Source organism: Centrocercus urophasianus, unplaced genomic scaffold (genome assembly GCF_019232065.1).
Source record: "Centrocercus urophasianus isolate 14NV4802_14NV808 unplaced genomic scaffold, USGS_Curo_1.0 seq_30, whole genome shotgun sequence".
Taxonomy (NCBI): Eukaryota; Metazoa; Chordata; class Aves; order Galliformes; family Phasianidae; genus Centrocercus; species Centrocercus urophasianus.
This window is the reverse complement of record NW_024884867.1, coordinates 990,540-1,054,399: the sequence shown is the minus strand read 5'-3', so window position 1 is coordinate 1,054,399 and position 63,860 is coordinate 990,540. Positions and strand designations below refer to the sequence as shown.

General features: G+C 44.7%; 1 protein-coding gene and 1 long non-coding RNA gene across 2 annotated transcripts in view; both read left to right on the top strand.

Moving 5' to 3' along the window:
• The first annotated feature begins 11,966 nt into the window (after nucleotides 1–11,966).
• Nucleotides 11,967–38,716, top strand: LOC122165674. Its single transcript, XR_006170573.1, has 3 exons — nucleotides 11,967–12,132; nucleotides 33,351–33,497; nucleotides 38,110–38,716. It is a non-coding gene; the product is annotated as an uncharacterized LOC122165674 (long non-coding RNA).
• Nucleotides 38,717–46,337: 7,621 nt separating this feature from the next.
• The window catches only part of MED13L (mediator complex subunit 13L), a 179,213-nt gene continuing 161,690 nt past the window's right edge, over nucleotides 46,338–63,860 (top strand). The window contains exons 1-2 of the mRNA XM_042829053.1: nucleotides 46,338–46,457; nucleotides 63,148–63,385. Of these exons, the coding sequence (XP_042684987.1) occupies nucleotides 46,386–46,457; nucleotides 63,148–63,385 (310 nt within the window). The 5' untranslated portion in view covers nucleotides 46,338–46,385. The remainder of the gene's footprint in view (nucleotides 46,458–63,147; nucleotides 63,386–63,860) is intronic.

The following is a 63,860-nucleotide window of genomic DNA, read 5'->3' as shown; positions in this document are numbered from 1 at the left end:
CCCCCCCTTTTTTTTTTTTCCCCTTTTCCTACGGCTCTTTTCTTTCGTTCTGCCCTTCTCACATGAAAAATCAGTCTGACCCAACCGACATTTTTTTCAGAACACGTAGGTTAAGCAGATGCCTGCCTGGAGGAATTTACAGCCTCATCCTGATGTACAACATGCGAGGAATAAATAGGCTGACATCCAAGAGGGGGAGTAGTTAGCTGTCAATTGGCGATTGAAGGATGCGGGAAAGAAACATGTTAGGGATTTTCTCAAGAAAATGAGGAGCAGCAACAGAAGCCTGACCTGAAGAAAAGGGATGCTTTGTTTGGTGCACCAGGGGGGCAATGTGAATAAAGAAATCAAGTCCAGCATGCTGTACAGAGTGCCAAGATGAACAATAAATGGCAGATTACACTAGGTGGGAGTTTCTTATAGGTGAAAAAAAAAATAGGCTATTAGATTAGTGGAAAAATAGATGTGATTTATGACAGGATTAAGAAAAATTACACGATCAGAATAGCAGAACATCCTCTTTGTTTTAAATCTATGCAGCGGGAGTAAGCAGCCTGGTCCTCTCTGCTCTTCCTCGCCATTTCCCCTCAAACCGTGGAAGGATAAAAAGATACATCATGGATCTCAGAGCATTTGATTTGGTTGGACAGGAGGAATACTGAAGGGATGTTTGCTGAGGGCAAGTCTATAGGCAGAAACAAGGGTGAGGGAAAGCATCTGTCCTGAAAGGGTCTTATCCTGGATCTCATCTCGCTTCCCCCAAGTGGGGGCTGTGCAATGAGTGCAGACAGTTCAGCAAGGCTGGCGTCAAACCAGACTGCTGCCCTTCAGTGCTTTGAGTGCTGCTGCTGGAGGGAGAGTGTTAAGCAGCACAGAATCCAGAGGGATCACTAAGATAGCCTGAGCTATGCAGGTTATGCTGTCTGGTTGGTACTGGATGCTTTTAGTGGCAGGTATCATATGATCATCTTCTTTTTTTTTGTCTAGGTTGGAAAAACGGTAACGGGTCTAAATCTTCTCTTCAGGTAGGTGATGTTATACAAAGCTTGAAAGAAGATTTTGCCAAGGAAGTATTTCATCTCGTTGTCCCCTAGTAATATGTCCCCTTGTTCAATATGAATGTGTATGTTTGTCCAAGAAAACAACCCAACAATAAATGAGTTATTCTAGAAGCAGAGCCAGGACCCTGTCTGAGTTGTCCCATCTTCTTCATGGACCCAACACCTGTGCTGAGTGGGTCACAGCATTGGGTTTGGGCTTTGGTATTTTTCTCTGAATCGGTATGGTTAGCTCTTACTGCCCTACGGCTGTTATCCCTCATATTGAGGAGCAGAAGCTGTGGGCTGGGGTTGGATTCTGGTAGGTACTGCTGTACTGGAAGCCCTGAGAAAGCTCTGTCCAGACCAGTTTTGCTACGGGAACAGTGGAAACCACCAATATTGTGGAAGAAAATCTGCAGTTCTCCTCTACCTTTCTCTCTTTCTGTCCTTGCGATGGATGATCACTGGTTTTGTGCCAGCTTATTGTGTTGTATCCTCACACGATGTGACATAGAATGTGATATTTATCAACCGCAGCCAGGACTGTATATCTTCGAGTCTTTATGTCCTATGCACAGCATGAGAATATAACCAACTGCTTTTGAAAAATAAATATGTTTCTCCCCATTGTTCAGGCAAAGGATATGGTGCTCTTGGGGAAGGGATCAGGGATGGGCTTACCATAAGCCATCCATCTTTCCACTGTATGTAATCTGAGGCTTTCCTGTGTTTGGGGGAAGATTTGCTGGGGAGTTAAGTAAATTAAGGATAGCTACGTGTTATAAGACATAGAGCTTCTGGTATTCATTGTAATGGTTGTGTGAATGACAACTAACCCTTATGAGAACCCCACTTGTCCAGGACCCTGTATCAGTGATTACTTTTCATCTAAAAGAAACTTTGCCTGAATTAGTGTTTTGATTTGGAGCAATAGTGAAGTTCTGAAGTGAGTGCCCTAATCACCTCTGTTTGCCATGCAACAGCGTGGTTTGGGAATGCATTAACTGAGCTTCTCCTGGCAGTACTCAGAGCTCTGCTCTATAAGCACCACATCCCCCAGCTGGGATACAAAGACCCAAAAGAACAATTGGTCTTTGGGGTATCCCTGAGCCAAATATACAGCAGGGGTACTCAGAGCACTCGGTGCATGCAGCCACGTTCAGTCTCGTCCAAAGCTGAACTCCAGGCCTGCATTTAGTGTTTGCTTTGAGTGGCTAACCTGCTCCCGTTGTACAAAGTTACTTGCAGGATGTGGACAGAAGTGGCTGGGATTTAAATGTCAGAATTAAATGTAAAGGTGAGAAACAGGAAAATCAAGAACACCAATGCCAATATATTGTTGCATCGCACATCCCAACAGTTCGCAGTCCAAGCAGCCCTGTACCTGCCACAGAGCTTCACTTTTGCATTAGCAGATGCAGCATGTTCTGGTCTTCTTTGCTTACCAAATCCATGCAGTGAAGACAACCCCTCTTTTCCCCAGAAGCAGTGTGATAGCCAGCAGAAGACTTGTGAAAATTCACATAGCGGAGAACTAAAACTAAAACTGAAGTGAAAGCAGTAGATTGCATGGTATGGGAAGTCAGTATGTCCTACAAGCTCATGCAGTGCACGGCAGATTGGTCTCCTTGCTCTTCAAAAGATGAAGATACCTGAGACAACCTCAGAGAACTTTAATTTTAGATTCCCTCCCTTCCCCACAAAAGGTTTTTTCTAGGAGGAATAAAGCTGGAGGTGAACATTCGTGCTTTTCATCTGTGGGGTGAGTCAGCAGCCCTCAGCCCGTGGCTGCGTACCATCATTTTTACCACTATTCTAAAACAGGAAAGATTTTAAAACTTTCAGCTTTGAATTAGAGAACAGCTGGGGTGATTCCAGCTCTGTGCCCGTGGCTGTCCGTAATTTCCTCTTTCTTCATGATGAGCACAAGCATAATTGTTTGGTTCTTTAGAGGAGGGAATGTCATAGTTGCTTCTCCTTAATCTTTAGTACACATCCCTCAGATCCTGTGGTGGATTTTTGGCCAGGGAGAAGAGAACCACAGATCAAGAGCAGCCCTCAGACATGGGCAGAGATGGAGCCATGGGCTGGAGCTGTACAGCAGACAGGAATCCTGTTAGAGGACAGGGGGTTCTGCCGTATGTGCCAGCTCATTTGGGGTGAGGAAACAAAGGAATTCTTACAGAAAAGCAGCACTGACATTGTATTCAAGTTAAGTTTTTTGTTCCCATTAGTTCTATGAAATTTCATGATGTACCAGCCTGAATTATTACCTCCTAATGCTATTGTTATTTGGCTTGTTTTTGTGAGAATGCTATAAATCTTAATTGTTATGATGCTTTGCTTGATAATGCATGGTTGTTTGGCCAAATGATTTCCAATGCAAGTCGGTGCAACTGTTACTACTGTGTTATATATAATTAAAATGCATTAATATTGACCATGCATAGGTGTTTCTATATCCTCAGCTGAAATCTTGAACTCAATATGCACAGAAATAGAAGTTTTCTGCACCCTATGTGCATGTTGGAATGAACTGGAAAGTGCTGAACATTTTAGCTTAAAGCTGTTGCTGGAAAAACCTAAAACACTGGAGTTCCACTCCTTCATACCAATTTATTTTTAAAGGAGAGGAGAATCTCCAGCTGACTTCATGTGTTTCTTTATATGACTATGGAACATTCAGAGTGCACGAAAGTCATAAATCAGATCCCAGAAAAAAAGAGGTTGTCCTGGTTTCCTTTTGCTTATTAGATGGCTTTAAATGATTCCGTTTCCAGATCTTTCTATGCATTTCAGAAGCTCTCTCTTAATTGGAAGTATCGACTGCTATGTAATTCCCTGATTCCAGAGCTGGTGCTCTGTGGAAGATATGAGGCACGAGGAGCCCCAAACTCACATTGTTTGCATATAGTTGGGTTGCCTCTTGGTTTTTGTAGTCTGATACATTCTGTACTCTCTTGAATTTATTCCACCTTAAATTCTCCTCTGCGATCTGGCTTATATGCATCTAAAATAATCATTTTCTCCCATCACAGTAATCAGGATGACATGGGTCTAGGGAGGAAGGCACAAGGACAGTGCGGTGGAAGCCCTGCCTTACATTTAATTTGGGTGAAATTCGTTCTGACATTTTCCTCCTTATCTCACTGCTTCTCCTCTCCTGTGAAAGGGGAATGAACGCTAGGATTTCCAGGTCAGAGTACAGGAACATGAATCACACCAGAAGCTGTGGGAAGCCTGCCAGTGCCTGCCTCCTCCTCGCTCATGTCTGCTATGCTGTGATGCATGTGATCACTAGATACTACTTTAAAACAAGGAGTGGAATAGGACAGGTCTATCTCTGCCTGGAGAGGGGTGGGATGAGAATGAGAGTGGTAAAGAACACTCCCAAACGCTGTGCCTGAGAGATCTGGTGCTGGCTGCAGCTGCTTGCATGCACCCAGTTTAGCCCATGGGGCAACATCAGGGTTTGGCCTTATTCCCTAACTCCATCAAACAAAGGATCCATCCATCTGTGGAAGTTTTCAAGGGATCTGCTCATAATAATTATTACTATGTGCAAGAGAAAAGAATGTGCAGGGCTGCCCAGCTATCCCTTGCTGTATTCTGGCCCGGCAGAGCTAGCAGCCCCGATCTCCCTGATTAAAGCAGGAATAGCTCTGCATTGGCTTGCAAAGGAGTGAGATGGGTGTAAAGTCCACGAACTGCTCCTTCCTCACCTGTTCTTAACAGGGGCTGTGCAGCAGGTAGACTCCCAGTTCCCATGCACCAAGAGCTCAGTTGCTGTGGTGCTCTGTCCCCCTGCACTGCTGTTCTCATGCTGGCTCCACCAGCAGCCCCTCGTGCCTCCTTAGTTGAGGTTAGAGGCAGGAAAGTGTCCCCTTTCTGTCAGCAAATAGCACTCCTGTGTGTCTCTCAGCTGGTAGCCCCCGTGCCCTGCAGCATCGCATTGATTCAGCGCAGTGCAAGAAGGGTAATTTCTGCTCAGGGGGTGCAGAGCCACGTGTGTTCCTGCAGCCTGGGAAGAGCCGGCTGCACATCAGCTGCCTGCTGCTCGCTCCTGCACAGGGCTGTCAGCTTGACTTTGCTTCAAATCTGCCTCCATTTAATGAGTCTGTTTGTAGACTGCAAATTCAAGCACAAGTTTTCGAGCAGAAGAACACAGGCAGGTATGTTGTGTGTATGAGTGTTAGCAGAACACGATGCCTCTGGGCTTTTCTCAGAGCTCCCATTCACCTTCACCCTCATCCTGCTGTGTGAATGACCCCTCCAGAACCTGCCAGTGCCCGAAGGCATCCTGAAGTATGGATGGAACATGTGTGTTAACAAGAGGAGCCCTCCAACGGGTTTTGCTGCAGCTCTGGCAGCCTGCCCCACGGTGCCTATAGCAGGCATTCAGGGCGAGAAGTGGAACATTAGCTTTCCTGCAAACACACAGAAAGAGCTTAAGCTTAGGGGACCATCAGCTCCTCTGACACAGAAAGGCAGGAGATTTTGTTAGTAAGATTCTGTGTCGCCTTTCTGGAGCCTTTTCTGAAAGGAGCTCAGTGGGAAGTGGCTGGTGCACTCTGGAAATTGAAAGGTATAATAACCTTTTCAGAGGATCTCAGAACTACTGTAGTCGCATGCTGGGAATCCCATGAAGTCAACCATGCTGAGGCTGGGGTTGGCCTCTTCTGCCATGTAACAAGCAATAGGATGAGAGGAAATGGCCTCAAGCTGTGGCAGGAGAGGTTCAGGTTGGACATTAGAAAATACTCTGAGAGTGGTCAAGTGATGGAACAGGCTGCCCAGGGAGGGGGTGGAGTCACCATCCCTGGAGGCATTCAAGAAATGTTTAAATGTTGTACTGAGGGATGTGGTTTAATGGGAAATACTGGTGACAGGTGTACAGTTTGATTGGATGATCTTGGTGGTCTTTTCCAACCTTGGTGATAGTATGACATTATGTACTCTTCACTTTCCAAATGAGGAAACAAAATCAGGCGTTGGACAGACTGTCAGGTTGTCCCACAAGGCTGCCCTCCTGCAGGCCAAGCAGAAGGATGTCTGGTGCCTTGTGTTCATTGTTCCCATCTGCAAACTGCTGGTACACAACCAAAGAGCCCGTCAGTAAGGGAACCTTGTTTCTTCTTCTGAAGAAGGTATGGTTTTCCAGAGTATCTGAGTCCACCTTTTTGGTGCCCACAGCTCACCAGCTGGGGCAGGTTTCCAGTTCTCAGCTCTACCATAGTTAGTGATGGCCACCTGTCCTCAGTACTTCTTAGATGAGCAGGAGCTACCTCAGAGCTGCTCCACAAGTGCCCCAGTTTGCACAGTGAGTTGCTACAGGTTTGCCTCTCCCTTAGAGTTATTTCCTGCTGTTGCATCTCCCTGTTCATCGGTCTGTGCCCAGAGCTTTTGGCATGGAGGCTGTTTGGTGAAATACTGGTTTGTTTTTACACTGCACTATGTTAGGCCACCTAAGGTACACAATATCTGTCTGCTTCCCAAGCGGAATTTTCTGAACAGGATAATGGCAAACGTTGTCGTTTGGGTGTAAGCATTCGTATCCACCCTTATTTGAGTCAGACATGACCTTGCATAAACTAATGTCCTTATTACAAACTCCAGCAACCAAAAACTTCAACCAGGACATTTAAAATATGAATTCAAAGAAACAAACAAACAAACAAAGATGGAATTAATTAAACTGCGGTTCTTTGTTTGTTCATTTGCTCCACTTTTTACTGTTATCCAGAACTGGAAAAATCTAAGAAATGGACTTTTCTCTTCTTCTAAGGCAAAGTTGGCCCTGGGTTGTCCTGTGGCCTCAGAAACCTGGATGTTAAGAAACCTTTGTAAAAGCATGAGATCACTGCAAGATTTTAAGCATGGACAAGGCACTTATCCACATATAACAGCTCTGGTTGTGGGCAACAAGAAGGACAAAAAGCCAAATACCTCATCCAATGGAAGGGAGAAAATTTTGTAATGTTTTTCACTCACATATGGAACTCAAAAAACAGAATCCCAAATCAGTTATCTATATTATTGTTCCCCAGCTGCTTTCCCACTGGCTAATCCTTCTAAACTACTCTGAGGTTCTGGGGTCAAATGCAAAATGAGGAATAAATCACATAGAGTGTGGGGAAAGACAACGTTACTGTATATGAGAATAACTAATGGAAAATTGTGACAGTAAATGATTTATCTCTTTCACTGCTCCCCTGCTCATCTTAACATTGTGTCCCTCTTTCTTTTCAGAATCTGAATGGATTTATTATAATAAATGATGTGACTCTGAGGATAACCTTGCTAATGTGTTTTTACTTGTAAGAGAAAAGGAAGAGATCTTTCTCCATTGGAAGTGAGCTCGCAGTGTTTCAGCTCTGTCCTGGCACGATTGATCCCATTCAGGTTCCCCAGGGCATCATGGACACCCTTGGTCTCCAGCTGTGCAGCCACTGAAACCATGGAATCTGGGAACTGCTGCTGCCTGTCCCATGTAATAGTAATTATAAAGCTCTGTTATGCTTCTAGCAACTGATGGCTCCTTCCTCCCCTTCTGTTTTCACTTCTTGCATCCCCCTTCACTTTTACTAACCTTCATTGGTTTTGCCTTTTTTTTTTTTGAGTTTCCCTGTAGTGTGACACTGTCCTACAAATTTGCTGGTGCACCGTCAAGTCCCCAGCTGCAAAGCAAACTTGTGATGTCGTGTGAGGGTCACCTGAATTTGTGAGGGGTCTCATGTCTACACTGCGATTTTTTTCTTGTAGTTTTTCTACATAGGTTCATGAAAAATTGAGATGTGAGTTTGCCTTCATCCCTTTGGTTGCCTTACCAATAAAGCTGCCTTGCTGCTTCAAGTTTTGGGATGTGAGGGCATCTGAGGGAAGAATGATCTCCATGTAGTGTTTGTACCCTGGGATGTGGAAGTTGCTCAGGCAACTACACATGTCCTATTGAATGCCAAGGTAAATAATGGCAGAAGACATGCATGCACTATTATTCTCATAATTTCCTGCTGCCCTCAGGCAGTAATATCTTACACACCCTATTCTCCAAATGTTTCTGATTTATTTCTCATGAGCAGAATTATCTTGTATGTAAAGGTCCTCCCCACTGCAACCAACCATGCCTCTTTTTTTAGACATCCACAAACGAGGTGACCAGTCTTGGGTCAAGACTGCAGATCTCATACTGTTAGCCATGGCACAGGATGGCTGGAGCATGCTTTGGTCCCCGCATAACTCTGCTGGTTACTCTGCAGCTCTTTGGCTCTGTCTTTCCAGCATTATTTCTGCTTTTGCTGCAGTTCTGCAGACAGATTTCACTCCTCCTAATCCTGCATGATGGCTCTCATACAGCCTGTGCTTTGTACCTGAATCTCAGGCTGTGACATCCGTGTTATTCCAGTCCCACATCTGTCATGTGCACCTTGAGCTTGATTTGCAACATGCCTTTTCTACCAGCTGCTGACCCTCTCTTGAGAAAGAACTGCATATGGAGGGAGTAGCGTTTTTTTAAGATTATTTTTATTTTTTTACATTAGGTCAATAGAACTACAGACCTTCAGCATTCCTGTGTGAAGGGGCATCTGTCAGTATCTAAAAGGAGGTCATAAGAAGGAGGGGGACAGGCTCTTTAGCAGGATGTGTTGTGATAGGGAAAGGGGAAATGGTTTCTAACTTGAAGAGGGGAGAATTGGACTATATATAGGATATAAGGAAGAAGTTTATTACAATAATGGTGGTGAGGCACTGACACAGGCTGCCCAGAGAAGTGGTGATGCCCCTTCCCTACAGATACCCAAGGTCAGGCTGAGTGGAGCTCTGAGCACTGATGGATCTGTGGGTGTCCCTGTGCACTGCAGGAGAGTTGGATTAGGCCTCCAAGGGTCCCTTTGAATTCAAATGATTCTGTGTTTCTGTGATTATTTTTTTTTCCAATATTTTTTTCACTCTTACTGTCTTCTATGTGGGCATCTGAGTTGGTTTTCAGAGTGCAGCGAAGAGGTACTAATGGTTATAAAATAATTGCAAAAGTAGTGGACTATGTGCCTCAAAATTAGATCCTGGAGATTGGTTAAGCAAATAAAATTACTCAAAAACACCATAAAACCATTTCAATGAACGCTCAGGTTAAATTGCACTTTGAGAAGGACGTTCCTCTCTAGGCTGTAAATTCCACTTTATGAGTCCACTTTCAGCTTGAAGGTCAGCAGTGATTTTCAAGCTCACGAATGAATCTATCCTGGGTAACACTGAAAGTATATATTTGCATCTTCAGTCTTTCTTTTCACATTTCTGTGGAGCTCAAATAAAATACTATTTGCAGAACACAAGTTGGTTCTGTACATTAGTTCTGAACTGCGGTGCATGAGCACTGCATCTCCACAGGAGAGCACCATGGATGTGTCTTCACCCTCAGTTTGCAGCCGTCCTTGAAACAACAAAGTTTCTGTTCTTCCACCCCTGCCAGAGGTCTGAGCAACCAGAAAGGCGCAGCGCTCAGAAATAGACACTGAACGTTAAATTTGATTTTAGGCAGTTGCTTCTGTGCTAAATCTTTATTAAATTAACTATTAAAAGTATACCTTTTGTGGCTCAGCATTCCCTTTTACAGCTCCTAAACTCTGAGATATGTTTTGCTTTTTAATTATTCTATTTTGTGAGCATACAGTGAGTGCATGTCTTACAGTGCCAGGGTAAGCACAGGCACAGCTTGAGTGTACGGTGTGTGCAGGTATGAAAAGTTGTGTGCTCTCCTTCTCTTTCCCACTGACACCCTGTGAATCAGAGCAGTACAAAGCCAACATTTTTGCATGAACTCAGCCACCGTAGCTTTACACTAAGAAAAACTGGTTTTGAATGACAAGAAAAATGGCCAATTTATTTGCTTAACGTTTTAAAAGTGATTTATGAGTTTGGTAAGGAGGAAATGTCAGCTTTGAGCAAAGCCTTCTGCGTGGAGTGCTCTGTGACCAGCACTGCTCTGACTATCCCAAGCAGTTTTGTTGCTTTTTAATGCTACTTTGGAACTTTGCACAACTACCATTTTCCACTCCAAAAAGGACTGCACTCCAGTGGTAAAAGCACCATTAGTTTTATGTGTATGGAAACAATGGATGGAATACTGGAGTTGATGGAGAGGGAAAATTCATCGTCCTTCAGTAGGGTTTGTGACATCATTCCTTAGGGCTAGCTGTGGTTGAGAGATTTTATGAACTATTCACTGAGTGCTGTGGACTTGGAGAGCAGTGCTAGGAGCAGGGCTGGGAGCCCAGGACTCCTGGCCGTAATGACCAGGATGCACAAAGCAGACCTCTAGACAAACAAGTCTCCAACGATTCCCGCACAGAACTGCAGCTGTATGGAAGGTGAGTAAAGGTGAGCACTGCCTGTCAGCGCTTCAGAGCGCTGTTGTGAAAAGAAAGTCAGCTCTGCCTCATCAAAAGAAGAAATGAAAACCTAAAAGAGCAGAGATTTAGGTGAGATGTTAGCAAGAACCTCTTTACTCAGAGGGGGTGAGGCCCAGCTGCACAGAGCTGTGTGCCCCCCCCCCCCCAGTGCTGCTCCAGGCCACTCCTGGGCCCTGGGCAGCCTGAGCCGGTGGGTCAGCCAACCCAGGGCAGGGGCTGGACCGAGATGAGTTTTAAGGTCCCTTCCAGCCCAAACCATTCTGTGACTCCGTGACTCTAAAAGAATACGGCTGGAAAAGCTTGTCCGGACGAGGCCTTGCCATGTTACAGATCCTTGAAGTGCCTTCTTTGGCTCTCAGTCTGAAGCTGGGCCATGAGTATTAGAAAAGGGAAGCGTCTTTGTCCTCACTGATCACACCTGATTGGCGTCAGGCAGGAGATTTCTTGGATAGCTCGGGGCCTTAGCATCCATCCAGAACAAAAATCCTGGGCTCCATCCGCATTCTGGGAAAGCTGGAGGAAAAGTCATCTAATCTAACACAGAGATTTTCTTTGGATCATTCTGACTTAGATCCTGGGCTACGATAAAAGAATCCCATCCTGGAAAGCTGAGACTTAGGGATTGTGAGCTGATTGCTGAGAAACAGAGGAAGGTTTTTTTTATAGTTTTGGAAACAAAGAGTAAATAGGAAAAAGGTATTTTACATGGGAGGTAATAAATTACCAAAGAAGACGCTGAAGCAGAAAAAGCGAATATCTTCAGGAAATACCTGCAAAAGTATAAAAACATGGAAGTGGGAATAAGAGCAATCAAATCAGGCAGATCTGTAGTCAAGGATGGCCAAGATCTTTTCCTGAAATTTCAACAGGATTTTCCTGTGTTGTTAACATTTGAAGTGCTGAAGTATTTAACTAATCAAACACACTCATTACAATGAAAAGGCACTGAGCACTCCAAGGCTGAGCCCACCGAGGGACATCAAAATAGCAGTCTCTTTCCAGAAGAACCTATAGTTGATAAGAAGTCAAATGGTTAAAAATAAAATGAATAAGGAAGGTAAGGGCAGCAAAAATGATGCTTGTCGGTGATTTCTTTTGTTTGGATAGGAGACTCTGGAAGTGGATCAGAGGTAGAAAAAGGCAATAAACAGGAAAGGAAGGCAGGAACAAGTACGAAATGAACCCGAGGTGTAAACACTGGGAAAACCTGGGTGTGAAGAGTGACCAAACAGCAAAGCACGAAGCCTCTATCAAACATAGAAAATACTACATTCATTGCTACATATACTTTTCTATCCCTTTTCTACTTCTCTGCAGTTTCTCTACTAACACTTTTCTTCTGCATTGTGGTTAAGATGCATACTGCTAACTGATTAATTTTCTTTAATCATCAGAAAGAACAAAATGTCTCCATTCTCTCATCTAGCCCAACAGGGCATTTTTGATAACTGTAAGGAACTACTGAGTCCCAGCCTGAAGCACTGATGGAGCACCTGGGGAAAGGAGCCGGTCAGCCCTGGGAGCACAGGTGAAGGCAATTCAGCTGTGTGATAGGAAGGGATGGAGCCTGGCTGCACCTCTCTTAGGCCTCATTGAAGGGCTGACTGCCCCTGGGGAAAGGTGTCTGGTTGGAGATCCCTTGCTGGTGATGCTTTCCCCTGTGAACCTGGAATCTTCTAATACAGGTGAGCAATTTTCTTCCCTTCTTTTATAGCACAATTCTATCGTGCTGATCTTCCCATTGTGTCTGTCCAATTGCTACACTAACACAGTGGCATACCTGTGTGCTCATGTCCAAGTCTACTTGCCTTGAGCACAGGGTTTCCATAGGCATGCTGAAAGCATTCGGCTCAGGCCGTTGCTGGAGGTAATTCATTGCAAAGTACTCTTCCTGTGCCAATACTGAATCATGCTTGTACATTCCCAGGCTCATTAAGTGATATCTCAATAGAGGCAGAGAAAACATGAGTGTGGAGAAGAAAATTCAGGGATTCTGTCATTAGCTGATGTCTGATTCAGGGTAATCTTCGATACAAATAAACAATATTAAGAGTAGTTACTTAGGTTCCTGCTGTAACAGGAAGGATGAATGACACTGGCTGTTGGCAAACACCAAGGAAGAATTCACTGTGCAGGTTTCCCCAAGAGTTTACGTTGACACAAATACCACGTTTGTCTTGTTACAACTCCCCTTCCAGATTCTGGTTTCCAGTTCAGGTCTTGTCTTGAGCAAGATTCAGTCCTTCACAACAAAGGGCTCTCTGCATGATGTGCACATAGGACAGTTAGGGTGAGGCTTCTGGATCAAGTTCTCTGTTCAAATATATAAAACACGTACTTCAATCTCTTTCTAGAGATGGAAAGCTAAAGAAATAAGTCACAGTGATGTGACAATAATGGCAGTGGTGGTATTATACCTCTACCTTCCAAACAATTGGGACAAATTTTGTGGAAGTATTGAAGCTGGAGATCAACACATTCCATGAGGACTCTTTTTTTTTTTTTTTTTTTTTTTTTTTTTTTTCCTTAGCTAAATCTGCTTTCATGCATTCTTAAAAAGAAAAAAAATAAAAATAGCCTATTTCTGAGCCTGCTGGGAAAAACCTTCATTCAAGAATCACAGAATCACAAGGTTGGAAACGACCTGCAAGATCATCTAGTGCAACCCCCCTCCCATTCCTATCAGTACCACAAGCACTAAACCACGTCTCCTAGCTCCTCATCCAGGCGCCTCTTGAACACTGCCAGGGACGGTGACTCCACCACCTCCCTGGGCAGCCATTCCAGTGCCTGACCACCCTTTGAGAGAAAAAGTTTCTCCTAACATCCAACCTAAACCTCCTCTGGTACAACTTCTGGCCGTTTCCTCGGGTCCTACTATTTGCCTGGGAGAAGAGGCCAGACCCTTTTGTACCACAACCTCCCTTCAGGAAGTTGTACAGTGCAGTGAGGTCTCCCCTGAGCCTCCTCTTCTCCACACTGAACAATCCCAGCTCCCTCAGCCGCTCCTCATAAGACTTGTGCTCCAGACCCCTCACCAGTTTCGTTGCCCTTCTCTGGACACGTTCCAGGGCCTCAATGTCTTTCTTGTAGTGAGGGGCCCAAAACTGAACACAATACTCGAGGTGTGGCCTCACCAGTGCTGAGTAAAGAGGGAGAGTACAGTTAAAAATGAACATGGATTCTTATAGTGCTGACTTCTGTTCTTGGTGTCGCAGAATGGCTTAGGCTGGAAGGGACCTTAAAGGATCTGTTGTCAGATTCTTTCAGTGCAACTTTGTTCTTCTGAATGCAGTGGGGTCTCTGGTTGGGCTGTACTTGGTTTTTCTAGCACCCGCTTTACCCAGCAGGCGTGGTCTTCCTATGGTAGCTGAGCTTTGAGTGCTGGAGCTTCATGTTGCCAACTCATCCCACACATCACGTGATGCCAGAATTTCAGAATCATTCTGACTTCCAGATCAATGTAGAGACACAAGATATATGTAGGGAGCTGCTGAGTCCCAGCCTGCAGCACTGATGGAGCACCTGGGGAAAGGAGCCGGTCAGCCCTGGGAGCACAGGTGAAGGCAATTCAGCTGTGTGATAGGAAGGGATGGAGCCTGGCTGCACCTCTCTTAGGCCTCACTGAAGGGCTGGCTGCCCCTGGGGAAGGGTCTGTGGTTGGACATCACTCTAACGTGAAATTTTCCCTGTGAGCTTCAGAGGCAGGTGAGCACTATTCCTTTTTTCCTTTTTATTTGTAACACCTTCTCATCATGCTAGTCCCTTTGTCTTGACACCTCCTGTATCACCATTCCGCTGTGTGATCTTTCTGATTGTTACACAAGGTAACTCAGTTTTGGATTTTTATTTTTTTTTTGGATGCAGCCTTTGATATTTCCTTTGGTTCTTTCCGTCCTTTGGTAGAACCTCATCATGCAACAGAATTTCCACGTGTGCAATTTCACTGGCATGAGTGCTTTCCATTTCAGTGGTTTTATTTCTTGTTTGCATGTACTTGGCTTTTTTAATATCCTTCTCTTTGAGAAGACAGAAGACTTTCTCTATAGTAATTAGGAAATGCTTTTGAATGTGTATTCTAGAGACCAACTCTTGATGTAAATGATTATCCTACACTACATTCATCCAAAAGCAGTGATATTTCATGTTACAGGGGCAAGCGGAGACACGGGTTTAGTTAAAATAGCACACTGCATTTGGCAGGAACATACAGAGTAATGCTGATCAGACTGCTTATGAGAGCAGCCAGTCTGGAATGTATGCTGTGGAAGCAAGGAATATTTCAGCTATCTTCAGCCCAAATTAATTAGCATTATGTAAGCAAAGAGAAAAGCAAAAAATTGACAGAGAATGGAGACATCTGTTATGTCTTGGAGCTTTCAGGCTTGCCTGCAAATACAGGTCTCCTGGAAAGACAGGAGTATCTCTCTGCTTTTGCAGCAGTGAGGGGAGTAAGTGATGAGGAGTCGCTGGCTAAAATCCAGCAGTGTGGTTAGTGCTAATCCCAGCTCTTTTTTACTAGGGCTGGTTTGCTCCCGCGACTCTCTGTCATTGTTTATTATTGTATCACGATAAGGATTATATAGGAGCAAAATGTAAGGACAGGCTGTAACCCCCAAGCCCTCTCCCAAGAGATCCAAGCAGAGTGGCAGAAACCATCAAACTGGTGGATAAAATTCCCAAACACCCTTATCTATAGGAATAAGGAAGTTTTCTGTGATATCAGGAAACTCTTAGGCAGGAATGTGCTCTGTTTGCTCTGAGTTGCTGCTGGCAAAAGTTGGCAGCTCAAGAATACTCTCGGAGATGTACCATGCAAAGGGCTGGTTACAGTGGCGAGGTGGGAGGTAATGTTCCAGCAATTTGGAAATCACTGTTGAGAGTTATAATGTTTAGCTAAGGAAACACTTCTCTGAAGTAAGATGTTGAGGCTTGCTGACTACTTCTCCCCCCACCGCTTTCCCCTGGTGGATTCTATTAAAGAGTGTTGGGAAGAATAAAAGGAGTGGGGTCAGGTCAGTCTGTGTGGCTGGGAAGGTCAGACAGGGTTAAGCAGGTCAGGTCACATTTTTGTGTCTTCTGTAGTTCTCCAAGAATTTGGGGTCACTGCTTAGAAACTGTGCTATTTGATCAGCTGTTGGTAATTTGAACATTACACAAGAGCAAGCAGAATCAAAGATGATTCTTGAAGGTGAATGATTAGAAGAGGAATGAATGGGACACTTACATTAAAAAAATTAAATATGCCAGCCTTTTATTTTATCCCTATTTCAGACAAGCAATAATGGCGGGTTGACCTAGAAACAAGCTCTGTCTGGCTTAGCGGCCAGAAGCATGTATTTCAGTGTGTGTAAGAAATAAAATCAGAAAGGGCTTTGTGTCTGGGAAAGGAGGACATGTGCACAAGGTGATGCTCTGCAGAGAAAATTAGCTTGTCATTCCAAAAGTGGCTGGGCAGCAGGCTGGGACAATAGGTACTTTGAATGTCTGGCAAGAGATGGAATCGTGTTGAAGGGCTAAAAATAATCATTACTCAGTAATTGCAGGATATTTAATAACTTTTTTAAAGAAAGTGTGTTATCATGAAATAGTTTTCATCGCCATTCATCAGATGGGTGAACTGAGATTTCAGAGGTTAAATAACTTGCCTGAGGTCACAGCAGACCAATAGCAGTGCTGGCAGCAGGACCTGCTTCTTGGCCGTGCCAGTTGAAATTACTGTCTCTGAAAGAAAGGAAATTCAGGGTTGATAAATTAACTTTTCTTGAATGATGGCCATGTCAGTGGGATCGAGTAAGGGGAGAAAAAGTATGATGTCGGTAGCTCAGGGAAAATAACTTCAGGATGGCTCCCTTGCTCACAGCAGAATGGAAGACAGAAAACTCTCTCAATACATCTATTTTTTCCCCTCAAAATGACGTTTGAGTCCTAGAAAAGGATTTGGCTCGGATGTTCTCAAACCTCCTGCTCTCTGTGGGCAAGACTCCTTGTAAAGTAATATTTTCAGGCTGAAGAGTAGCAATGTACATAGAAAAACAGGCCCATCTGAGATCTAATTAGGAAGTTCTCTCCTAGTTGCTCTAGGCAATGAGGGATGCACATGGTTGTCTATCCCTGGCCTTCCTTGTCCCATCTCACTGTCTCAATTTCCTCAGCCTTGGGAAAAGCCCTCCAGCTCACAATATAATGCTTTGAGAGAAATCACCTGGCTAGCAGCAAGAAGTGTCTAGCCCTTTATATTCAGTAAAGAAAAACCTGTTGGAGTTGGACTAGATGGCCTTCAGAGGTCTGTTTCAATTCTAAGGATTCTATGATTCTATTGCAGACACAACAAATAATCATAGAATGACCCGGGTTGAAAAGGACCACAGTGATCATGTAGTTCATGTAGACCTTCTGCTGTGTGCAGGTCTCCAACCAGCAGCCCAGGCTGCCCAGAGCCACGTCCAGCCTGGCCTTGAATGCCTGCAGGGCTGGGGCATCCATGACCTCCTTGGGCGACCTGTGCCAGTGCCTCACCACCCTGTGTGGAAAGAAGTTTGTTTGCAGCCAGGCAATAAAAGTCAGTTTCAAGGAGTCACATTTTGTGGCCTTTTTACTGAAGGAAGAAAGACTTATCAGCACTCACTCATGCCACTCCAGAGTTGTGTAACACAGCACGGAGCTCATACTTCACCCTTTCCCCTCTGCCCGCTCCTGCTTGACAGCTTTAAGATCTGAACACTCATTTTGGGCCCATGATAGCTTTCTGAACAAAACAGCAGTCTCACTACACTGTGATTTCCACCACGTTCTCTAGTGCTCAGATGCTCCTGCAGCCCCACAGGCTGAACATAGCATATCCTGCTATGCAGAAATGGATGCTTTTGAGTTAAAGTGCTGCTGGGGCAGGAGCAGAAACCCAGCTAACAGCCATGTGTTTATTGAAACAGGCAATGATATTTGAGTGTATGTTAATTGTATGTATCATAAAAGTGAAACGCTGCAGTAGTTTTACTGTGACCAGGTGCTTTAAAATCATTAAAGCCTAAACACATGCAATTTGTGACATATTTCCCAGTTTCTGGGTCCTGAGAATACTCTTGTTGTTGGCAGTGGAGAACAAAGAATCACAAAGATGGCATGATGAGAACGTTAATAACTTTCCATTCCCTCTACAAATAATGGAGCACCCTTATACTCGTGTGGAAAATTGATGATGGAGAAGCTTAAAAGCAGGCTTGAAAAGGGAAGGCTTTCAAGAAGGGCGATGCTGCATTGTGTCCTGTGCTGCTGAGCCCCGTGGGCACTTCTGCCTGCCCTTCTGTTGTCCCTTGGGCCCAAGGCCTGTGCTCAGACCACTCTCTACTTCCAGCAGTTGCCTACTGAATTCTCATTTCTGAACTTCCTGAGGAAGAACAGCCCAAGTCTAATGTGGAGACTAATTCTGGTGTTTACTAAGTGGCAATAAAAGGATTTCCCTTAGGGTTATAGGAAGTGTGAAATGTAGGTGCTCCAGATATGCCACCTAATTTTGTTCATAATGTCTGCATCCACTCTTCATCTGTAACACTACAAAAAAATGCCTTGTTTAGAAACAGTGCAAAGTGTCCCTCCTTTTTATAGCAGGGGGGAGAAAGATGAGTGTCAGTCAAGATGAGCTCCAAAGCTGTCTGTGCTGGGCCTCCTACAGGATAAGTGGTGTTGGCTGGCTGCCACCAGGATTACACAGGGCTGTAGCTCCTTAGAGTGTTACTCATTTCTACAGCAGAGATGTTTACCACAGAGGAGCAAACTGATCCCACTACTGTATTTCCTTGTGCTTTATAGAAGCGCTCTAAACTATTTACAGCATTGCCTCACAGTGCCTGGGTTAGTTTCACTTTCTGGGTGTTTTTTTTTCTTTTCAATCCTGCCCTGTGCCAGTATTTGTGTGGATGCAAACTAAACCGACTTGTGCCCCTGTTATTCTTGCAAAGTCTCACAGTCCCATCATAGCAAAGGGCCAGGTTGGGCAGCGGGGCTATGCAGAATCAGAGAATGAGAGAATGGCTTGGGTTGGAAGGGGCTTTAAAGCCCTGGGCTGGTTGCCACCAGCTCAGGCTGCCCAGGACCCATCCAAGGCCATGAGCACCACTGGGGATGGGGTACCCACAGCTCTCTGGGCATCCTGGACCAGAGCCTCACTGCCATCTGTGTAATGAATTTCTGCCTAGCACACCTTGCGCTTGAGTGGTACAGGAAACTAGAAGGGTGAATTCCACCTGATGAAATAATTAGCATTTTTATTTGTTGTTTGTTTGATCTTAATCCCAAGATGTTTGCCTTATTCAGAGATTTCTTGTATACTTTGTTCTTTGCTTCTCTCAAGGAATACTTCATACAGTTTTTTTCAACCTTTATGTGACCACATAGTGCCTCAAGCAATCTTTCTGCTCAAAACAGAGGTACAAAATGTTACTGACCATGAACAATACCAAATATTTTAATCACTTATAGTATTATTTTAACTGCATGTGTAATTATTCCTTCAGGCCTCTCCATGTGACGTTTGCAATCTTTAAATATACTATGATTTATTCTCATACAAAGAGCAACTTACAGCTATTTTGGTTCCCAGGGGACGGAGATGGAGAGTGGCAGTAAAACAGGAATTGCAGGGACTGCATGAGTGCAGGAACTTTGGCAGAAGAAAGGAGGGGTTGAGCTGGAACGAGAGGGACTGCAGAGCAATGTGGAACTGGCTGGTGACAGAGAGGCTTTCTGCTGCTAGAAACCAGAGAGATACCCTCTCTCTGAGATACCAGACAGAAGTAATAGGCATTTCATGTAAAAGGATGCAAACAGAGTGACTGCACCCAGTGAGAAGACCCCCTTGCACAAGGAGTTCCTCTGAGGCCAGAACCACTGGCTTGGTGCTCAGCATTTGTTTTTCTTTTCCCTGTTATTAATTATTAAGGCGGTGGACTTCCTTTTGACTTTTATCTCTCCTTTTACAGCCCTGTCAAGCAGCAGTAATGCAGATAAGCTGCTGGGTGGTAGCAGTTCAGACAGTAATTAAAACTATACTCAAAATTAGAAGTGAAAACTCAGCTATCCTGGTATTGCAAAGAGACTTGAAATAGATGTCAGTTTAACACAGTCAGAAGGCAATGCTTAGCTCTCCTGAGGTAGCAACTGCCTGACTTGCTTATAGATTTAAACAGAGCCATAACAAAGATGCAGCTTTCAAGAAGCATCCACTCATTGCATAATGGCATCAAAGCAAGGCTCCCTGTGAAACAGTGGGTGCCTGATATACTTTTTATTTCTACTGCTGTATGACTTGTGATTTTAGCAGAGATCAAGAGCACCATACTTATGGCTGTCTGGTGAAGTCCCCAGTTACTGGAAAAAAGGAAACATTACTCCCATTTTTAAGAAACAGAAAGGAAGACTTGGCAAACAACAGACTGGTGTTCTTCATCTCTGTGACTGGGAGGATCGCAGAGTGGATCATCCTGGAAGCTACTTCTGCAAGGACTGTGACATGGTCCTGCAGCGCATCCTTATCTCTAAGTTGGAAAGATATGGATTTGAAGGGTGGACTGTTCAGTGGATAAGGAATTGGCTGGGCAGTCGTAGCCAGAGGGTTGTTGTCAACAGCTCTATGTGCAGGTGAATGACTGTCACAAGTGGTGTCATCCAGGGGTCTGTCTTGAGACCAGTGCTCTTCAACATCTTCATCTATGACTTAGATGTTGGGTCCACGTGAACCTAACAAGGTTCAAAAAGGCTAAGTGTAAGGTCTTGCACGATCCAAGGTAAGTCTACAGATCGGGAGAAGAATTCTTTGAGAGCAGTCCTGTGGAGAAATCCTTCACTAGAATGAGTTCTAGTGAAGAAAACTTGCTGTGAGCCAGCAGTGTGTGCCTGCAGCCCAGAAGGTCAACTGTATCCTGGGCTGCACTAACAGCAGTGTGGCAGTGGGCAGGGAGGGGATTGCCCTCTGCTTTGCCCTCATGAACCTGGTGTCACACTGGGGGTGGGTAGGAGGTGGTTGGGATGCAGGCTCCACCATGGTTAAACACTGAGGCCTCAGGAGAGGGGAGGAGAAAGAAGGGAGATAAGCTTGTTTTCGAGTTATGTTTCTGTGTTGTATTTTTTTCCCCTTTCTGACTCATTTTGGAGATCGGAATAGATTTACAGGGTTTTGGGGAATGTGATCCCATTGGGGTGTGAAGTCTGAGTCATCTTATTGGATTTTTATGGGGAAACTCCCCATAAGCTCCTGTTGCAGAGGAGGGCACTGAGATGCTGGAGGTCTTGAAGCATCTCTTTGTGAGGAGAGGCTGAGAGCTGGGTGCTCCAGGGACCCTGTTTATGTTCCTAAACACCTGCAGGGTAGTGCAGAGAGGATTGATCTAGGTGAAAATGTTGCACTGCGGTTGGGATGATCCCCATTATGTCTGGGAGAACTCCCTTGAGAGTGTAGAAGAGCTTGGGGGCTCTGGTGGAGGAAAAACTGGACATGAGGCAGCAGTGTGCTCTTGTAGCCCAGAACGCAAAAAGTATCCTGGGCTGCACTGATAGAGGGCAGCAGCCGGGGGGGGATTGTCCTCCTGTGCTCTGCCCTCGCGAGGCCCCATCTGGAGTATTGCTTGGGGCCCCAGCACAAGAAGGATGCAGATTTATAGGAGCTGCTCCAGAGAAAGGCCAGGAGGATGCTCAGAAGTTGGAGCATCTCTTCTATAAGGAAAGGCTGAGGGAGCTGGGGGTATTCAGCCTGCAGAAGAGGAGGGCCCTGGGAGACCTCACTGCAAACTTCCAGTACTTGAAGGGAGATTATAAACAGGAGGGAGAGTGACTTTTTATATGGGTAGATAGTGATGGGGTAAGGAAGACTAGTTTTAAAATAAAAGAGGGAGATTTAGGTTAGATAGGAGGAGAAATTCATTACTCAGAGGGCAGTGAGGTGCTGGCCCAGGCTGCACAGAAAGCTGTAGGTGCCCGATCCCTAGTGGTGCTCATGGCCATGGATGGGCCCTGGGCATCTTGAGCTGGTGGAAGCAACCAGCCCAGGGCAGAGGTTGGGGCTGGGGGCTGTAAGGGCCCTTCTAACCCAAGTCATTCTACAGTTCTCTGCCTAAAGAGCAGTGCAGTGACATGCATGCTGTGCTTCCTAGCCTACAGCGTGAGTGGCAGTGAGTTGTGTGGTAAAGTGTCTACAGGCTCTCGCTGAATGGGTAATCTTTCACTGGGGATCTTGACACAATCCATTATTTACAGTCTGGTTTGTGAAAGGAATTCAGGAGTTGAGTCCAGCAGAAATAAAGCAGTCTAGATGGGTGGAAACATTGCCTTCCTTACAGAGTATCCATAAGACTGGGTAAGTCTTACAATGACTAAACAAACCGATTTCATACCTATGCATTGCCAAAGGTTCGACCACGGGGAGCAGCACCGCTTATTGGAGTATTTGATGTCTCAGAAATGAAATTCTAAGGCCGGGGCAATCTGAGGACAACAGAAATGTAAAAAGGACTATCAGCAGAGGGTGGGAAGGACTGGAGGTCACTGGGACAGGAGATAACCTGCATAGAGGCAGCCATGGTTCTGGAAGCTGGACGCAGTGTAGGCATTACCTTGCTGTTTATCACAGGCAGAACATATGTTTGTTTTTGGAGGAGGGCATGCACGTACTGATCCCTCAGGAATATCTGTTCAATTAATAAAGCCATTAGAAAAATTCCCTTTGGCTTTGTCTCTCCATTTTTTCTGATTTCAGGGTTGGTGAGCTTGAGGAACCATGCAAAAACTGTTTACTGCAATGTCTGGGGACCCTCCTGCAGCAGAAAGCTTGCTTTTTAATGAAAACTGTTTTCTTGAATGTAATAATCATGTACCTGAGAGTTCAGGAGCATTGTCACATTACGTGCCAGTTCTAATGTGGCAGTTGTGCAGCTCTGAGTACTTGGGTCATACCTCTGTGCAGCAGAAAAACATACTGGAAAAGTAGGTCGTGGAAATAATCCTGCTGATTCCAGCCATCGGAGGATACAATGGGGTCGAAAGTTCAGGCTGAGCTGGGGAATGCAGTCGGAGGGCTGCTTCTGCCTGAGCGCTGGGCACAGGACTGTGGGAAGAGTTTCCCTGCAGGGACGCAGCCATCAGCTGGGTTCAGTGACAAACACCAAGTGTTCAGGATCATCTCTCCCCAGGAACCTGATGTCTTCCTTCCTCTCTGAAGAGCAGTGAGTAGAGAGGGAAGACTTGCTATGCTGAGATGCAAGCTCTACAAACCAGAAGTTTGTCAAAGTTTCTGGACATCTCTGTGGCGATTCTTTATTCCTATGCAAAGAATATGGAACTTAAGACTAGGTGACTTAAGAGGAATTTTGGGCTAGAAGCTCCGTATACTTTTCTTTAAGTGGTTATATCAACTTATCTCAGGTGGCTTATTGCTGTGTTATTTTGGCTGCTCCTGCCCCAGGACACAGAATCCAAAGCCATCCCGAGGACTTGATTGAGAATCCAAACCTTCGTCTGAGCTTTTGTTAAATGCATCCCTGCCTATCCCCATACTTTTAGTCAAAACTGTTTGAAAAGCTCTGAGAGTGTCTTCTGTGTATCTATGGCTCCTGAGTAATATAAAAGCAGTAAAAGTTGTGCTGGGGAAACTGGAGCTACACGTAGGTGATACACAGGGTAAAACCCGTTGCTTCCTTGCAGCAGTTTGCTTACGGCATGTCTTTCTATGACTGACAAACTGAAGTCGTCATTTTCAATAACTGCTGGTGGGTCAGTCCTCCATAAAATGTTTTAGGCCCTTTCAAATGCTGATGCATCCTGCACTGATGAATTCCACAGTTCCAGTTATGAAGCACCCAAAGTGTGTCTTTGTTTCGTCTGTTTTTCAACTAATTTTTCACATTTCCTCGACCCTCGTAACGTGAGGAATGATACACATGAATATTTCATCCCCTTTAGCCATCATAGTCAGGATTTGCATCTCTTTTCATTCTCTCTCTGTAGATAACTGCTTAATACAGCTTTTGTCACTGCTATGGAGTCCTTGCATGTGAAACATGCGTGTGAGACAAGGACAGTGCTCCCTACACCACAAGGTAGCTGGTGCTTATAAAGCTCTTAAGGACCATTATATAAAAAAGTGGCACAGAGTTCGTAAGTAGCTCACCAGTGCAGGTGACAGGAGTATAAATTTGGTCATTCTCGTTCACAAGTTGCTTTTCATACAGAGCACAAATATCAATTACAGGCATCAGTTTTTGCAAATGTGTCCGTTATTTACTAGAACACACTCCTAAAATTATCTTGAATATTGCTCTGTTGGAAAGGTAGACAGTGAGCCCATTCAAAGCATTAATCGCTATTAGCTGAAAGAAATGTCCCCACACCTCCTCGCTCATTGCCTCCCTCATGAATCGCAACGCGTATAATGCATCCGTCATTCCTTGGCCGAGTGAAAGGGTAATACAAAATCCTATGTAAGTATTTCTTAAGTAATTTAGCTGTAATTAAATTTTGATTTGTCTCATTCAAACCTTTTCTTCCTTGCTCAATCTTTGAAAGAGAGATTACTGTGAGTAAAGAGTTTTAATGGCAGCTTTTAAAGTTCTACCAGGTTCTCCTCCCAGGGGTTTGATTATAGCTAAGTTCTTAATCTTTAAAGCTTGTTTTCACCCTTTCGGATTGTCTGCTCGGATCACTTTGTTTTCCTTAATGTAAACATTCCAGCACATTTCAGAACCAAACAGGGATGAACGTGATTAGAATCAGAGCTTTGTTAAGCAGCGTGAAAATATCTTTTATTTCAGCGAGGGAGATACAGCACCTCTGTTGCAAATTATGTCATGCTGACAGAGTGAAATGTACTGTAACCTGATGTGAAAAAAAGAGCACGACCTAGCAGTATTAATATGGGGGGGAAGAAATGCACACGGTGTTCAAAACAAGTATGGCAGGGAGATTTCTTTTATTCCTCATTTTCGATTTCTGAAGCGCAGTGAGGTGATTGTTTCCCTGGATAAAGATGTACAACTGGTGCCTGGCCCGTAGGTGAGTCTTATATTCATTTGCTCATCAGTTGCCAGTTTGTGGTATTAGTAAGAGGGACAAAGGCTGTAAGAATATGAAGTGCTCAAGCAGAAAGCATTACAGGATCCCATCTCCTGAAATTACAGGCTGAGTCCTTTTAAAACCTTTTTTTTTTTTTTTTTTTTTTTTTCCCAGGGAATGGATGGGTTGTTTACGGGCAATAATTAAGACTGTGTCCCTCTCCTAAAATGCTTTTGATGTCAAGGCCAATTTTCATTTACTGTTACATCAAATCTCAGATTAAGTCATTATCTATTTTATCCAAACTAACAGAGATGGCCTGGATTAATGCTGAGAGGTGTGTTTCCTTATAGCATGCAGAGCAAGGAAGACTGAATTACAGAAAGTGGTGGCACTGAGCACCAATGTGAAGCAGAGTTCCTCAGCTCTGTGGTCTGGTTTCTTTGCTGGACACACTGCTTTGCTGAATGGAGCCCAGGGTGAGCTGCAGCTCACATGCTCCACCGCCTACCTGAAAACCCACTGAGATTTCGTGAGGTCAGGTAGAGGCACAGTGTTCACAAATGGCTGCTCACACGCGGGGTTTTACAAATATGTGAAAAATATCATCTACCAGGTGTCATTTGCAGGTAGCATTTAAGGGCATCACCATATTCAAGCTAAAGATGAGCAGCAAGGGTGCCTGAAGTATTGCTATGATGCAAAACAGACCGTCCTCTATTGCTGTTCTCAGAGACTGTTTGATATGGGAGCTGAGGCTGAAGATTCTCCAATGGAATGACTCCATTTCACTTTAAGAAGTGGCTTATCTCCTGAGTGAGTTCTTGTGTCCTGCAGTCACTGACACTGCTGAAGCTTCTATTTTCCTGCTCCATCACTGCACTCTTCACTGTAAGCTATTGCTACAGGAAACCTATTTCCACCTGGAACTCCACACAAAGCTTCCACTACAGTTACTATATGAGCATAAATGCCTATTTTTCAGATCTTTGGATGTGTCAGCAAATGTATCTACTCTTTGTAAGTGTTAAAACTTACTCTTTGTAAGTCTTAAACCTACACTTCAGCTGGGCTATAAGATAGCAGTTGGTTCTATCATTACCGGGGGCAAAGATTAGGAGAGAAGGAAAAAGTGTTTTCTGGTGCATGAATAGAAGAGCAAGGAAGCTTTCTATTTCCCCGCCACTCATTCAAACGTCTGAGCCTGCAAGAGAGATGGGATTGAAATGTCTCATAGCACTCATGACCAAATGGGCCAAGAATGAAATCTCTCCCCATACTTGGATGAGTGCTTACCCACATCTAACTTCTTGCCTGTGATTTCAACATCTCCATTCTATGTGGCATTCTTCTCTTTGTGTTCCAAGCTGCCACGAGACCTTGCTATACTGCTAGGACTGCCCACTGCTGCTATCAAAGCAAAACCTCTTCTGACTATTATGGTTATGGCTCATTCCTTCACTGTTCTGTCTTTCACCACATCAGTAGAGAATAGTGAGCCCTGCACGTTAGCTGAAGTTTTCAAATCATCTTGAAATCTAGCAAGCAAATAAATACATACAGTGAGTCTTACAAACGTGCAGAAACAAAAATGTTATAATAAATACTTTTTAAAAATTAAGTATTTTTTAAATACTTCCCCAAAAGACTGGAAGGTTGCTGCTTTTTTTTCTTTTACTTTTCAAGTCCTCTCTTCAATAATACCCAAGTGATCATTTTCTGCACTTGTATAAAACAAAAATAGTTTTGCTCTTAAAAGATGAGATTTGGCACTCCAGGCAAAATTCTCCTTTCCAATCTGCAATGCAGATGCCTTTGCTGCAGAGTGGATTTCAGCTGCCTTTCTGCATTCATTTCATGCATAAAACTTCCACGGGCATCTGTGGAAGCTCTGTGCACGGGCTCTGCTCAGGCAACGCAGAACAGGCTGTGGGGAAGAGTATTCCCCTGGTTTGCTTTGAATGCCCAGGCCCAAAATTGAGATGAAGACAGAAGTCAGGCTGCTGGTAGCTATTTTAAGATGGTCCTTACGTGAGGAGGAAATTTTCTTGGGGGAAATGCCTGTTGGAGAAGTTGGAGGTTTGGAGATGGTTTGCGCGCTCCTATGGCTGTCTTCTGTTCTCTGTGTGCAGGGCTGTTCCCCTGAGCTCCTGTAGGGCTGCCTTATAGGAGCCCATGTCTCCTCCCTCTAACAGCCAGCCTGGATCAGCTGGAGCTGCCACTGTCCCTCCAACCCATCCTGTCACCTGGGTGAGAACACGTGCAAAGTATTCTGCAGGGAAGAGAGCCTCGGGGTGAGGAGGCTATGAATCCTGTCATTGGTACAGGGGAAGGGAAGTTCTTCTCTCGTGTAGGAAGAATATGCTAAAGCCAATGCCAATTGCTGTTTCTGTGTGCCTCGAGGCAATGCAAGCAGGATTTTCTCTTTACATCACAGCTAATTAGAATGAATACATCCGGTGAAATAGCAGCATTGAATATTAATTGAAATACCCTCCATCTCAGATTGTTTTCGAGATTTCTTCTGCCTGAAGAGTCAAACAAATAAGTGCAATATAGATGCATGTATGCATGTATGTCCGTGTGTCCATGCCTTAGTATGAAACAGAAATTAAAAATCACAGAGCCCAGTGGAAATGTATTTTGATAGTGATCAGCAGCAGAATTATTTATTCAGCCATTTTGAAATCTGTTTCCTCCCTAAAGCACTATATTTGAGGAAAGGTAGGGGGCAGAAAAGGCATCCGGTTCAGATTTCTGTGCCAGATGTGGTAAATAATTAAAAATGCAGGGGGGAAAATGGAAAAATATTGGGATCTGAGCACCTACCTGTCCTGAAAAGCAGTGGGGCTTGGAGAAATCTGGCATTTGTGGGAAAGGTACGTGAAATGTTATTTCTGCTCTTGCGAGGACAGAAATCAGCTCAGAGAACCTTCAGCCTCCTTTGGGTTCAATGAGGCCATGCACATGAGCATGGGTCTTCACAGGTCCATTTGCTAGATATAGTAATCTCTGTGGTAAAACATAAAGAAAATAATACACATTAATAACTTTACTTAGGTTTTCTTGAGGCAGTAGAAGATTCTTTCACCTAATTTCAAACAGGCAGTTTCCCATGGCAGTAATGCTGGTGGGATTAAGGAGAATAAAAATCTTTCTGAAAAACAGACGTAACATAAACCCATACAATTCCTATTATATAGGAAGAACAGGAATACAGATGTAACGTCTCACTGCTGGCTTATTACTGAAACAACTTGCTTATTGCCTGAAGTTCACCTCCTTACAGAACAGACAGTTTAAAACGCAGTGTCACATACACCTTTGTCTGGAGTTCTGTTCCTTGAAGAGATGCTATTTTTGCATTCCTTGGATGAAGACTTTCAGTGTAAGCGCCTGTCTTGGTCCTACAGTTCCTGTTTGGTTGTTTCTCTATCAATTTTCCATAACCCTGGGAAAGCCACTTAATAGCTCTGCCTTGTTTAAGCCCAGGCTGAATGCCGACAACTGGAAACTGCACACTGACTTTGCCCCTCTCATTGACTTGAAGAGAAGCCTCCGTAAGGAGGAAAAGGAACAATTAATTAGCATCACTTCTTCTGGCATCATCCATTCGATCCAAAAAATTGTATGTAAGGTGCAGTGGGATTGAATGATCAAGGTTGATTCAATACAGGAAGTGCATTTCTTTCAAAGAGGGGCTGGGTCAGCCTTAGAGAGGTTTGTGGTTATTCCACTTTGTTTACACAGCTGATGTGGGTTTTGTTGTTGTCGTGTTGAGGTGTTGTTGGTCTCCTCTGTTCAGTGAAAATGTGGAAGGAATCAACTTACCTTTTTCATTTACTAAATAACAGAGAAGAGGAATCGAGTGTTCTATGCTTTACCCTTTTGAAGGCGTAACTGACATGAAAGCTACAACACATCACAGAAGACATTTTCTGTTGTTTGCAAAGTTGTCAGTTCCAGTGCCCCCGGTCAGCTCTGAGTTGCCCAGTACCCCTGGTCAACCCATCTCCCCTGCAATGAGATCAGTGGAGATCTCTGGGATCTTTCCCATCCGCAGCCTGTTACTGCATTACACAGAAATCTCCCATTTAGCCTCTAATCCTGGCAAGCATTTCTTGGACCATATCGCTATCCTTTCATGTTGGCCAAGTTTAAAGGGGAAGAAGGAGGAGGAGAAAGATTAGCCAGCTGTTTTTAAAACCCATCAGTGCACACTGTGTTTACTGAGATGGGTAATAAAGACAAGCTTTGGTTCTATTGTTTTCATTTTGAATAAAGCCTGTGTTATGTTTGGGGAACAGAGATCTTGCACTTGTGTCCTATGATCAGCGTGCTGCTCAAGGACTGTAAGGAATAATCTTGTGCTCCAAAGGAAGTTGGCAATAAAGTTTACTCTATAAAAAGAAGCAGGCAGTCAGGATACAGTTTCCTATTCTGAGTCGAAGCAGTCAGAAATTCCGACCTCGAGGGTCAGGAAAGATTCCAGGACTTCCTGAATCACGACTGGGATGTGCAGCCGCCCTCCTGCTCCCTTCCTTTCACCCTTTTGGCTCGAGTCCCACTGGGATCACTACCCTCAATTATTTTATTCAATCCACCATATACTGGGTGCTTATTGAGAACACCTACCATGTTTTCCCCCTGCTGTAGTTTCTCCTCCTGTGGTAACCGAGCACTGCTGTTTCTGCTCTGTGTGCTGTGCACATCACCAGTTTCCCCCGTACTTAGAAGGCTTCTAAACCACAGCAGACACTGGATCCTCCCCTAAACTGACGAAGATAACAGCTCTTGTTGTTTCCCATGTCTTTGCTTGTGGCATTTCACCTGTGAAACAGAAGTGCTAATGAACCTATAAGCTGTTTGGGTGGTGATTTTATTCCACAGTTACATTTTCCTCAGAATTATTTTTAGAGCACAGTTTTTAAAGGATGGTTTTCTTTCTCCTTTAAAAGCCTTTGGACGCTTGAACAAAAGCACACACTTTGTTTCCATATGGCCACATTTGCAATAAAGGCAGCGCACAGTGCTGTCTTTATTACATGGCAGTGTGTTCTTTATTGACTGTGATTTTGCAGACACACTTGTGTTAGGAACTTTCCCTGCTTATTTTTCTGTTTGTCCAGATACATGCTTGGCAACTTAACCAGAGCATATGAGGTACCGCTCGTATTTTCAATCTCATGTGGTTCTCACCCCCCAATATATGGTCACAAACGAGTATAAAAAAGCATGCATGCATACATACGTACGCTATATGCTGTGCTTCCGAGACACTTTACGACGTGAAGAAGTGAAATTTCAAATCTGCCTGGAAGAAGGCAAAATGTAAAATGAATGAATCTCTTGTAATGTAAAGCAGCTTAAATCTAGAGGAGTGGCTCTAGTAGGACTGACTTATCAGTTGGTTTTCCTGAGGTTGATCATTTATTGCATCTTATCCTCACAATTTTCTTCCTCCTGAGAGTACATTGAATGAATCATAGAATGGCTTGGGTTGGAAAGAACCTCAAGAGCCACCAAGCCCCAACATCCCAACCACATGCAGGGCTGCCAACCTCCATATCTAATACTAGATCAGGCTGCCAGGGTCCCATCCAACCTGGCTTGAACACCTCCATGGACTTACAATGTGATTACTTTCTCTCCACTGTTACTCAAGCAGCACTTGCGCAGGATGAAATTTTCTCATGTGGAGATAATGCAGCAAATAGCAAAGAGAATTGGCACCTAAAAAAGGGAAGAAAATCTAAAAGGTGAACTGACAGAGTTAAAAGGGAAATTAACCTGTGGGTGAATAGGATACATAACATGATGAAATTCACTAAAGGGCTGAACAGGGATTCTGTGGTTCAAACAGCATCCTTTTCCAAAGGGCTGACCACGGTGTCATTAGGTACTGCAGTAAGTGGTGAAAAGAGGTGAAATAAGTGCCTCGATCGTGGTTTTAATAATTCTCCTTCTCTTCTGCTCCGTGTGTCTTTCACTGTGCTGCATGCTGGACTATCATCAAAGGATGGGTGGGGAACCAATTCACCTGGAACACCTTGTAATTTAGCAGTTGGGAGTTTTCATGGGAGATGCGGGTTTGAACCTCTTCAGGCAGACGTCCCCCACTTCCTTGTTGCTGGGTTAAGTGGGACGTTATCTCAGCATCTTACGAAATTATTCTCTTGAGGAAAAACCTTAGGTTCCAAACTCGAGAAGAATGTTCTTGGTTGGGTTGAACAAAGGTGGCCACGAAGGCCATCGTTCAGTGTCTGAGGTTCACAGCCTTGCTGAAGGGAGAACTTCATAGCCACAGCTCTCCTCTGTGTTCCCACTGGAGGGCTGTGAGCCCGTTCGGCAGCATGTTGTCTTCTGTGACTGCCGTGCTCCATGAGAGCATGTTGTGAACATGCATGTGGCTGTGGGCGCCCTCCAGTGAGAAGTGTGCCCCTGAGACAGAGCCATACAACAGCTTAAGTTCATGGTATCCCTCAGGTTTTTTTCAGTTGGGTGATCTACGCTGACAGCTCTCAGGTTTAGTTCAAATCAACTACCTGTGATGCCAGCACCTCATGCTCTTGATTCTTCTCTGCTAATTAACAGGAAGGTGTGAGGTGGTCCTGAATGCAAGACATGCTATTCTGTGTTGACTTGGCACTGCCTAGCCCTTAAACTTCCTCAGCAGGAGAATACCTGCACCAGAAATCCAGAACCATGCTGAGAAGACTATCCTGAGCTCCTTCCCCATTCCAGTGGCACTTGTTTATCTTTCTTATTTCTCATTTGCTATGCAGTAGCCTACGAGGCTTCAAACTGTGAGAGCGAGCATGGAATGTCAGTCTTTTCTGCATTTACTCCAGCAAATGCAGGTTATTTTAGATGATGATTCTTTTGCAGGAGAAACAATGAACTGTATGAATCAAATGTTTTCACAGCGGTTGAAAACTATAGCTTGGCAACAAATGGGAGCGGGAAAACATTAAAGCCAATGTAGTAATAACAGATGGGAAAGAGAGAGATGGGGTGGGAGATAACAAGGTGCTGGGTAGAACACGCAAGCTAAATGGGAGGAATTAGATGAGGAAAGGAATGTGAAAAAATGGGGAGGAAAAGACTGAGAAGTCTGTCCTGCCAGGTGAGCAAGCTGCCGTGCCTTGCTTGGGGAAAAGGGAAGGTTAGAACTTTTGACTGACCTGAGACAAAATATAATATGTATTTTCACAGTGTCTCGATAATAGTGATAAAGTGATTGGATTGCAGAATGGTCTGGGAAATGAATGCTTGCTACACTGATTTCCTGCAGCTCAGCCTGCTGCTGGGGCAGCTGTGTGCAATGGGATGCAGCTCAGTGCCATGGGGCAGCACATGCCTGAGCTCCAGGCTTCGTGGTGCTTCTTAGCTGGATCTCCACTTGAATAATAGGTGTCCTTTAAGTGCAGATTCCTTATGTCTTTGTCTGAGCTGCTCTTACGGAGGTGAGGGAAAAGGTTTGGGTCTAGCACTTGGAATAGAAAGGAAATGTTACAGACTGAGGTTTTTGTATAGCTTGTACTGGGAGTCTCAGGCATGTGGCCAAACACACAGTGGATTGGGTTTTGGTTCTGTGAATGTCCCTGTGTTGAAACCTGAAGAGATTATTTTTTTACTATTCTTATCCTGGAAGCTGTTCTTAAATGTGTCCAACAGCCATCTGCTACAGCCCCCATTGATCAGTGACAGGTTACAGCTGCTGGGAGCTGTGCTGGCTGTAACTCCAAGCCCAGGACACACTGTGTTCTTCCCAAAGGCAGAGACTGAGGACTCCGAGTCTGTGGGCCCCTTTTTGTGGTGTGCTCCCATGATGGGGGATCAGACCAACAGCATTAGCTTCCCAAGCAATACACACAGCTCAGCGCTGCCTTTCCCACCAAGCACTGCTTTCCTTTATTCCTCCTTCACACGGCATTTGCCTTTCTGTTGCCTGTTTGGGCACTGAGTCCTCCATACCCGCAGTCACCCCATAAATCCTGCAGAGGACAGCCTGTTTTTTTCCCTTCCTGAGCTCAAAGGAAGAATGGAGCACGTTTGGCAGGTACAGCCCCTCTGATGTGAAAACCTGCTGGTGATGCTCACTGCACTTTGCCCAGGGGCTGTGTTCACCCAGGGCTGCAGGAGAAACCGCACACCTCGGGCTGCTCCACATTTCCCTCTTGGTCTACCCAAGCAGCTTGAAAACACAGCAAATTTTTAGTGTGTGGTGTCATCTCACAGCCTCTGCCAATGAATGTAAATGGCATAAAGAGCATGTGGAACAGATGGAATGAGACATGCACGTAAAGAATTAAAGTATTTGTGAGGGAATTTGGCAAGGATGTTGGAATGCTTCAAGCACTGCGTATGGGGGTGGCGAGAGGGAGACCAGGATGCGTTGGGGGTGGGGCTGGATTCTGGTGATCCATTTCTTTCAGATACAAGATGTGACCTATTTCTGTAATCACCCTCAACACAGCAACACATATTCCTTTTCTCTCTGCTCCCGATACCTTTTTGGGAGGCTTGGCAAATTCTTTACAAAACATTTTCTTGAGGAAGGGGCTGTGAGTTGCTTGTTGGTTTTTGGTGATTTGTTGTTTTAATTTTTGTGTGTGTGTGTGTGTTGTAAATATTACAGCAAATGAAGGGTAGCAAAGAGCAAAATCATGGGTGGGAGAGGAGTGCAATGTCTCACTGTCAGGAGAGCTCACTGACCTGTGCCGCATGCAGGAGAGTGATGTGATCAGCGAAGAAAGTATTGTATTAACGCTGCTGTTAAATTTACTTAATGGAATGACTCCGCTTTTTAATTTATAAATGGTCTTATGCATTGACTTAATCTTATTTTTAAATGACTTTTTAGGAGATGTTGTGCACGCAGAAACAAGAGAGCTCTTGGGAGCACCTAATTGAGTCAGAAAGGAACGGGAAGCAGTGATGTAACGAAAAGCCAGTGCAGAATGGAGCAAAAAGCAGCAGCTTCTACAGACCCATTCCTTCCGTGCTGCATGTAAGTAGATATGGGGACCAGCATTTCCAATGGGTTCATTGCCTCGGGAGGTACTTGTGGAAGCTCCTGGCTGCAGCATGGATTGCTGTGGGTGGAAAGATATTCGGTCAGCTGCATACCTCTGGTCACACACCTGCACTGCCTTTGGTGCCCTCCCTGTCTGTGTTGCTTCAGGTTTTGGTGTCTTCAATCTCCCTTTCTCAGGGTGACATAAACCCTAGATTTCATTAAATGTTCCAGTTTGCTGCTGCACAGGTTTCTTCCAGGCACAGGAAAGCAGATGTGTTAACTGAAAAGATTTTTGAAAGAAAAAAAAAAGATTTATTTCAGAAGTGCTGACTAGTGTCCTTGGAAAAGGTGTCACCCGATGGCTTTCATTAATTCCCCATCACAGCTTCCAGCAGCACTGCTGGGCTTTGAAGGCCTGCATCCACTCTACTCACCCCACAGAAAATCCTGAAACAATGATGTGAATAGAAGAGACAACTCAGGTTTCCCTTGGTAATCATCAAGGTCTCAAATTCCCTTCCTTTCCATCCCCAAGGGGGGCATAAAGACTTCATTTATGAGATTGTTTGCGCATGACTAATCTATTTCTACTTGCTAATTGTAATGACTAATGCATCTTACAAGCAAATATTAGCTTGTAATAATACCTGAACAAGGAGATTTATAAGCGTTAAGCAAAAATACAAATAATTAGCAGAAGCTGACTGGTGTTATCTTCTAATTAACTGTAAAGGCTCTTCCTATTTGGAAGAAAAAGCGTGAGGACTTCTCAGGAAGCTGTGGAGAGAGCTGGGCCAGGCTGAAAGAGAGGCAGTGGCCAGGTAACGTTTAATTTCATGGGAGCTGGTTTCAGTCATGCTTCTCCCACTGACGTCAGTGCAAGAAGAGCACTTTCAGCCAGTTCCTACCTGCTGAGCCCATATGTCCACTGGGAAGTTTTTGGCAGACATCTCCACATAGAGGTAATTGTAAGAGACAGGAGTTATTCTGATAGCGCAGTTTGGGACGTATTTCTGCCCACTACTTACAGCCCTGTCTGAAGGAATTCTGTTGACCAGACACTGTGCAGTGCTTCTGACTCAGGCTGCTGTGCCTTTGTTTGACTTTGCAGTGATGTTCCCAGTACGTTATTGAAAGCGGCTTTCAAGTAAGGTGAAACATCAGAATCGGTACAGAATACTTCTATTTTTTGCAGATTTTTGACACACATAATGCAAAAGTGGTTTTCCAGTTGTTCAGACGTAAAGTTTGTACACAGATAAAGTGGCATAGCTCATACTATACCTGAAAGCTGAACCTAAAGGAATCCTGTTGATTTCAGTACTTCCTGAATGCGGGCTGGAGCACTCACAGCCAACGCTTCCAGCAACTTGTGCCCTGGTTGCTTGAGGGGCAAAGTCTGAGTTTTGATGCCCACCCTGTGCCAGGATGCCCCTGGCAGGAAGCTGGCTGTCTGAGCAGGCTACAGCCAGAGCACGCAGCAGCACACAGCGGGTGCCTCATTGGAGAACTGGACCTGAGGAATGAGACTGTGGCAGAAGCAAGCTAGGCAGTGTAAGCACAGCCTCTGAAAACTGATGGATGAGGGCTCCTGGCTCCTCAGTTACAAATTGCATTTTGGCACACAAACAGAATCGTAGCTTCAAAAATAGAATTCTGGAATAACTTTTTACAGCACTAGTGTAATTCTTCACTTGAAATCTGCAAGTATTACCAAAAATATTTGGCCCATAGTGCAGACAGACATCCAGAAGCCAGCTGACTTCCCTAAAGCCACGAAGAGACTTGAGAATAACGCTACAAATGCTCTCCAGATTTCGTGCTCCCAATTACTTTCTTCAATTTTGCTGTCTTATCATTGAAACGTAGAATACAGAATGGCTTAGGTTGGAGGGACCTTAAAGGTCATCTAATTCCAACCCCCTGCCATGGGCAGTATTGCCAACACCAGACCAGGCTGCCCAGGGCCCATCCAACCTGGCCTTGAATGCCTCCAGGGATGGGGCATCCACAGCCCCTGTGGACAACCTGTTCCAGTGTGTTACTACCCCCTGAGTGAAGAATTTCTTCCTAAAATCTAACCACAGTTTTTCAGTTTAAAGCCATTCCCCTTTGTCCTATCACTATCAGACCATGTAAAAATCAGTCCCACTCCTGCTCATAAGCTGCCTTCAAGTACTGGAAGGTCACAATATGGTCTCCCCAGACACTTCTCTGGGATGAACAAGTCCAATTCCCTCAGCCTTTCTTCACAGGAGGTGTTCTGCAGCCTTCAGATCATTTTGTGGCCCTGTCTTCCGTGTTCTCAATACTCTGAAGAGTGATCACAATGCTGGGAATTGCTCAGCCTGCAGTTCAGGGCTCTGCATCTTCTTGAACTTTAATAAAGAGTTACTGTATTCACAACGTTAGCAGGAAGGACAGAGTGATCTGCATTCGCTCACTGTGCGCTAATACTGAAAGACGAATTTAGAGATTCAGTGACATTTTTATATCTAACTTTCTCATTTTCCTCAAGTAAAGTAGCTGTGCTTTTACTTTAGATTTTATGCAAAAAATATTTCTTCCAAATATGTTTTTGGAATACAAAATGTGTTTTGTCAAGCACTGTATTAGCTGGAGTGCTAGAGCAGATTTTAGACACCGCTGTGTACTTTAACTTCTAGCTTTGTCAATCATTTAAAAAAATCTCTGTTAGTAACACTCACGGTACTTCTAACTGAAGAAAAATTACCCAAGAATAAAGCTGTATCCAAAAAGCCTGAATAAAGCAAGTACAAACACTGAGTGTTTCCTAACATCAGTTGGGTTTGTTTGGATCAGCAGAGGCGATCTTTGCCCAAGTTGTGTCCATGTGCCAGGAAGCCAAAGGTCGTCCCGGATTAGATGAGAATATCACCTACAGCCTTTAGAAAATGCAGTTTCTAGTGCAAACTTTTAGTCAACATGGATAGGGGGACAGGGGAAAGTAAAGCACAAGATGGAGGGCACCAGAAAGCAAATGCTGTTGTAGCCCAGTCTTTGTTACTCTTTCCATCTGGTTTTGCAAATCCATTCACATTTGAGACCTTTTCTGCAAAAAATCTCTAAGAATTTTCAGCAAAAATTACCAATGGAGCTGATATGTAGGTATTAGTTTTGTTATATGTCTTAAATGAGGCCAAAGGGCTTCAGTCTTCATATAGGGAAACAATAAATATTACTGTAAAATTCATTTCATCACATGTCAGGTAAGACAACCATTTCAATTCCTTCCTGAGATAAGTGGCTTTCATCAGAAAAATCCATAAAAGCAGTATTCAGTGGCCTGCAGAGAAGCAGGGTGAACAGATATCTTGAAGCTTGCTTAGCAGACTGAAAGATGGGTTCCCATTAAACCATCACTGCAAGCCGTGGCTGGTTTCCTGGGCAATTAAATCAAAAGCAGTTGAAGTATTTTATCACCAATGAGTACAATTTCATCTAAGACTTGTCTTGTAATTTGTTGGTAGTAGGAGTGGTAGTAAAATAAGATTTCCTTTGTGATTCCTTTTCAATGTAGGGTTTGTGAAACCTTAAAATCAGAGAGGATTGAGTTGTTTCATTTGATAGGGCTTGGAAATAGGGAAGTCTGCACAGGGCATATGTGCAAGTCGTGTGCCTCTAGTTCTTTTATTCATACTCCTAATTTCAGCAAAAGTTTTCAGCACGACGTTTGTCTGCAGATGATGGATCACCAAATGCTTACAACCGAAGGAAATGAACATCAAAGATATCCAGCAAATTATTTTGGTAGTTGGATCTTTCACTGGGCAAGTCTCACTTTTTGCAAGTTTTGTTTTCTATAAAAAAAAAGCAGTTTATGTATGGTTTGAAGGCAGAATTTAGCTGTCCTTTACAATGGGCTCTGGCTTGTTTGTCTGACAGCTGAGCTGTAAGTGAATGTGACAGCTTTGCAGCCAAAAGGACGTCCCGAGACTCAGGTTCCAGAACTCAGGATCAGTGAGGTGAGAGATGTAAAAGAGCACAAATCAGCACATTTCTTCTTCTCTCAGTGTAACTCATGGGCCCCCAGTAGGTCCTGCCCAGTCGTTTTGGGTCGAGATGGAGGCAAGGAAGCACAAAGGGAAAACAGGCATAAACTGAATAATACAGAGATCATTATAGATACTGCAATATATGTGTCTGCCAAGAGAAGTGTGTGGACATAGGCTTTGCATTTTTGTCAATACACCGCTGACAGACTGGCTTTGTCAGTGTTCAGATGAGCTGATGGTTGGGGATATAAATCAGAACCTCAGTCTCTCATTAAATGCTGAAGTCTGTGACCACAACACCTACTTTAAACTGGTTCACCTCACCATGTTTTCAGCCACTTTGTTTTGTTCAGAAACAACTGCACGCTGCTTTGTAGATCCAAAACTTATTTCATGTTTTCTTCCCACATCAGTTTGCAACATAACCTCTTGGCCTGAGAGGCCTCCAGGTACCAAAGCTGTAGGAAGGTGTACTTCTAATAGCGAGGCAAAGAACAAATGTACAGGGAAAAATGAGGGAAGATTGCAATTCAGATGAAGTAATGACTTGAGTACAAGTGATGGACATATGTCTAATGAAATCCTAGGAGATGCTCCTTCCTCACAAATAATCTGGGTGCTGCTGAAGGCTGGAAGCTGCAGAGCTGTTGTCTAGAAGAGCTCGTGGTACGTTTTCAGTTTGTGGTGACTGTTTCCATATCTCCCCAAATAAAAGGGTTATGAAGTACTGAGTGGATACTCTGTTTTTTCTGTCTTCTAAAGGATCTTACTTTTCTTTCTTGCATGTGCGTGGAAGTGTTTACACCAGAGTACAATCAAAATAGCCAACTGCAAAGATGTGTTGAAGTCAAGCTCACAGCTGGTTTTATTCACAATTACACCTTTTGCAACAAGAGAGATGATATTTCTAGAAAAGGAGGAATGTATATTGAAAGGAGAAGAGTTAGAAGGTAACTGGAGCCAAACAGTAGAAACCCACAAGAGCTGCACTGGTTCAGGCGTTGTGTGGTCAGTGGTCACCGACCACAAGATATGTATTTTTCATTCCTCTTTATTGTAGCAGAATTTGAACACGACTTAAGGAAAAAACTAAGGTTTCTTGGGGCTTTAGGTACAAAACCTTTGTGTGGTCTTTTTCTGTAAGACAAAATGAAGAAGAATTTAGAATTAAAGTTCAATTAAAAATAAATAAACAAATACCATTTGCTTCCTCCCTCCTTCTCTCCCTGCTCTCTTTCTTTCCTTGTTTCTTTTCCTTCCATCCTCCTTTCTTTTCTTCTTCCTTTTTATTTATTTATTTATTTATTTTAATTTCTAAGCTGTAGGATAAAATTTGTGTGCTTGGCAGAACAAATCCATTTGTATTTCAGGGCAGTATTTTGCAATTTTTGTTTTAACAGCCCCAAGTATCTCCTGATGCCAAAGGGGAAGAGGACTTTAATCCAGATAAAATAAGATTCTTGAACACAGAAAACTGTACTCAGATTTATGGGCCAGATCTAATGTTTGAGCTCCCATGCCAAAAGCTGTGCATTCCACATGTGCAGCATGGGGTGTTGCCTGACTGGCTGCTTCCAGGGTCAGAATGCTGAGCACCCACCCAGTTACCCTGCAATCTATTCCAGTAAATAAACTCCGAGTTTTGTTCTCAGAATGTGTTTGCCAAATGTTATTTCCATGTTTACTTTGCCTTTTAGCCTTAAATCTTTTTTAAAAAATATTCTCTGGTAGTATTTTTATCCTGTATCTTATTTCACACCTCTTAATAAGCTGAATTCTTACCAAGCGAGCACAACAACATCTGAAGATGAAATCTATCTCTTTGATGGCATGAAACCATGACCCAACAGGCCCACTCTTTGCCTGGAGGGCTCGTAGGAGATTCATGTTAGCTTATTCAATCCTTTAGAGACTCAGGTATATTTATTCATAATGCAAGGTATCTAGCAGACATCACAATTCTTTCCTCTTTGAGTTCGAAAGTAATTTGCAATTAAAAATATTTGCTATTTTGCTCCATTCCAGAATAGTTTCAGTTGTCATTTTCTTCTTTCTGTCTTTCCAAATAGCTCATTTGCTTCAATCCTACAGGATATTTAAATGAGGCTTTTCAGCTGTGTCTCACAGAAACCAGCAGGGCATGCTGGTGCACAGAACTGTTCTTTATCACCAACTAAAAATAAACACACTCCTTTGTCTTCCTTTGGTAGCTGCCTGTGTAAGGTCCTGTTGGCCAATTCACTTTCTGTGGAGATTTCTACCACTCACTCACATGTCAGGTTCTCAGAGGCTTCTATCGCATAGGAAGTGTTCTCATGATTTAAAAAAAAAATAAAGTGAAAGAAGTGAAAAGTTGCTACCACGTCAGCAGTATCTTAACCCTCAAACAGGATGGCATGTGTCGGGCTGCCTAAAGCTTTAATTATTAATCTTATTTATTACCATTTTTAACAACTTGTATTGTGAGCATCGCATTTTCTTGAGAGTAACGGTTTGCATTTGGCTGTGGTTTCAATTCGCCCCTTCCAGTTATACCTGAAATGTCATCTGAATACCGCTGTGGCATGGGAAAGAAGGCAGTTTACTGCTCTGCTCCTGAACTGGTTTTCTCCTTCCATCCAAAGCTGCATTTTAAAGAACTTCCTTGTACGTTCTGGAGTTGTTTGCTGGCCATTTAAACTTCACATGACCAAGTTAAGCAATTTTCTGTTCCTGCCCCCTCACTTCTCTCCCTGCTAAGGGCACCATGCCAGGTAGAATTGCTCATTATAACTCATCAGGCACCTTTGGTGCCATCCTTTCTTTCTCCATTCATTCCTCTATTCATACACTGGTCACTGTTCTTTCTCTGCTTCTGCTGCTGTGTCATTCGTTGCAGTAAGAGATGGCCTCTTCCCCTTCTCAGCACTGTAAGACCTTATCTGGGCTCCTCTTGCCTGCACTGCTTCCTTTGCTGCTTCTCTTCCAGCCCAGAAAACAAGGAGCTGCTAAGAAAATTCCTCTGGCTCTTGACAAAAATATATAAGCACTTTCTTTTAACTCCATGTACAGATTTCCTTCTGCTGCCTGAGTAAGTGTGATGTCTCATTCCTGCCAATATAACTCTCCTATTAATCCTTTTTTTTTTTTCTCTTTTCTCTTTGTGAATGGCACGACCTTCTGTTAATCTGAGTTCTCCACAGCAATTGGAAGATTTCTTTAAATATTATCTCGTAGGAGCAAAAATAATTCCCCAGACTGGCTTTCCAGGTCATTAATCCTTCCTCAAACTGCTCCTTGATAGGTAAATTTACTGCAGTATTCCCACAAAGAAGTACATTCCTGGGAATTCCCATGTGCACAACTGTCAGAGATATGTCAAAACATTGGCCTCTGCCATGTGCATGCTTTTCAGAACTCCCCCCAAACCCTAACACCAACACAGCTGTGTGGGATGTTTAGTCATGGAGGTAATCCTGGTAGCATCAACAGATTGTGTCAAGTGAAGCCACCCCTATGTGGAGGAATTTCACTATTCCTGCAGTGTAGCTACCATGGGGCCTGGCAGCACATCTAGAGATGGGGAAAAGGAACAGAATCCCCTCGAAGTCCCAGCAGCTCATCCTTGCTTCTGTTGATTGCAGAAGGACAATGTGTAAATACTGGGGAGCTGTAACACTGTAAAAATCTCAGACAGTGTCAGCTGGAGAGGGTTGGAGTCATGTGGGATGCAGTTGTCTTGCTTTTGTGCGTGATAAAATAATCTGTTACTCATTTTGACTAAAAATATATTTAGTTTCTATAGCTATCGCTGTAGTTAGAGGTGGCTGTAAGCAGACTGCCTAGATTTATCCTGCAGTGTTTACTGATAATGGTGGAGAACAGAGATGGCTAATTCAAAGTCTACAGTCTAATCACTAATTTCTTAAACTATGGGCTTCACGAGTTACTTCTCTACACACAATTCTTTCCCTGATGTATTTATTTTCCTTACAGGGAATTGCTTCAGAGGCACAATACCTTGTTGTAAAACTGGGGTAACTTTTTGTCTTTACAAGGAGTTATTGATGTAGCCAGCCCTGTATCTTTATGCATTAAAAAGTTAGTTAATAGTCAATCTATAGATGATTAATGTTTTTTAAGTATCCAAAAGAACTATTTTGCATGGATTTACTGTATGATTTTTAAATGCTTTTTTTTTTTCTCATTAAAATACTGTTAATTTCCTTATGCCTATGATCTGTTTTCTTTCTTTTAAGACTTGAATTTGTAGAAGCAAAGACATTTGGTTTAAAAACAAAACAATTATATGTTCTTATTCATAACCACTTGAACAAAAAAATGTAATTATTGGATGAATTAAATAACACTCAAGAGATGCATGAACCTCATAAAAAGTAGACAATGAGCCTACTGGAATCATGTCCAAAATGAGCTGTGTGGCTGCCCCGTATTGCAAAACTATGCAATAACAGAATGCATGAATCATGGACAACAAACTCCTACAATTCTTTGAGTTTCAGTATTCCTCAATGAAATTACTAACTTGAGTAGAGTTTATTTAAGAGCATCTCATGGCAGGGCGGGGTACATTTGCTCACATTATGTTCATAATTTGGGTCTCATCATTCTCTGCCATCCTATCCTTCTCATTAATGGGTACTGTGGGGATCTGGAGAAGAAAATGTGAGAAAATGTGAAAATGACATTGGTTAAATTAAATATGAGACAATCATTGCTTACACTGCAAAGGCTAGAATTTATTCCAGTGAATAACAATGGTGTCTATCTCAGTATGAAAAATTAGGAACATTTACATAACATAAACACTAAAAATGATCACAGTTTACCTGAAACTTTTTCTCAGGACCCCCAGATAAAATGAGCAAGCTCTGATTTTATCCCATGGAGGTTAAGATACAAACACAAGGATACATGATTTTAAAATAAACTTTGAATTACCCATATGAAAAGCTTGCAACCCTTCGTTTTTTACGTCCTTTAGATAGGTGAAGTCCTTATAGATTTATCTTTATTATGGTGTAAGACTAAAAAAATAGAATTTGAGCAGAGAAATACAAGATTATCTTTCTCTTATTGATTTTCATTGCCTTTCTAAAGTAATTTGTATTGATTGTGCCTTGTAGTACCCGAATGTCAGGGAAGAAGCTGATTTCTAAGAAAACTGGAGAATGACAAGAGGTAGAATTACACAGAATTGTGAATATAGGCACCATTGCTGTATTTCAGCTTGGTTTAGGGCACTCTCTCCTTTAGAAACGAGTGCCTGCCTCTTGGCAATAATGACCGGAAAGAAAACAGCAACTGAGAGGTGAGTTCTTTTACAGCTTGGTCTTCTAAGCCTTTGTTTTACCTAGAAATAAGTTACATTTGAGCTGAAATGTCAAACACTTCTTCTTTTTGACACTGACAAAAGCTGGCTGACCTCCAGTTCTGCTTCTGTTGTAAGAAGTGCCAACCCCCCACAGCCAGTCAGGAGGGCCCTGCCTCAGTGCAGCGCTCAGGACAGCTGGGTTCCTCAAGTAAATGTTCTTGTCGTGGATTGGAGGTGCTTAAAAACACTGCAAAGTTGATGTGCTTTAAGACAAAATAAAACCAAGCAATCGCTTGACAAATCTTAGCTTTGCTTTGGCCTCCTGACATCTCTGTCTCTTCCTCCATGTTTAGTTTGAAGCAGAAGCAACACCTGCTGGCGAAACCAAAGTCTGGGAATCTCTGCGCTGTCCTCCTGGAAGAACAGGTTTGATCATTACTGCGGGTCTAGGTAAGCTGCTTTAGAATGAAACACTCCTGCCTAGCACTGTGATTCTGGAAGGTGTCTGTAAGGACAGGTAACTGGTTGTTCCATTTCCGAGTGCTTATGGAGTCTGTATGGCGAAGGCCAAGCTGAGCCCTGGAGCCTGGAAACTTCAGGGTTTAGTCCTGCAGCTTGCAAATGATTGCACGGGCAGAATTAATTACAAAGTTTCTGTATCTTGCTGTAACTGAAAAACAGTTATTTGGTTAAAGCGGAAAACCAGTTGAGTTTATGTTCATTGATGAGTTATTAAAAGGCACTAAAAGAAAAGAGGGAATAAAACTTGAATACCCTGAGCTGGGAAACACGTTTCACCACATACTATCCAGGATAATGACGCATGAGCAAGTGCCACTTGTACCTGTGTATGATATTTGCAAGTGGAACAATTTCTGTTTTAAGTAGCACTATTGTTTGAAGACAGCATGGGAGCTTTCCTGATTGGGAGCTGCGGATGACTGGACGGTAAATATTTCTTGTCTGTGACAACTGAGCATAATATGAAGTCAAGTAACTGGTAAAATAGTAAGAGAGATGTTATCTCTTTTTTTTTTTTTTTTTTTTTTTTTTTTTTTTTTCCCCAGTTTAAAAGAATGTAAGCTTTGCAATGCAAACAGCAGCTCTTCAACTTCACAACGTTCCCTCATTAAGGGAATGCATCATTAATGCAGCTACACAAAAGGACTTGTAGTTTAAAGAGTTGCCAGCTTTCATAAGAAACCTGAAAAAAAAGGCCAAAGCAGCTGAGTGGGAGTACATTACAATTTCTCCCCATGAAAATGGATTTGAATAATAGGTAAGGCTCCAGTGTGTGTTGTCTTGAGATCATGAGCAAATTAAGCATAGTAAGTCATCTCTACCTGGAAGATCCAGAGCAGAAATGCTGACCAACGCTTGGAGGCTGAGCAGTACATGGAGAAACATGAATGCACTCTTCTGCAGTGTTTAATTCTGCACACTGTGGTTAGATTTCTGGGATAAGTAATAATGGGATCCTCAATTTCAAAGCGTTTTATAAGATTTTTAGAAAAAATATTATAAGGGATTTTATTTTATTCCTGAAATGTAACACTTTCTTTATAGAACTGTTTGTTGTACCCTAGGTGTTATTTAAGGATGGGTTGGATAACTGAAGCTGTAACTTCCGTTTTTCAGCCTTTCTTGGTTAATACACGTTGCTTAATGTATTAATGAGTGTCACATTGTGTTCTCTGTTTACCAGAGTTGTTTCTAAAAGTAACAGAGGTAACATGGCCCCAAGTACTCTACTTTCCTGGTTTTGGATCCCAGGATGCAGGAAGCACTCACTCAAACATGGCAGTCTGAGTACTTTGTCAGCTTTGCTGCCTACCAGCTCAGGTCTTTCCCAGCACCTCTTTGTCACACTGATTCTCCTAAACCAAAGGGAGGTGAAAGTCTCTCCTTACCATGAGTCTAGAGTTTGTGTGGCCATGTGGTAAGTTTGAAGAAATAAACAATTTTCATCTGCAATCCAACGTGAATATTGAAACGGTCTTTGGAAACCCTGATGCAGTGCGGTGCTTGTGACACGACATGAACGAGATGCGATGAACTGCACTTGTCCAGGGGTGGGTTGGGTGGGAATGTTGGGCCCAAAGTCTCTCACACTGCGTGTGCAATTTAGGTAAGCGACAGTGATGTTTATGTCAGAGATCTGTTACTGTGAGGTAAATCCAAACTCCATTCCGTCATTAGAATAGATGCTAATCTTCTTAATTTATTGCAATGCAAAGTGAATTGGAAAAAAAAAAAAAAAAAAAGATGCCTAGGTAAGATTGAAGCCACGATAAGGAAAGCTGCCACGAAGCACAGAGAACTTTTTGCCCGTGAAGCATATCTCAGTACGCGCGCTGCCCCACGCCAGGAGTGCCGCCCAACGTCGGGGCAGTCACGATGCCTCCGTGCCAGCCGGGTGCTCCCAGGTGCACGGGAAGGCAGCTCCCAAAGGGCCCGGATGAACCATTACAGCAGACCCGGCACACCGGGGCTGCCAATGCGTTCCTGTACTGGGAAACGGTTCGCGGAGTCCGCAGGTGCGGAACCCCGCCGGCTGGAAGAGGCGGCATAGCGACGGCGCCGAATGCAGCCCGCAGCGCGCTCCGCCCGCCCGCCTCACAGCCCTCTGAGGGCGGCGTCCACCAACTTCCCCCCGGCACCGCTGACGGCCGGCAGCGCGCAGCGCCTCCAGCGGCCCGGAGGTTCTTCGCGACGGAGGAGGGAGGGGCCGGGGGGAGCCCCGACGCCTTGCCCCCGCCCTCCGCCGCGAGTCACGTGGGGAAGCGCCGGCCAATGGCGAAGCGAGCTGCGGCTGGCGGCCGCCATTGCTGTCAGAGTGGAGAGAGGCAGAGGCGAGTGTGTGAGGAGGAGCGGGTGAGCGGGGCCGCCGTGCGGGCAGCGCCAGGCGGAGGGGGGCGAGGACGGGCACGGACAGCGCTCCCTCTCCGGGCCCGGGCCGCCGCCCGCCTCCCGCAGCACCGGGAGACCCGCACGGAGCGTAAACAAGGCAGCGGCAGCGGCAGGAGGAGGAGGAGGAGGAGGAGGAGGAGGAGGAAAACACCATCCACCCACCGCCAGCGGCGGCAGCAGCGAGGGGCGGCCGGGCGGGGCGGGGAGGGACACGGGCTCCGCACAGCGCCCCCCGCCCGCCGCCGCCACTGCCCTCGGCCTTCCCCCGCCCCGCAGGGACCGCCGCCGGACCGCGGGAGGAGCCCCGAGCCCCGCCGCGGCCGGGGGGGCCGGCGCTGGACGCGGAAGAAGGGCCCCGGGCCCCCCCGCCCCCTCCTCCCCTTCTCCTCCTCCTCCTCCTCCGCGGCGCTGAGGCGGCCTGGAGGCCCGCGGGAGGGCCGCCCCCCGCCGCCGCCGCCTGCTGAGCGGCCCCCGTCGGATCGAGCCCCCGCCGGAGCCGCCTGAGCGGCCGCCGCCCCCCGTCCGCCGGCACAGCGGAGCTCCCGGGGCAGCGGGCAGCGGCCGGCAGCGCCCGCAGCCTCCCCCCGTCGCCGGGCCCCGCTCCCCAGACATGCCCCGCGCTGGGGCTCGCCGAGGATCATGACTGCAGCGGCCAACTGGGTGGCGAACGGGGCCAGCCTGGAGGACTGCCACTCCAACCTCTTCTCGCTGGTGAGTGCCCGAGGAGGAGGAGAGGGGGGGGAGGGTGGGCCGGGACGACGGCTCGCACCGGGCGCTGCGGGTTTGGCGCCGGGTGCGGCTGCCGGGGGCTTTATAGCCCGGGCCGTGGGGCTGCTCCTCCACTGGCCCCTCCCCCGGCGCGGCTCCCCGCGGCCGTGTCGCTCCGTGCGTGGCTCCGCTCGGTGCCCTCGGGCCGGTGCTGCTCTGTGCGCGATGACGGCGAGGCGGCAGCGGGCGGGCGCGGGGAGCTGCACGGATCTCAGTCAGCTCCCGATACGGCCACGCCTGGCACAGAGCCTGCCCCGAGACACGGCGAGTGCAGAAATAATCGTTCATTCCTTCTCTGGAGAGAAACAACCGAAGATGTTGTCTGCCGGATAGTGTTGATGCTTTATTTCTGTATCGTTGGTAATTGGCAACTTTTGTACTTGGGCTGATTGTTTGGTTTAATGGTGCGGGAATTACGCTATCGGTTTTGGCCAGCACGGGTGCATGGTCTAAATTTATCAAGACTCTTTCCACTCAGGGGCAGCGTCCATTAGAAGCCAGTTTACCAGCAGGCTGTGCACCTGCTGCCCACAGCCCCTGCCCCAGCTGGGCATGGCCGTGCTGGGGAGCCTGGCAGCAGGGGGAGTTGGGGGGGACTTGGTGTGTGCATGGGAATGCGTAGTGCAAGGTGGGGATGGGGGGGATGTTGGGTCCTTCCCCATGTGAGCACTGGAGGTGGCTGCTGGTGGCATCTCTCATTTCCAGCAGAAAGGAGGAGGGTGCTGTTGGCTGTCTTGCAAGAAGGAAGGGGAAGAATAAAACAGACTGGAAATGTGAATGATCTTTTTGTTTGATGTCATTTTGCCTTTCTTTGCCCTGTGTTGATTGTTTTGCCTCCGTCTGCTTGCTTCTCTGTTATTTTGTTGCCTTTATTTGTTATTTTGTTCATACCTATGGAGAATGTGGGGCAGGAGCCCTCAGTGCTCAGCTGCTGGGAAACAAGCCCGGAGCTCCTTCTGTGCGAATGAATGCTGGACTAATTTTGGCTTTTTCATGTACTGTTCCATCACCTGGCCTTGTGCATGGGTTTTCCCTTGGCGGTGCCCTCTGAGCAATAACTGTGTGTAGGAAGCAGTGCTGTGTGTGCAGAGGTGCAGGAGCTGTTGCAGTGACTTTGAATGTCCTGCTCTTGCATGTGAAGGAAAAATGGTGAGCGTGAGAGACGTACAGATGGACAGAGGAACGGAGCGCTCTCTGCTTTGTGGAAGGAGCAGTGAGATCCCCCTTTATTCATGGAAAACTGATTATTTTTGATGTGTGTAACTTTATGTGGTTGCAAACTGCAGGTCTGCCTTTGGTTAAAAAAAGTAGTGGCATGCAATTAGCATACATCACAATATGAGGTTACTTTGCAGTGACTGCAGCTTGGTCTGTCTGCTTTGTGTTTCTCCCTGCTGGGCAGGGGAGTGGGAACTTTTGAAATAGGGCTGTGATTCCATCAGAATGCAGGTGAGCTTCATAATAATTATGAGTTTAATGTATGATCTCTTCTTTTCTCAAGTAATTTTGTGGAAGGTATCCCTACTTATAATGTGGTACTACGCATCCAACTGTAATGATTTCATTATTTTCATGGTCTACTTGCAAAAAAATATATATATCCATTTTATATATACTTGTATATACATATACAAATGCTGTAACTGTCAGTGTGATTTGTTTTCAGTTGAATTGGTATTTGTTATGGTGTATGTATCAGTGAAGGATACCAAGGAAGGAAGTAGGGACGGGGGGTCTGTGGCCAGCAGAACTGACCTTATAACCTCAAATTGTCACATTCACGTAAAAACGTACAAAGTGTTAAAGGTACAGTAGTAGGGATTGCTAATTGGAGGAAGTTTTGCTCTTCGTTTACTCTTGCAGTGCAACAGAACAGAAACATGCACAAATGAATCAGCTGTTGATGGGAACTCATTCATCCCGTAGGAGTGAGGTGAATTACTGAGCTGCCTGAAACCCATTCTGCCATGATTATTACAATTCATTTTTAATCTCCAGCTTCGTTTTGGGCTTGAATCAAAAGGTGATGTTCTTGCCTGGAGAATGACAGCTCAGAAATAGTACTTCTGTTTGCTGGTGTTGTAGCAACGTTTCTTCCCACAAACGTTCCCTTTGTCTGAGGAGGAACAGCAGCTCCTGTGCCAGAGGAGCCAGACTGTGCTGTGTGCCTGAGGTTGGCAGTGGCTTTGGGGTGTTTGGCAACCCATCATGTCCAGCTTGTTTGTCTGTCAGCTGTAGACGTTCTTTAGAGAGATGGTAGGCGCTGCTGTTTGTTTGGATTTTCTTGGGGAAATATTTTTGAAAGTATCTTGCTGTTGTGAAAAACGTTTTCCAAAGCTTTCTAGTAACTGGTTATGTTTTGTCAGTGATGCCCTGAATGTGTAGAGGCTCTTAGTTTAAAATATGTCACCTGAGGGGGCGGCATAGTCTTAAGGTTATAAAATGAGCTCTGATCATGCAGGTGCCAGAAGTGATGTCTGGTACCTGCAGTGGTGTTCAGGCATGGCGCGAGGGGCTGCTCTCCGTGCTGTGCTGTGCTGACACAGGAAGCAGAACCACTGTGGAAAGTGAGTTAATGTGTGTGCTTGGTCAGGCAGGCAGAAGGGAACCTCAGTTTCTGCCCTGAACATAACGCGTTTCTTAGTGAGGCATTATGAGGGTCACAACGTGCCTCGGATGGCAGCCTGTCCGTCCTGTGGTGCCTGGCAGGTCGGTGGCCGTGCTCATTAAGAGCCCACGTTGTCTGAAATCTGTTGTCTCCCGCAGAGCAATGGAAGGAGTTGTATTTGTCCTAACTCTGTTTTTGCAGCAGTAATCAAAATGTCTGCTGCTGGAGAAGAACGCCTGTTTGTCAACAGTGCCTAATAAGCAATTGTTAAGGGGCAGTTTATTTAAATACCGAGTGTTGGCTAATAACTACTTAGGCCACATGTTCTGAAGTAATGCCCTTTGTACTGAAACTTCAGTCCAGCTGGCAGACAGTCTTCCTGTGTAAATCCTGTATCATAAAAGTAGTTGTACTGAAATTAATTTGATTTTATTTTTTTCCTGTGAGTAAGGGCTGACGCTATGGAGGTGAAGATGTGTAGGGAATGTGGGGCTCTTAGCTTGCATGGCCAATTGAAACTAGTAATTATCAGGACAGTCAAAGACATTCTGGAAAATGTTGTGGATGCCCCATCCCTGGGGGCATCCAGGGCCAGGCTGGATGTGGCTCTGGGCAGCCTGGTCTGGAGGTTGGTGACCCTGCACATAGCTGGGGGTTGAAACTACATAATTGTGGTCCTTTTCAGCCCAGGCCATTCTGTGATGATAAAGGCTGTGATTCTGTGATTCTTTTGCCTGCCTGTACTGCAATGGTGGATCAGGAGACACAAGACAGCCCTGCAAAACTGGGCCGAGGTTGCATAATGTCTGCTGGGCCAGGAGGAAGAATGGAGCCAAGGGTGTCAGGAGTGACTGTGAATTTGGAACAGCTTTTGTGTGATGAAAGACTGGATGCTGTAGGAGTCTTCAGCCTGGAAAGGACTTGGTTTTGTGCTTGAAAAGCAATACGTATTTGTATAATGCTTTGTAGAATCTACTGTCAAAGAGGTTGTGAGCAGGTGTTTAAATGCATTCTCCCAGGATCCTGCTGCAGGAGAGCTGTGAGTGGCAGGAGTTTGTCTCTGCTCCACATCGCCTTCCACTGCGATTTACACACCCTGAGGGTCACTGGGGTTTTGCTTCTAGTTCCCAAGCAGAACAACAAACTTCCATCAGCGAGACTTGCTGCCATTTTAATAGTGAAACTGAAAGGAGCCAAGGGAGTCTGAAATGGCATTTGAAATATCTTCTTTATGGGTTTTCAAGGCATCCTGAAGTGAAGATCAGGAGTGCTGTAGAGGCACTCTTTGGTACCTTGCGTAATTGTCAGTAAAAGACTTCATAGTAAACAGTTGATTGCACAACCAAATCCATAGGCAGTAGTAAATTAACCTGGCCCTGCTCACCGGATTATCCGAGCAGCAGGCTGTTACTGTGGCTGTGTCACGTTGTGGTCAGGATATTGCTTCTTTCAGGCTTTATGTAGGTGTGAATTTACATAGATGTATTCACGGAATGGACTTAACCTGTCAAATTTTCCGTCAGTATTTGATTCTTTAGTTACCTTTTATCCTGAATTTTATTGGGTAATGGGATGGAAGTGGAAAAGTTCCCTTCAAAATCTTTTTGGAAAGCAGTCAGAGAGCATTCAGGAGTTCCACGGAGCCTATTCAGGTATGAGTTTAAACAAATGAATGCAGATTTCTAAAGAGATTGGGACAGAGCAGCATCCAAAGTGTGTCACATCCAACTTGCCCACCTTTGGGAGTGGAATTAATGACTGAGTTAGGTAAGTAACCTTTTCTGCATGCTGCACAAGGAAATTGAGTGTGTAGGAGTTACATTTGCAGCTCAGGACCGAAGACCTGGACTAGCTGGTGGGAAGTGTCTGAGTGAGGCTCTGTGAAATCCTGCTTAGTTCTGCAGGAGCTGTGCACGTTCAGCTGTGAGTCTTCCAATGACCACGTTCTGCTGCTGGTGACAGCACTGTGCCTTGGGGAGGGAGCTGCCATGAATGTGGACATGAGACTCAACTATTAGGCTGACGTGTTTATTATAAAACAAACAAAAACAACTGCTGATCAAAAATTGTAACTTTCACTTGCTTATCCGGCTAAAAAGATTCAGTATTTGTGGGGTGTTCTACATAATTGTGCAATACTGACATCACAACCCTAGTTATCAAAAACATTTTGATCTTGAGTCCTTTTTTTTTTTTTTTTTTTTTTTTTTCTTTTTTCTTTTTTCTTTTTTCCATTCTCTGCTTCTGAGAGCACTTCCTCATGTGGAAGCATTAAAAGGAGGAACTTTTCAATGCTGCATGTGAAGCTTTCTGCCATTATTTTCCTTCTTTGCAATGCAATTGTCTTGAAGAAATCTAGAGAAATGGAAATCTTTGAATTTTAGGGGAGAAACTTTTGTGAGCTGAGTGCTGAACTAATTGCCTTTGGTCACTGGATGGAGAGACTTTATGGATTTCTTTTTTTTAAGTATTCATAACTGTCCCTTTGGTGTAGGGTGTAGATTGCCCTTCTGTAAATGCTTGGAGGTATCGGTGTGACCGGAATGGCATGCTTGTAAGAAGTTAAACACTTAGGCCTGTTTGATAAGCTTTCTGGCTATGGGGTGAGAACTCTCCACCTTGTTTCCCATCTCCCTTGCTCACTGCAGGGAACCTGCTCACCTCATGTGTACCTCCTTGGTCAGGACAGCATCCTTCTGCTTAACATCCCTGCTCATCTCAGGAGTGCTGCTGCAGTTTTCTCATCCTGTGACTGGGATCATTCTGCTCCTCTCCATTCTTCTCTTACTGCTCTATCTCCTCTGGTTACTGTGATTTTGCTTCCAGAGGCTTTGGTCCTGTGCCTTCTCTGCCTTTTATTTTTCATTCTGCATTGACTCAGTGCTATCTCCTGCAGTGCCATCCAATACTAACAACTAATTCTCATTGTGGTTTTGTTTTTTTTTCTAATTGTTTCTTCCTAATGCAGGAATGTTACCAATGTTGCCACTCTATGCCTGCACGCTCAGAGGTTTGTAGAACTGCATGGCAGTTTTCTTGAACTTGTGAGTGTGCTCCTGCAGGCAGCCCAGTAACATGGGTAGGGGGGTGTCTTTGGGGCTGACCAGTATAGCATTACAGTCTTTCAAATCTCTGTATTCCTCTACTGCTCTGTGTGAGCTGTGTGCTGCTTCTGTACTCACTGCTAAGTTGTGGCTTCATTCCCTTTCCTGAGCGGAATCGCAATAATGTGTATGGAAATGTGATTTGAGTGCTTGGTGGCATTCTCTCCTTTGTTTCTTTGAAACAGGAAGTTTTATGGTGATGCTGCTACATAATGTGCCTCTAGGCAATATTTACATCAACGAGGTCAAACATGCAAATACCTCGTCCCTGTGCTAAGAATTAGATTTAATCATACAAAACTGGAGATAAATGGACAGTCCTCACCAGTTAAGGCATTTATTTAAATTAAGACACATTTCTATATCACTTTTCATAGGAACTTTCCTCTGCTTTCTTTTATCAGCCCCTGTGGCAGTGCTGTGTACTGCTCTTAGCTTTCTATGACAAGTCAAAACCATTATAGGAAGAAGGAGCGCTTTTCCCCCCCCAGTGTTCCTTTCCCTGCCCTATTGCCCATGGCAGGACTCAGCTCCCATGTACACCTGCATCAGGCAACTCCTGTCCCCTCTTAGCCCCCCCAGCACTGCACCCCTCATTCCCTTGCCCCCCAGCGTTCAGGCAGCAGCACGGATTGAAGCTGGGTGTGAGTGGCTGTGCAGGAGAGGAGACTGAAAGCTCATTCAGTACAACTTTATTTAATTCATCCTTTAGTTTTAAGAGACTTGTGCTGCAGATGTTGCCTTGTTGACTGTTCTTACGGCTCCATGTTTGCCCACAAAATACAGTATTTTGACAGAACGGCGGATTGAGAAGAAAATTTATAGGAAACTCTTCTGTGCTACTGATCCAGGCATTGAAAACCTCCTGCCTTTTGGTAATGTATTACTGTGTGACAGTATAAAACCATGTTTTTTTTCCTCATCGGAGCCTTTGGTTTGCTAGGAAGTGCTGAGCCCGTTTTGTCCAGCTGCAGTCTCTTGCTGGTGGGTTCTTGTAAGTCTCAGCTCCTGCATGGCTGCTGTGTTCCACAACTTGTAGCTGATTCTGGGGAAGTTATAAAATCCTTTCCAGGAATGCCTTGTACTAACTGTGCCAACACCTTTGTACAGAAAACAATTTATTTGCTGACAGAGGAGGCTAATTGGTTAAGTTGCCTTATCCTGAGTTTGCCCAATGTTTCTGATGTTCAAATTTTGTCTTTAAATAACATTTTGAGCTAGTGAATTTCCAGAATTTCCTTCTGGGAGGAGGTGCTGGGTTCATGTGTGCGCAGGAGTGACAGTAAGAAAACTGGCAAAAGGAACCTGCATGACCAGTCATGTAGTGGATTTATTTGTACTTTCTATGTTAAGGAAGATTTGTATAAAAGAGTTCTTGAGAGAGGTGTGTTTTTTTTCTCCTCCTGGTTTTCCTTTTTTAAGGGGTTTTGGCAGGCAGCTCAACAAGCAGGGCTTTGCTTGGTGCTCCTGCTGGCGTTGGGGCCGTGTGGGTCGGGCTGTGGGCGCCGCTCGTGCGTGGAGCGATCCCTGAGCTGCTGTTCCCACAGCCGTGGTGCTTGGTGGTGGTGTGACAGTGTTCTGAGCTCCCGGTGCAGATTTATTTTTTTATTTTTTGCATAAAAGAAGGAAAGGAACTGCATTCCTGAACTCAGTGGGCCAAAGTTTACTCTACTTTGGTTGTTATTTCCTTTCCTCCTCCCCCTTCTTCTTTTTTTTTTTTTTTTTTTTTTTTTTAACTGCTCATGTGTTAGATTACTCTGTTTGGGAAACATCTGATAGTCCATTGTAAGACTCTGATGTTTGATATTTCCTTCCTTCAGTTAAAAATAAAAGGTTGAAGGAAGAGAGAAGAATCCTTCACTTTCATATTTGCTTGTAACTTGGCTCTCTTGCGGGTGCTGACATGCGTTCTGCTTTCTTTTTTGAATACGTTGGATAACTTCTCTGTAAGAGAGGTTTTATTTTTTAATTTGGAACATGGGCAGTTCCTTAGTGCTGGTGATGGCTTTTTGAAGGGAGCTGCAGACCTGATCATTCAGAGTGAGGGAAAGGATTCTTTGGCAGTCCGTTGCACGTGGATTTGATTTCTGTGCTGTTAGAAGCGGTGGAAAAGTGCAGTGGTGGTTTTCATTTTCTCTGTTCTCAGCTATATAATCAGAAGTTAAAACACAGTTGATTCCCCTTGTGAAGGAGCTGGTCGGTGCTCTGTGGAACTGTGGTTCTTTAGCCTGCTCTGTGTAATTGCAGCCATAGCCTGACCTGCAGAAGTTCAGGGAACACAATATTAGGGAGAAGTTACCACAAGTTCTTGTTTAAGGACGTGAACCGCTAAAGGAGAATTTTACAAGCTGTCAGAGGAGCTGGATTACACATTAGTAAGTGCCTAACCCTAGGGTTGTTCAAGTTGAAATAGGGTATTCAGTTCCTTCTGTCTCTTCTCAGAGGAGACATTTTGCTCGCAGACGTTGCGGCATACAGCAGTGTATCTGTATTTATGCTCCTTGTTCAGTTCTGATATAGGTGATTGTTTCATTTCTTCCTCTCTATTACATAAAAACACCCAAAACAGAAGCAAAACTCACCACATTTTGTTTTTGAGTGCTTTTGTCTGCTTTTATGTTTAATGTGGGTCAGTAAGTTCTCTATAGACACAGGTAGATCTTGTCCAGTAGCATCCAATGAGAACTATCTTCCTACCCATTCTGCACCTGTTTTGTTGTTGAAATGAGCTTTTCAATTTTCCTTTCTCACACTGCTGATGACTCTAGTGTGGCTGCTTGCAATTCACGGATCTGTAAGGCCCCACGGAGCAGAAGGAACAGGTGTGTGCAGGTGTGTGCCCCCTGGGTTTCAGTAGCACGCTTACTTGAGAAGATATTGCTGTCATAACTTTAGTATTTCTGACTTGAGAGCATCTTTTCAGGTAGTGGCTGAATCTCTGCCCTTTGGCCACTGGCTGGGTTTACACGTTATCCTTTCAGATCTGTCTGATAAACTTGGTGCAGCCCTTCCTGCAGAGAGGAGCTGGAGAGCCATGCTGAGAGCTGTGTGCTGAGTGCTGCTGGGTCTGCTCGGGGCTGGAGCTTTGTTAACCAAAGCCATTCACTGCACTGAGATCTTGATGGAGCCTGAAGGTTGTCTTGCACGAATTCCTTTTGTTCTGTTTTTCTTGTTTGTGTGCCTACACCCTCGATTTATGTCGTGTTTATCTATGCTGAATTTCACATGCTGGCTTGATTTCTTCCACGGTGTGCAATTTTAAGTTCTTTGCAATGGGCTCTTATCCTCCCATCTCAATTTTGTAAGCAGATTCTGTCAGTTTGCTAGTCTCCTCCTTCATTTTAGTATCTGTGGAAAATCTTGTGAAACACTTTCCTGTACACTGATTCCAGGTGTCCCCTTTTACAATAGCAAATGTGTTCTCTCCTTTTCCCTTTTGGTGGGTGTTAATCTGCAGCAGAACTTTTCTCACTTGACCTGTAGCTATTTGACTAGTAAAAATCTTCTTTAATGTTTATTAGCAATTAGTATGTGCTTTATTAGTCTTCCATTTTCACACATTTTTGCACTACAGCACAAGATCAGCAGATGCTGGGCTATAGCTGTCTGAGAGATTGGACTCCAGGAAGGTGCTGTTGCTCTTCCTGTATGTCAGTGTGTGCCTGTTTGTCTTCCTTCTGCTGCCTTATTTAGGACTTTTATTTTGGTACTTAACCCAGAAATTGTATGGCTCTTGGGATACAAATCAGCAATTTGGGCCTTTGTATCAGATTATTTTTTTATGCTTGCCACTCAGAACTTCTTTGGTAGCTCCTACATCTGCCAGAACTGCTGAAACCTGAGCATTCGTACTGGGATCCTTTTATATTTTCCACCTCAAATTCCTTCTGAGACTGCTCTGACTTGTGTTTTCTGAAACAATCCCTTAATCTTCCTAGCTGCCTCCTCTCCCTCGTACATGGGATTGTGCTGACAGCTGGGAGACAGAAAAAACCCTCCTCCCTGTCACTACTGTTTACTTCTTAAGCATGATAGCTCACTGTTGGTTTGTGGCTCTTAATAATGGTATGTGTGGATGTTTTTAGAAGTATTTTGATTTCTCTGGTCTTAAGCACTAAGATGCAGTATCTCAAATGATCCCAGGTATGAACTCCATCGGGAATCCTTCTGATAATAGGACCTTGGTTACCTGGAGGAGATAAGGGCTGGCACACTGTCACACACGGCTCTGGGACAGCTGTGTGCAGTGGGGTACAGAGAGCAGGGCTGCGTGCTGTGGGGCCAAGGTGCTGTGCTGGCCTCTGGTGCTGCATGTGGGGGCACTCAGGTGCAGTCTGGCTTTAAGAACAGGTGGGCAGAGGGGCTGACGCTTGTTTTTCTGGGATTGTTGGTGGCTGTTCTGTGTCCCTTCTCCGCTGGACTGTACCCTTGGGGCAGGGCAGGAACCAAGTCAGACGTGTTGGGTGCAAGATGAAGGAAATGGCACTCAGCTGAGTTCTGCTCTTCAGAGCACCGAGCATAACGTGGTATTCCTGTCGGCCATGTAGATGCCATTTCAGTATTGGACTATTATTTTTTTTCTGATCTGCCAGTGTTTTTCCTTTTTTTGAATTCGAAGCATGACTAGGTTTGGTACAGATCGTTGCTTATGCGGTTCTTTTCAGGCTGGTCTGCCAGTCAGTGCCCAGCAGATGCCATTCTGGACTCAGTGCAGCCCATTGAGCACAGTGCACTTCCCTTGGGAAAGGAGCAGTGGGGATGAGCCCTGCAGGAAGGATGCACAAACCTGTCCTCTCTTCCCAAATGGAAGGGGAATGGTAATAAGTAGCTTTGTAAATGGTCTGATTTTGAGAGACTGCATGGGGTGGAGGACGTTTGTTTCATTATTACTTTTTTTCTTTTTTTTTTTTTTTTTTTTTTTTTTATTTTAACTGCAAGAGTTAAAAACCCAGAAGTAAAAAAGGTGGGAGGGAATGTCTGCACACGGCTGTGTGCTGCTGCTTGGCTCCTTGCTGGAGGAGGTGCTGCTGCCCCAGTTGTTTCCTCTAGCAAAGCAGTCTCCGTTCCTCGGGGTGTACGTGTGTTTTCTTTGCCTTTGTTCTTCCTATTCACTTGACAGGGACCTAGGCAGATGTTACTAAATATTTTATTTAGGTGGGAATGGGGGATAGGAGTTGTTATCAGCGTGTGCTGTTCACCTCCCTGTAAGCACAGGTTGCTGCAGCCTTGTTTGGTCCTCCCTTCGTAGTGGGGATGACATAAATGTTATCTGGTGTTTGAATGGCTGAGTAGAGTGTGAAATGATATTTTGTTGCTGTGTGAGAATGATGTAGTGAAATGGAACACTCAGAACCAAAACAGATGGTGCTAATCTTGAATCTGTCTGCAAGATCTTATAGCATTTAATTAAAATGGTGGTGTAATTCCCATGGCACCTTTAACTACAGTTTAAATTCCTGGACTATGAACTAAGGGCTTTCTTATGCAGATTTCTCCTCCTGTGAGTAGTCCTTAGTATGAGTCTCCAGTGGCTTCAGCACAGCTACTTACTTGAATGGAGCTCTCTAAGATGCGGCTAATAAAATTGGCAAATGTATTTGAGACACTTACATTTTCTGTGTTCCAATTCAAAGCATAAATTGTAGATTAAAAACACTCGTCAAGTACAGTTTGACATAAAAGTAAGCAAAAATCAAGACTAGAGAAATGGTTTAGATTTCAGCCACCTTGAGAAGCTAGGAAATAAATCAGGATTCTGAGACACCCTGGACACCTTAGCGTCTTTCTTACAAAAAAGGATTTTCTTTCTTTATAGTCCCACAGGCTGACAGTAACTTGTTTGTAGAAGTGCCATTTAGACAGGTAGTTGAGAAGTATTTTAATGACCTTTTTTTTTCTCCTCTTTGAATCGGAGAATTGAGAGGGATGAAAATGACCTGAGCAGTGTCAGACTGAAGGCCTTTGAGGAGGTCAGGGCAGAGCTGAGGGCTGGGCTGTGTCTGCTTCTCTTCGAGGGCTTTCCCTGCCTGTTCTGTACATCTTTGTCTCCATTTCTGTATGTCCCTCCTGCTTTGGAGGCTCTGGAGTGCTGATCTCCCACACTCTGGGGCCTGAATCTGCCTTAGCTTTTTCCACCCATTTGTGCTATATGAAGCAGGAAAAAAAGCCACGTGGTTACATAACTTCATCTGAAAGCTCTGCTGTATGCTTAGCGTGCTCGAACACAAGGTTTTGCATGCCTGGTGCTTCTCTTGCTGTGTTCTGGTGCGATCTGTCCAAGCTCTGCGATAGAACAGGTGGACTTTCTTAAGTCTTCTGGGAGGTTAATTTAGAATTGGTTTATGGTTTGGACTATCCACATCTTGTGGGGAAAAAGCATTAGATGGCGATGAGCACAAGAAAGAGGTGGCAGAAGATCTGTTTTGTTTGTGTTCCATCTGCGAGGACTGCAGAAGAGGAAAATAGTCACAGTGGCTACACAGCACTAATTAAATCCTCAGGGTTGCTGGGAGCGTGCCAGAATCAAGTTGTGCCGTGTGAAATGTTGCTGGGGAATTGTGATTTTTTAGCAGCCGAAACTCTGCCAATCTGAGCACTGTGAGATCAGCGGAAGACCCTGCCTGCCTGTTGTTCTGATTTAAGCCTGAGGGGAGGGGAAGGAATCAGAGCTTAGGTTTTATCTCTACTGGGGATTTACCGAGCTGAATGCTGTCTTGGAGTTAAAATGGCTCCAGCCCTCAGCTGCTGCAGATCGGTGGAGGTGTTGTCTGTATTTAAGGCTGCAGAGTAATGGCTGCAAGAGAAGGTGCAAACTTGCTTTCTCTATCTCTTCTCCCTTGTGTATATAAGGGGTATCAGAGGGTTGAATCTTCTTAGGTCTTCTCTTTTTTTGTTCTATTTGAAGCTGTTCTGCCCTGCAGAGTGCAGTGATTAAGGCAGTCACCCACAAAAAGGGAAGCCTATGTTCTCCTGCTTTGCCAAGAGCCGTGTTGCACTCTCTGGCCATGTGAATGAAAGCATTGACATGGTTGTGTTCTCATTATTACCTGTTTCTTGGGTATGTTTCGAATGCGTTCAGCTGCCTCCATGGAGTACTGGGTTGGAATGCTGACACTTACCCAATAGCTGCCTATGGTTATATCAGAAGCAGATCTTCGGTGTCTTGGGAATTCTGTTGTTGCAAGCTGAATGTTGGAGATTTGGATGTTGTTGTTAGACAGAGGTCTGATTTCGTTGTTTCCTCACAGGCACATGCAGAACAGCCTTCTCACAAACTCTTCATTCTGTGTCCAACTGCTGTTGACAGAGAAGAATTATATATATTTTTTTAATTTGGTTGAGTTGGACGCTTTGCAGCACAACCCTCCAAAATGTTTCCTTACAAAGCAAACAGTCTTCTGCATAACGTGTGATTTACTAACAATGTTGGTTAATTGTAAGTATTCCTAAGTTCCTTCTTCTGTCCTGATTTTTAGTGTTAAGAAAATTGTAACAACTGTAATAAGCTGAAACTGCATGTGGGGGAAGATGCAAGAAACACAATAGATTGCATCACCTGGCAGGACTTTTGCTTTATGCTGCACTCATTTCTAAACAGTTGTGAGCAAAAAGCTGCACGTTCACAGTTCTGTGCTCAGACAGAAACCAGGGCTGCTGGTGTCAGTGCCTGCCTTGGGCTGCTTGAAACCTGCAGCAGCGCTGCCCTCCCTGACCCGCTCTGCTGTCCTGTCTTAGTGGTGTAGGCATTTCCCTGGCTATTTAATGAACCTGGCTTAAGGACTGATCTGAGTGGAGGGAAAAAACTGTTCAATAAATGCTTCTGATTTTTAGTCAGCTCCCCTTGGTTCTGAGTGCATGCAGACAGCAGCTCCACCGTAAAGCAGGATGGGGCGAAGCCAGGCGCAGGCTGATGGGAAGGCCAGGCCTGCTTTTGGCAGCTCTGTTCGTGTGTGCTGCCCCAAGGCGATCAGCAGCTTCTGCACAGAGTGTAATTCGTGTTCTGTGTGATGAGGGCTGTCCCTAAGGGGACCCCCTGCCGCGCTCAGCTGTGCCTTTCCCTCCTGCCCCATCTGCACTGCTGACCACGGATGTTTTTCCATTCCATCTCCAGAGCCATGGGCGGTCTGGGTTGTAACGCCCAGCTTCAGATGGAGGGCTTAGAACTAGGGCTGGTTTAAATAAGTGAATATGAAGAGCCTCAGTAAGGGTGCAGGTACCTCAGTGGTGTTAGTGTTAATAGAAAACTGCCTGCAGAGGCACAAGATGTATGCTGCCTGCTGCCATCTTCTCTTGTGTACTACTTCTGTATCTAGATTTTCTCTTGAATTCAGTTCTAATTAACAGGGGGCAAACTCTGGAGGTTCTGAAGGAGGAGTATCAGTGCTCACCTAGTACAGATTTAAACAGAGGGATACATCCAAATAAACGTGCCAGACAGGCTTCCCTGCTTTGACCAGGACATGAGATGTCTGAGATATTGCTTTAAGATGCCAGCCTCAGCACCCCCCAAAGTTCTCTCCCTTTTCTTGGGACTTGTTGCTCATGCGAGCACTCACTGCCAGCCTAACTCAGCGTGGGTCATTGGCTGTACCTCTCAGCCTGTAGGATTGCTCCCAACGTATGTTGCTGTGATGTTAAATCAGTTGCGGCTCTGGTGGCTTCTGTGCACTTTTCTTTCTAGAGATATTTCATTTCTGCTGTGGATGGATTGTGCTGGGTGCTATTCTGGGTCTCTCTGGGCGCCCAGAAGCTGTGTATGTAAGAATGTGCCCACTACTTTGGCAGCTGATCTCTGGTTATTGCTGCGCTGACCAACGTGGTGCTATCGCGTAACTTGATTTTGGTTTTGTTTTTCTGTCATCCTCCTATTTGTGTGTTCCTGGTGGATGGCAGCATAGAAACACTTAACGTGGTTTTTCCTTGGCTTCCCTGTGCTGGCACTGATCTCTGAGGCTTTGTGATCTGTGATAATATTTGCTGTGCTGTTTCAGAAACTCCACATGTTCCTTTTCTATGCTGTAGATAGGGATCCATGTAGAACAGATGTAGACATTTTGGAGAAGCATGTGTAAGTGCTTTCTTTTAGAGTATTATGTCATGTGTGAAGTATTCCAGCACTACACTGCATCCTACTGTGGAAAAAGTAGATTTTTGCCCTTGCCTTTTCCTTGTCCTCCTGCTCTCCTATTTGCTTTCTTCGTGCCAGTAGCATGGTGTGTGTGTTGTGCATATCTTCTGACCTGCTCTCCCATTGCTCTCCAGCACTTTGAGGATGGGCAGTGAAATAGGTGCGTGGACTTGAAGATGGAGAGCCTTCCATATGCGGGATGTAGCGTGGCTTTTGTAGGAGTGCTGGAGGCAGTAGCCTGAACTTCCATGTGCAGAATGAAAGAAGGAGCACTGCATGATTTGCAGTTTTTTGTTTTCTTTAGGAGTAAATGTTGGCCCCAATTTGTGTTCAAGAAACATTTAGACATTGTATTGAGGGATGTGGTTTAGTGGGAAGCATTGGTGACAAGCGGATGGTTGGACCGGATGATCTTAGAAGTCTTTTCCAACCTTGGCGATTCTGTGAATTCTGTCTACATTCTTCATCGGTATTTCTGCCCACAGAATGCTTACTGTGCAGATGTAGCTCAGTGCAGGGTCACCCCACTCCTGCAGGCAGTGCTTCCACTGCCGTGCCTTTCCTCTCCTGCCAGGCAGCAATGTGTCCTGTTGGAGGAGCAGGCTGGCTTGGAGCTCCTGCAGCTTGCTGTGTAGGCCAGCTGGCTTTTCCTGTAGGACCACTTGAGAGCTGAGCGCACCGGCTATTTCTGAAGGGTGTGAATGCTTTCAATGAAGCAGTAAAGGTAATAACAGCAGTGAGAATGTGGTAACATGGTTAAGAACTAGAATACAAGCCCACTGTGAATGTGGAGTGTGTATGTACTGCTCTTCTCCTTGGTAATGTGCTCGTGCTGGGGTGGCTGTGGGGGACGTGAGAATACTGCTTGTGCCTTGGACAGGCTCTGGGCCTGTGGTCTTGGAGGGGGGAGAGAAGTCCAATGGGCAGGAAACAGATGAACAGGTAGCACACAATGAATTCGGAAACAAGATATATGACAGCTTGGAGCCTCTGCTATTGAAAGCAAAAAGGGGAAAAAAAGATTAAAAAAATGAGGACCTGCTCTGCTATCCTGGTTCCAGGTACCAGCTTTTCCATGGTTTGAGTACTCCAGCTTCTTTCTCTTTAGCAGCTGTTTTCACTTTTCTGTGCGGTGCAATACCTGCATTCCTTCAGATTTTGCCCTCTGCAGAGTAGCTTCTTCCCCAGAAGCCTGGGCAGCCATCTTCCTGTTCTTCTTTTGTGGTTAATACAGTGCTCTCGGGTGGAGAAAAAGTAAATGGCAACAGTTCTTGCTTCACATCTGGTCACCTAAGCAAAATAAATAGCATATATATTACACTTCCAACATCACCAAGTGAAAGTAATTTCTTTGCTATTTCCTGTAAGTCCGTTGTTTTCTGACATCTCGTAGCACTTTCTGCTTATGGCTTTGATGCTTCCACTTCTGGGCTGATACCGGAATGGCTTCACCACCAACCAGCCAGAGGGCAATGGGCCTTACTTTCATCCTTGGCTTTTATTTTGTTTTTAACCTGTTGGATAACAATAAGATGACAGTAGGGCTAGAAACTCTGGAAATAAGTTTTTGTGGGAGAAACTTAAATGCAGGGATAAGCCAGGTTTCTATTCAGTACTGTTTCTAAAACTGTTTTGATTTTTTTTCTTGGCAGAGAAAGTGGAAAATAGGAGTTTTTAGCTTTGGCTGCTTAGAGCTAAATTCTAGGAATTAACAACAGAAAAGAAACAATATTATAAATATAACCAAGCTCTGAAATGAGGTGATTTAACGGCTTTTTTTTCTCCTTTCCCCAGGCTGAACTCACAGGCATCAAATGGCGTAGGTACAATTTTGAAGGTCATGGGGACTGTGGCCCTATCATCTCAGCCCCAGCGCAGGATGATCCAATTCTGCTCAGCTTCATCCGCTGCTTGCAGGCCAACTTGCTCTGTGTGTGGCGCCGAGACGTCAAACCGGATTGTAAGGAACTGTGGATATTCTGGTGGGGGGACGAACCAAACCTGGTAGATGTGATACATCGTGAGCTGCACAGTAAGTTGGTCTCTCTTTGTTTCTTGATTATTTTTTTTTTTGCTTATACCGTCTAGTGGTGAGAAAGGAGCGCTGTTGTTAAAGGCTTTAACTTGCTACCGTTCTGTCACAACTTGTGCTTTGAGAACTAAAGAGAAAAAAAACACAGCAGGTACATTTGACTTTTCCAGTGCAACTGATCTGCAGATGAAGTGCAAAATAGCACTTGAACTTAGGGGAATAATAGAACAATATCTAACATCGTTATATGACTTTTCTTGAAATCTCAGGTATGCTTAAAATTGAGTGTTATTTGAATGGCAACAAAAAAAAAATTTGGTATAAGGTAATAGTCAGTAGAGTGAAACACCTCTCCTGCAGTGTTAGGCAGACTCCATGACACCACAGGTAGGGGTTCTACAAGGCCCAAACGTGATAAAGATCATGCAACAAGAGTTGAGCGTAAATGGAAGCTGCAATAATTGTGTGTAGTAAG